The sequence below is a fragment of the Taudactylus pleione genome, unplaced genomic scaffold (assembly GCF_031769625.1).
Source record: "Taudactylus pleione unplaced genomic scaffold, aTauple2 ptg000107l, whole genome shotgun sequence".
NCBI lineage: Eukaryota > Metazoa > Chordata > Amphibia > Anura > Myobatrachidae > Taudactylus > Taudactylus pleione.
Window position 1 is genome coordinate 267,181 of NW_028284509.1, and position 72,089 is coordinate 339,269.

The window sequence follows — 72,089 nt, forward strand, 5'->3', positions numbered from 1 at the left end:
TCCGCCCCTAGCCTGTCACTCAGGCTGTGGCATCTGGGCACTGCATGCTGGCTCGCAGAAGGAGATCGGCACATGCGCATTCCAGATCCTGGGCATGCATAGATATTCTAACATTGGAGTTGTCCGCAAACCATCGGATTGCACCAGCCCTATGGAGGTGCAGAAACCTTGTCTGAACATGGCCTCCAGCGTCACTGCAACAGAGTCTTAAGATTCAGTCACTGACTGTGACATGCCTGCGTCTGTCTAGATACCACCTTGTTACAACACAGACACCCCACTGACACTTCCTCTCTATGTCCAAATTTGTTTGTTCTGCGGCTCCCGGCAGTAATCATCGGGACGCATGCACAGAGTGAGAATATCAGCCGCATGCATGTCGCCTATAGACACTGCCTGCACCTCTTACTCAGGCCCTTAATATCTGTTTTTATGAACTTCTATATGTTCAAAAACCCACTGATTTCTCTGGCTGCCATCTTTACCATAAAGACTTGTGTTTTGTCAGCGTTTCACTGCTACCAGCTACCAAAGATTCATTCCTGAAGATAAATGAAGTAGGTATTTATTATTGATGTTGGGTCTCTAGGGCATATAGTCTGGAGTATCAACTGCAGAGATGTGGTAGTGAAGATCTTAGAGTTGGATTATATTTCCCATTAGCAGCATATATATTGAAAACAATAGTGGAGGAGAAATCCTTTAGTAGTCCATATATGTTAGTGACAAGGGACTAGAGGAAAATATATTTATCATAAACTGGTTTTTGATCTTCTGTGTAATTAGGGGTATAACCAGCTGAGCATGGTATAAGTCAGACTTTAAAATAGTTTTAATCTCTGAAATACATTTTAACAGACAACCAGATAAAATACAGCAGAAATGATCAGGAGTAGTAATAATATTTGAATATAAAATGTACCTTTTTCTCTGGTCTTGTCTTGTATTGTTCTGTAAGTCGCTTGTCTACAACTTGTTTATGTACTTTGTAAGGCGCTGCAGAACATTTGTGGCACCATATAAATAAATAATAATAATAATAATAATAATAATAATAATAATAATAATAATCATACTGTATTTATTTCTCCTATAACAAGATGGGTAGCAGCAGCCTATTGCATTATCTGAACACATTCCAGCACTAGACTAACCACTCAGGAACATTAAAACGCTTGCTGCATGCAATGTGGCTTTTTAATCCTATGCTTGGTAAGAACAGCGCATTCCAGAGACTACTATCAAAGAGCCAGGAAGGCATATTGCTGCCTAAATATATACATGTTTATGTACGGTTATCTAGATAAGTCAAGCATGTTACATAATTAGAAATGCATGCATTAACCAGGCTTAATTGGAGTTGCCTCTAACTAGGGGCAAGATGCATCAAAGGAGATTTTGCAGTCAAACCTCCGAAAATGAAAATTTTGGTGGTTTGGACGCTTACCGCATAAGTGCCAAGCTCCAGAATGTGGTAGATTCCAGAGCTTGGATGCGGTGGGAAACATAATCTTTAGATGGTCTTACCCAATAGAAGCCCGTGGGCTTTTCTTTGCAATTCCCCCTGAGAGGGAACCAATAATCTCTCCCTGGTCAGAACATTTAGTGGGAGGCACTTCCAAAACTGGGTAGTTGGACTGTACATAGATATGCTATCTATGGCTGGTTGCTACGTGTTACTATTACTGGACTCTTCCCTCCTTCCTGAGTGCTTAACTGATAAACATATAAAACTTTGCTTGTCTGTAAACATTTTAAAAAGCATTCAACCACTTATGTCTGTGTACTGAGTTTCATATATGCTAAGAGACGCCTAACTTTAAATCTAGGGTATAGATATTCCTGGCACATAATGCGGCTGTCATCATCAACTTGGAAACTTGCACCAGGCCTATGAATCAAAAAAGACATCTCTTAAAGTTACGAGCATTAGATGCATCTTGAAATACTATACCATACTGTATATAGGCAAAAGACAGAAATAATCACTCTGCCCCTGATCAACATGGAGATCGAATCCCTGACACTTGGGAGTGACTGTGGTATCCAGAAGATAAGAGAAGTGTCTTTAAACTATACAGTGAAAAGGTAATTCAGTTTTTGGCCTAGATTTTAAGCAATAGCTATTATGTCCCCAGCTTAATTGATCGTGGAATACTTACTATTCAAGGACACTTTTCAAATACATAACGTGCAGTTCTGAATGGGTTACATTAAAGTTCCATATCAAAAAGGTGGCTTTTATTTTGTTTTGTTTTGTCTTCTAAGATGTCCTTGACATGTTGATTAAAGAGGAAAAAAACCTTCTTGACAAGAATGTGAGAAGTGTCAGAGAAAGCTGATTAGAGTCCCGTAGGATAAGAATAGATAAACAAGAGTTTGTGCGCTATATTCTCTCCCTATGGCTGGGCACGAAAAGGACCTTTCTCAAGGTCTCGTTAATTGATAAATGCCTTTTAACAGAATTCCAAAGATTGAGAGCAGAGATATGCACATTTTTAACTGCTTTGGGGAATTATAATGCCTCTTTAATTAAACGCCTTTATTAGAATAGATTCTAACGGCTAACCTTGATCTTATTAGAACTTCGGGGCCTGAGTGTTCCGATAATAGTATAAATAACACTGCACTGATAACAATTTGTAAAATCACACACACACGCACACACGCACGCACGCACGCACGCAGACACACACACACACACTTCACCATGCATATGCGCTTTTAGAATATTATGATTTATTTTTCATCTATGCGCTTTATGCTCACATATATTGAAACATTGATTTCATATATATACAGATGTCTCCAAGTCCTAATACACCTAGCGTTTATATGCCATACAGTGCAAGACGCCCGGTGTGACTGAGATTCTCCGAAAGGTGCAGTGTACTGTACTTTTCTTTACATTTTATTTCTTATTTGCATCACAGAGGTAGCAAAGCACAACTCAAAGTATACTAGAGAAGCTGGATTGCGACTTTAGCTGCTCATGACTTGGTATAACACACTTATAAAGACGCAGATGAAGCAGGACGGAACTATGAGAAAAATCTGCTGCATCGAAGCACTTCTAAGATTGACTCAGTTTTACACAGATATACAAATGTCGCTCATCAGATTAATCAGTGTAATCTAGCAAAGTAGTTTTATCACTCCAAGTTGTTTTATATATGAAAATAAGATGCACATATTGCGCAGAAAGTCTGTGAGCGCGGTCGAGTTGCCCGGAACCTGGTGCGCTGAGAGGAGCTATTTGCAGTGTTTTGAGTCCATCCAGGGGCTGTGCTGAGTTAATTCAGGGGCTGTGCTGAGTCCACCCATGGGTTGTGCTGAGTTTATCTAGGGGCTGTTCTGAGTCCATCCAGGGGCTGTGCTGAGTGCATCCAGGGGCTGTGTGCTGAGTCTATGCAGGGGCTGTGTGCTGAGTCCATGCAGGGACTGTGTGCTGAGTCCATGCAGAGACTGTGTGCTGAGTCCATGCAGAGACTGTGTGCTGAGTCCATCCAGGGGCTGTGTGCTGAGTCCATCCAGGGGCTGTGTGCTGTCCATCCAGGGGCTGTGTGCTGAGTCCATCCAGGTGCTGTGCTGTCTTTCCAGGGGCTGTGCTGAGTCCATCCAGGGGCTGTGCTGTCCATCCAGGGGCTGTGCTGTCCTTTCAGGGGCTGTGCTGTCCGCTGCAGGCTGTACCCCCCAGTGTATCCATGTCATACTTGCCTACTATTGAAAAAGCATTTCAGGGAAATTGTGAAAGCAACACCTTTGAGCGCAAATTAAAGTGGACGTGTACTGCAACATCTGAGAGAAGTGCAGGGCCGAACTGGCCATCAGGCACTTCTGGCAAATGCCAGAAGGGCCGATGGTCAAGTGGGCAGGTCTGGCCATCCATTTGGATGCTACAGTATACAAAATGTGTTTCCCAAAATGGCCGCCGCCAGAGAGAAGACATTTATTTCACATTAAGAAAAGTAATGATACTGGAGGACCCGCTAGTCCTCTAGTAACAGCTACTGTCTGACACGCCCCCCTGTTTGCTGTGTGTGAAGGGAAGACCTGGAAGTGCCGAAGAGGAGCAGCAGCGCTACTGCAGGAGCAGGTGGAGTCCCAATGCCACAGCTGCATCTCCTGGAACCTGAAGAGGAGAAGAGAGGAGAGGGGGCACTACCAAACACTATCAGGTAAGTGTGTGCACCTTATTTATTTACTTATATGTATAATCACTGTATCTCCCCCTCAGTGTCCCAGCCCTTACCCTCTTTGTATCTGCACCTCAGTGTCCCTTCTCTCACCCTCCCTGAAACTTCCCCTCAGTCTCCCCGTCCTCACCCTCCCTGTAACTCCCCCTCAGTGTCCCAGCCCTCACCTTTCCTGAATCTCCCCCTCAGTGTCCCTGCCCTCACCCTCACTGTAACTCCCTTCCGGGTCCCCATCATCACCCTCCCTGTAACTCCCAATCAGTTTCCCAGCCCCCACCCTCCCTGTAACCCCCAATCAGTGTCCCAGCCCCACCCTCCCTTCAATCCCCCCTCAGCATCCCAGCCCTCACCCTCACTATAACCCCCCTCTGTGTCCCAGCCCTCACCTTTCCTGATTCTCCCCCTCAGTGTCCCTGCCCACTCCCCCTGTAACCTTCCTCAGTGTCATAGCCCCCACCCTCCCTGTGTCTCCCAATCAGTGTCCCAGCCCTCACCCACCCTATAACCCCCCCCAGTGTCCCAGCCCTCACACTGCCTGTAAACCCCCCTCAGTGTCTCAGTCGTCACCCTCCCTGTAACCCCCAATCAGTGTCCCAGCCCCCCCTGCAAATCCCCATCAGTGTCCCTTTGCTCCCCCTCCCTGTAACCCCAAATCAGTGTCCCTGCCCTCACCTTCCCTGTATCTCCCCTTCAGTGTCCCAGACCTTACCCTCCATTGAACTCCCTCCAGTGTCCCTGCCCTCACCCTCCCTTTAACCTCCAAATAGTGTCCCCATCCTCACCCCCCCTGTAACCCCCCTCAGTGTCACCGCCCCCACCCTCCCTGTATCTCTCCCTCAGTGTTCCTGCCCTCATTCTCACTGTGTCTCCCTTCAGTGTCCCCATCATCACCCTCCCTTTAACCCAAAGGGTAACAGGCCCCACCCTCCCTGTAACCCCCAATCAGTGTCCCAGCCCTCACCCTCCCTGTTTCTCTCCCTCAGTGTCCCCATCCTCCCTGTAACTCACCTCAGTGTCCCCATCCTCACCCTTCCTTTAACCCCCAATCAGTGTCCCAGCCCTCACCCTCCCTGTAACCCCAATCAGTGTCCCTTCCTTCACCCTCCCTGTAACCCCCCCAATCAGTGTCCCAGCCCCCCTTTCTGTAACTCCCCCTCAGTGTTCCTTCCCTCACCCTCCCTGTAACCCCAAATCAGTGTCCCAGCCCTCACCCCCTCTGTAACTCCCCATCAGTGTCACAGCCCCACCCTCCCTGTATCTCCCAGTCAGTGTCCCAGCCCTCACCATCCCTGTAACTCCCTTCAGTGTCCCCGTCCTCACCCTCCCTTTAACTTCCAATCAGGGCACCACTGTCGGTTGTAATGAGACAAAGGGGCACTACTGTGTGGCAAAATTTGGATTGGGGGTACTATTGTGTGGTCATGCCCCTTCCCAGCGAGCCAACACCTGTTTTTTTTTCAGTGCTCACCTTTGGTGCGCACCCTCCGTGCTTCTATTATGGGGAGCGGCACCAATGCTCTTTATGTACACAGGGCACCAAAATGAGTAGTAACAGCTCTGCAATGGTGTGCACAGATGTGTCCTTCTCTGTGCTGAGCACCCTCTGCCATAAAAAAACCTACAGTAATCACTATCTATTCCTTTACAACTGCTAAACTAGTGCTTGGTCAGTTGGGAGAATGCCTTCCCTTTTCTTTGGGTGTGATTTACACCAATGTGGTGCCAGCTTTACCTACCCGAACCAACCAAATACCAAGGGCTAAATGTAATGGGATGAGAGTTTTAAATCCCTTGCAGGATCCCTTACACTTTTATGTTGTTCTAATATTAATTATATGTGTAAGAGCATAGACTAAGCAGTGGGAAGAGTTAGGAATAGCAAGGGAAGGAGTCTGTGACAGGAACCAGATGCTGGCACCAAGCGGTCAATCCTATTAGATGCGATGTGCCGTTGCAAGAGTGTGTAAAAGCTGCCAACGACACCGCAGCTTGCACCCTTCGCTACCCAAGCCAGGATTCGCATAATTTTGCTCGAAGCCCTAAGGGGCTGCGAGCAATATTAGGCCAATCTGGGCTGCCGTAAAGTGCGGCCACTGCCGCGATGACTCGCACCGGTGAGATCATCGCGGCTAATAGGCTTGACCCCCAAAGATGGGCCTGTGTGCTTTAAAATGCCAGGGCCTATTTTTAGTCTCAGTCCGGCCCTGGAGACGTGTCATAAAACTGATTTACATCCAAATGTAAACGAGGCCCAAAGCAGTTAGCAAGATCTACTTGTTGATGAAAACACACTGATACTTATCAGAAAATACATGTAGCCATAGGGATCATTGTGCCTTATAACCAATGCAGGGAAATTATACTAATGATCCCATTTGAATGTATATATCTCTGTTTTTTAGTAATATAACAGCTTCATAATTGGGGTAAGGTGTAATCATAGAGATTGCTGAACTCTTCAGTTAGACAGGGAGATTGCTACTATTTCAGGGAGTCGCACTGACAATGAGGGAAAGTTGGCAAGTATAAGAACTATGACGCTGCAGGTCATGCCCCAGTGAATCCATTCATATAAGTATTGTAACGCTGCCGGCCGTACCCCCCAGTGTATCCATATAAGTACTGTGTCGCTGCAGGCTGTACCCCAGTGTATCCATATAAGCACTGTGACACTGCAGGCCGTGCCCTAGTGTATCAATATAAGCACTGTGACGCTGCAGGCCGTTCCCCAGTGTATCCATATAAGCGCTGTGACGCTGCAGGCTGTATCCCCCAGTATATTCATATAAGTACTGTGTCGCTGCCGGCCATACCCCAGTGTATCTATGTAAAGCACTGTGATGCTGCAGGCCATACCCCAGTGTATCCATATAAGCAATGTGATGCTGCAGGCCATAGCCCCCAGTGTATCCATGTACGCACTGTGACACTGCAGGCCATACTCCTGTGTATCCATATAAGTACTGGGAAGCTGCAGACCATACCCCAGCATATCCATATAAGTACTGTGATGCTACAGGCTGTACCCCACTGCGTTCACATAAGAGGTGTGACAGCGCAGTGTCATTTGCAAACAAATTTTAAAAACTGTGCATTAGCTGTGTGGTCTAAACAGACCACAAGCTGATCACTGCAGAAAAAAAAATTGTTAAAAAACCCAGAAACACTTACCTGCATCTAGGGAGCAGTGATCGGTGCTCCGGTGATGTCCTCTGGGGCTCCGGTCAACTGGTCTCTGGGCTCCTGCACTGTGACCCGGCGTGTGCTGGGCTACTTTGATGTAAGAGGGATGGGGGGGCGGTGCCGGACCCGGGCCCCTGCTAGACCCCTTCAGCAATCCCAGGCCCGGGTAATTAGTACCCGCTCCTCCCCGCTCTTGGCACCAAACAGGCGAAAATGACGTCATCGGCGAAAAGTTTCCGCCAAAAACATGCGGAAATGGACTTTTCACCTCAAATTGAATACGGCCCTAAATGTTGTGCATTATTAACATTTCACTCATTGTCTTATCTTACAGCAGCCACCCCGGGGTCTTAGCAGAGTGCCTGGCAGGCTCATGAGCACCTCAGCACCTGATCCATTCAGACTGTGGCAGACAGCATAATCAAGCCACAATCTTTGATCCTGGCAAAGCTTAGCATACAAAGATTACAAACAGCAGGGGAGATTGATCACAGCCACACTGTGCCACAGCGGATGGGCTCCCTTCTGTCTGGGAACAGGACTCAATGTTGATCCGTAGAGTGATTTCAGGGGGTGATTCAACTGTGACAGGGATCACACAGATTCATGATTATTGGGTATCTGCGCATGTGCCTGACCTGTGCTGTGCATGTGCAATACGGGTCTGCGATCCTGCATGCAGTCCAGCAGCAGACTGTCAGTGATTTACAGTCTGCTGCCGCTTGGTCGTGGGGAGGGCAGCGGCGATGCCATGGGGGTCGTGGAGAGGCCAGGATTTGCATCGGCTGACAGAGATTTCCTGGCCTCTTTTACACATCTGCGGTGGCCTGTTTGTGTGACCCCATGGTCACTCAGCCAGCTGAAGGAATCAGTAATGCATGCAGGAGGCATGATGCTTCCTGCTGCATTACCATATTACAGCTATCGCAGCTGAATCATCCTCTCTGTTCTGCAGTGATTTCTGAAACTCAAGTGATTTTGGAAGCTATACTGATTTCTGCTCTGTATGTCAGTCTGCTCCTGATATACCCCATTCTAAACGGTATGAGAATACGCCTGCCTGCACTGTCATTTACTAATTTGCATAGTTATCCAGGTTATAGATAAAGACGATGTAAAAAAAAATGAAAGCTGCCGGTGTACTTCATGGTCTAGTTTTCAACCCGGGTATCCCAGCAACTAGTTAATAATGCCTAATTGCACCAATACGTTTAGACATACGTATCTTGTGAGGAGAAAGGAGCAAACTAAATTTTAACATAACTTGAAGAGTTAAAAAACTGGAATTTCAGGCCTAGAATTAATGCAAGTTTTAAACATGGGGAAGAGATGAAAAGAAACCTCTTCCTGATTGAATTTTATCCTCAAATGAACACAAGCGTCAGCAAAGTGGATCTGTTTGCTTGAGCCTTTCTTGCTCTCAATAGACTGAATCGCCTGTTTAACAAAACAGCAGTAACGAGATGTGAAATGTGGAACAAAGAGTAATTTTCAAGCGACCCCATTTAAGTCTGATTAACCCTTTTGAAGGTAGCCCATAAATGAAAACAACAAAACTGTTTGAAGTAATAATCCACACTATTATGTTTATTTTTAAACAGCCAGCCTTCAAAGCCCTAATAATGCCTAATGGACAACCTACTTAGTTACATAATGTGGTACAAAAAAGACTAGTACTGGCAATTACTTTATGAAAAATGTAAGGAAAGATACATGCAGTTAGCTTTAGAAGCCACACTTCAATTGGCCACACTGTAAACCCATGACTAGAGGATTTCGCGAGGTGTCGCGATGCTAGTTGCGGGCACATGGCGTGTGCTAACAGCATTGCGCCCATGACTTAAGATAGAGAATGCCGTTTACCCCGACTGAACACCTGGCATTAGGCTCCATAAACTGCATCTCCCAATTTAAGTGCAGGGTGCAATGCAGACAAATGAATAGCCCCAGGCACTCATTCCCGGCGATATCACATTTATTTGAATTGTCCCCAAAGAAGTCACATTTGCTGTCTGAGAGAAGCAAAATTAAATATATAATTTATGGATGGTATGTGACTCCTGTCAGGCTAAGCAAGTTTGGTTTCCTTCATGCAGGGGTGCAGTGTGATGCCTGTAGGGGGTGTTGGCCAGAAAGAAGTAGTATTGTCCCCCTCCCCAGTTACCAACTGCTGGGGACTGTTTTTTCTTTAAACCAGTGATAGTAGTTGTGGTTGGAGGTTCTGTGGTGAGGGCCAATGAGGCTGGGAATACCCGAACTCTCCATGGATTAAACCCATCTTGAAAGGGACGGCCCCAGATGTGACATGTGTGTGTCTGGCAGTCTGCTGATTGTCTATCTGTTCAAGTCGAAGTCATAGCGAGTGAGGGAAGAGACTGGGGTGGGGGCATTTGGAGGTAAGAATCAGAGGCACACGGTGTGGTGCGGGGAGCTGGAAGGTGATGGATCACCAGGAGTATTGCAATTTAGTGCCTAAGCTGTACTGAGCGATGGGGATATAGTACAGCAAACATGTGGTCACAATGGCATGTAGACCCTGTGAGGCCATAGCAAGTAGTGTATGTAGTGCTTTATGCTGCATTGCCATTTGTGAAATCCTTGCCATTTACTTCTTTAAGCCAAGTGACCTATATCAGTTCTCTTTTGGGGTTATTAGTAAAAAAAAAAGACATAAAATACTTGCATACATTTTTATCTCTCTGGGCTCTATTTATTAACATTATTTTTTACTAAAATAAAGTGAAAAAGGGTGTTTTCACCCCCTTTTCACATTATTTTAGTTTCACCTGTAGTTATTACAGGGCAATTGGAGTAGAATTAGTAAAATTCTACTCCAACCCCTAGTATCACTTATTTTTAGTAAAGCAGATCGCATTTCCCATAATTGTAATGGGAAATGTTATCCGACCAGAGTTACTAAAAATAAATTGTAAAAAAGTATCGGGGGAAGCCCTGTGATAATAACGTCACCTGGAGGTGGCGTTATCCAGGGTCTCCCCCAGTTACCGGGCTCCCACTCTGCTCTAATGGGGAGAGCAGAGGCGGGAGCCGGTACCAGTAATCAGCTATGTGGTCTAAACAGACCGCAAGCTGATTGCTGTAAAAAAAAGAAAACGAAAATTGAAACATTTTTTTTTACTTACCTGAATCCAGGGACCGGTGATCGGGCCTCCGGTGATGCCTCCTCTCCGGTCAGCTGGTCTCCCACAGTGCACTGCGGCCCGGTCATCAGGTGATCGGGCCCCAGTGCAGTATGGGAGATCACCTGATCGGGAAGCCCGGAGAAGATCACCGGAGGCCAGGAGGATGCAGGTAAGTGTAATGAAGGGAGGGGGGGGTTGCGGGAGGGGAGGGGGGGTCGCAGGGGTCCACGATCGTGGGGGTTGGGGCTTAGCGTCGGTGGGGGGTAGCAGCGACGGTGGGTCGGCGCATGCGCGGGCTCTTAGTCGTGGTATTTTTTTTTAAAATACCGCGACTAGAGTGCAGATGGGATCTGCAGGGACAGAGCTTTATCGCAAGCTCTGTCCCTGCAAGGGATTTATAGCAAATCCCTGCGATATTGCCTGAATTCGTAATGCGAATTCACTCGGTAATATCACACTACAATCCGCATTCAATATGCGGTTTGTAGTAAATAGAGCCCTCTGTGTGTAATTGGTTGGGGAACCCTTGCCTCTCTGCCAAAGTGTAGTCTAAATTGAGAGTAGCAGCCAAAGGAAGAATTAACATTGATCCACTACAGAAGTAACAGCTTAAACCTGCACAACAACAACTGTATCTTCACCTCTTCAGTGTGTTACATCTCTGTACATGTGCAGAAATACATTTTTGCACACAAGATGTTTTTGAAGAAATCTGAGCCCGTTTTGCTACCAACTCTGGATCTTTATATTTGCAATGCTAATATAAGCACATTATCCATGATTTTTTAAAATATATTTTATAATCACTGTTCTTTTATACACATTTCATTTCATCAAAAGAAGACGTATTCTGTTAGCAGAGCTTCCATTTTTAGATGTATGCTGCATTTTAGTTTATACATTTATTTCCCAATTTCAGTTTAATAAATTAACTAGCATGTTTCAGTACCCCATAAAACTAAGATTCTTGCTTACAATGTTAGTATAAGAGACTGAGGTGCTGACACATTAAGCAATCCAGTTATTTGGCAATTTTTCACCAATTTTGAAAAACCCCTTTAAAACCTCATAATTAAGTTACGAATCAATTTCTATATAATAAGCGAGAAAGTGTGTGTGTCTGTTTGTCCATTATGTACATCCAGAGTTTTGTACCTAGCTCCACCAAATCTGGCATGGTGGTGTAGTTTGATCATGATTAGGTTTGACTATGTTTCAAGTTTGTCAGGACCATGGAGATCTACATGGTGCCCACGAAGTAGGCCGTGGAGTATCTGATTTAAAATTTTAGTTTAAGCAAGCAGGCTGTCTTCCAGTAACTAAAACTGCACATATCTGAAGGCACAGGCTGATATGTACCAGTGGGGGGCAGGCAGAGCTCCAACAGAAGATCAGTGAGTCGGAAGATCAACTGTCACACTGTACCTGCACTGACAGTTACTAATTTCCTCCATGCACATTTTCACATGCCATGGTCTCCAATGTTGGTCTGCAGTGTAAAAAATTAAGGCTGCAGATGTACTTCAAGGTCCTTTCTTCAAAATCATGCCAAAGTAACTGCTAAGCAAGAAACCAGAGTAATTTCTTTCTTTCTCTCTCTCTCTCTCTCTCTCTCTCTCTCTAGTTTTCCTTTTTTGTAGGCTAATTATATGGACTTTTTAACGTATGGGGGATGCATTTTTTTGTATAATCCGTAAAAATGTTGCCACACATGCAATTACAGATTGTATAGATATGACTGGTCAACCATCAGGCAAATTACTAAATTGCATTGGACAAATGGTGTTCATTGGCTTATATGATTTTTAATATGGTCCAATGAAATTCAATTTGACTTTGAGTATTTATAATTCATCTTCAGGAGGGCAGCAAGTGGTTCTCATACATGTCAACATTTCTGGTTGGAAAACCTACAATTTTTGCCTAGTCACCTAATCTGCTCAAACCATGCCCCAAAAATCCTATGCCATACCTCCTCTCTGGTTTCGGCAAGTGTGAGATAATCAGTTTACTTTTTCACTCCAGTCAAGGTTTTTAACAAGATTGAATTGGTTCCAAACACATAGTTTATACTAGATACATTAAAGTCTTACCTCAAACGGAATTGCACCCAATACCAACCATAGTAAAAATTAAGTCCAAATAGAGCACTAGGAAAGGTAGTAATTTGTGGCCACCTCTCCTAACTTGTAGGACCAATGTAACCTGTCTACTGACTATCTAAAAGTGAACATATGAATATATACCAGCAGTGTCCCTTGCAAGTTTCCACAAGGCTACCACACTTCCCCCACCAGGGTAATATAACTTCACTATATTCAGTGCAGTGCAGCATGCCAATACTGTATTCTGAAAAGGAATCTGAAACTTGGTAGAGCTAAAGACTCGGGCCTGATTCAGCAGCATACACAATTGCAATTACGAACACACATTGGTCGATTGTTCACAACAGCGCATGTGTATAAGCTGCACTGTGCTGCTATCGCACTACGATCTCGCACACACAGAGGAATCCATTGCAGAGTGAATGACAGGCTTTGAACAGTGGTTGTAGAAACGCAGAGTGACTGTCCATTGGAACGCCATTTCCTGGACGTGCATAAATTAGCCACTGTGATTGCATACACAGCTTGAGTTCTCACTGCGTGCGACGAGACTTGCAGTTTCCGCGGCTGGTCAGACCTGGTGTAAATTGTGCGTGACGGGCTGATGTCTGTCGATGGTACCGATGTATACGCAGGACTGCAAGGTATTATGGATGTGAGAGACAAAACCCTGAGTGATAGAGGCAGCGGACGTCTCTATGCCGGATGAGCTATGGCAGGCATTAACATACATTTGCAGCTGCGTTCCGTACGAATTTGCAGCGGCAAATGCAATAGAGTCATTACTGAATCAGGCCCTCTGATACTTTAAAGAAGGAACACAGTAGCACAATTGTTTGCTTATGATGAGATGAATCGGACTCTCATAACGACGTTGGCAGGCTTCTCTATGCAAATCACAGATGAGATACGTATGTTGCTTATGCACTGGTGGTGGCGGACAACTAACAAGCCACCATAAAAAGCCATTATTAAAGAAACCCAAAAAACATAACACAGTTCACAGCCAATAGATTTCTGTCATATGTTTGCACTGTATGTTATACCGCACATACTGTACATTACTTGTTTTCACTCACTATACAAGTAGCAGGCTGCACAACTCTAACGGGTTACAGACTTCATTAACAGCAGAAACAAAATGCTTTTTTTTTTGAAGCCCGGAGACTGAATAAAAACAAATCTAAACAAATTCCTTTTTAGATAAAACATTCCCTCTAATGAGCAGAGAACCTTCAAATACATCTGTTTGTCTTAGTGTTAAGCTTTCTTTATTTTTTGCTAGGCCTCGGGCCCTGGTAATGACACACCATATGCTCCTCACTTTAAGGCAGCTGAGATAGACAAACCCCTGAATGATAGAGGCAGTGAGTATGTGTGGAGTTTAATACAATTATACTAATGCAAGCCTCTGTATTGTTCACAGCAGAAATCTGTGCGCTCTGCAGAGCAGGCCAGGTCAGTATTACTCTGGATTAACTATATTGTGTATGATATAGTAAAGTCAGCAACTAGAGGGATTTTTCATACAGTGTGTTTTCAGAGCTAGAAAGTTCTCCTTTCCGCAAATGTTTTCTAAGCTTAATGAAGCATCCCATTCTGAAAAAAACTGCATATGAACAAATTAAATCCCCTAAATCAGGTAATTAAACATCTTTAGAAAAATCTGTAACTTTTTAAACATTTTAAATTTTTATGGGGGCTGAAATATATACTGTAAGTAACTCAAAACTTGTGGTGCGTATGGGACCTGCTCACAATCCAAACAGTCTGGATGCCTGCGCTTAGAATGCCGGTGCCGGAATCCCGACACCTGTCAGCAGTGACAGATAAAGGTCCACTTGGGCCTGGAGCTGAAATTTATGAAGGGCCTATTGTGTACCGCCGCAGGGAGCGTCAACAGCGCCACCTGGAGGTGAGTAATGATGTGGGAGGTGTGACTAGTGTTGTGGGGGTGGGGTCTGCACAAGGGATATATTAGTAGTGTAATGTGAGAGTCTATGAACGCAGTTAACTCATTGTTAACCTGACCATAACCTGACAAAATAAATGGCACTTAGTGATGATGTAAATGTGAAACCCTTTTAATAAAGGGAATCGGTATGAAATCCCGCTGGCCGCATCGATTTCCGGCAGCCCCACACTGGAACAGATCCCGGCAGCGGCAGCCCGACAGCGCTGGAAATCCTGATCGTCCCTAGGTAAATATTAACTAACCTAACCTACCCCCTTAACCCTAACCTTTTCTTAGGGGTGCCTAACCCTAACCTCCCCCCCCCAAGTGCCTAACCCTAACCCCCCCTTCCCCGCTGCCTAAACCTCCCCGCTGCCTAACCCTAACCTCCTGGGGGGGTGCCTAACCCTAAGTCCCCCCCGGGAGCCCTAAACCTAACCCTCCCCCCCCCCTGCGGCTGTCCGCTTGCTCGGTCTCCCGGCGTTGGTGAAATGAGCGGCGTGTACATCTAGTCGCCGGGCATTTCACCCTTGCCGGGATATGACAGTCGGGAAGCCGGCTGTTGGTATAATGTCAGCCGGCTTCCTGATTGCATCCCTAATAAAGAGCATAGAGGTCACTTAGTGATGTCAATAATGTGAAATCTCTGTATATAAAAAAAGAGAGACCTTACCTTAATAGCTACACTGAGAAGAAATTAGATCTAGACACCAGATGTATACAAGTAATGTATAAATATATGTATGTGTGTATCTATCTATCTATCTATCTATCTATCTATCTATCTATCTATCTATCTATCTATCTATCTTCAGGGCCACATAGGGCCTAAGGGGTCTCCGAGAGATGCAGAGGCCTCTCACTTCCCATGGTCCAAATGGTCGATGACGTGATTTGTGCTAAATTGCTGCTGCCATGTCTGTGTGACAGTATGTCCGGTGTTTGAACCACGGGTGGTCGGGGAGGGGAAAGATGGGATGGCAACTGGCAGGCTGTACCAGGAAGAAAATTCTTTCCTGTCTACAGCAGATCAGGCCTATTTTGATGGGAGGCCCTAGAGCTGCAGCTCCACCCGCTCCATTGTTAATCCAGCCCTGCCTGTCAGAATCCCAGCCCTGGCATCCCAAAGGTATTTACTGAGGTTAAGGGAGAGTTAGGTTTAGGGTTAGTCACTAGGGGGAGGGTTAGGGTTAGTCACTAGGGGGAGGGTTAGGTTTAGGGTGCGGGGAGGGGGAGGTTGGGTTTAGGCACTGGGGGGAAGTTAGGTTCAATCACAGGGGTGGGAGGGTTGGAATATTGACCGACAAATGTCGGCATCCTAACCTTGTCGAGATGCCGACGTCGGGATTCTGACCGTCAGGATCTCGAGAGCCGTCACCTCGTACACAACACGATGCGTATATTTCAGTAACTGAAAACTTCATAATTAATTAGCAGTATTGTACAAAGAGTAAATATAAGCCTGAGGACAGTTTAACACACCTATGGAGGAAAGAATTATTTGGCCTTATCAGCCAGGCACAATGTTACATAACTGTACAAGGGCTATTTCAGATATATGTGTGTTTTTCTGCTGTCATTGTAACACACCAATAACATAAATGCTGAAAAACCTACAGTGCATCTCTCACTTTCCATTGCTCCAGTTTTTTTAGATTCTTTATTGTTTAGTAAATAAATGTGCACAATTTATCTGCCAACAGAAGGAAAATATACAGCAACCAATTCTGTAAAAATTTTTATTTTTATATACTGTAACATGGTGATTTAATAAAGTAATTGCATAAAAAAGGCAAGCATTGGGAAGAGGGGTAACAAAGGTGTGGGAAATGATGAGTCAGTGACGTGTGAGCAGAATTTACATATTGCAGGGCGGCTGACACATATACTTCATATATTAAAGTGTATTGTTCATCATTTAGACACAGTAGGCCTGATTCAGAGACAGACGCTATTGCGATCGCAACTGTGTTTACATACGCAACGCATCTGCAAAAATATGTAAATGTCAGCAAAGTTCACACAGTAGGTCTGATTCAGAGAAGGACACTATTGCGATCGCAACTGTGTTTACGTACGCAACGCATCTGCAAAAATATGCAAATGTCAGCAAAGTTAACCTGAGCATAAAGACACCCACTGCTGCCTTCTCACCTGCATGTGACAACGCATACCTATGTAAACATCGGTAACATCGAAGCACATCGCCGGCCATCTTACCCTTGTGACAGGTCTGACCTGCCGCAGCCTTGGGTGCTCTTCTGACACACAGAGCTGCGTAGGCAATCGCAGTGGCTAATTTATGCACGCCAATGTAACGGTGTTTAGATGGACAGGCACGCCTGCGCATTTGTTACCACCCCTAAACACTGGCAGTCTGTCGCTCTCTTAGCGATGGATTCTTCTGTGTGTGCGTATTCGCAATGCAACCTCAGCGCACACACAGTGCAGTGCACACGCATGTGCAATGGCAAACAATCCCTTGATCTGCAAGAAAATTGCATTAGTGTCCGTCCAGGGGCGTATTAAGAGAGTGTTCATTCGATGTCCAGGGTTCCCTCGGTCGGCAGCAGACTGACGCATCTGACCCCCGACCGCAGCATCAGTAGTCTACTGTTCTTGCGCAGGTCGCCAGGGAAATGGCGCGGTCGCCATTTTCCTGGTAATTTCCTCACTGCACATGCGCAAGAAAACGCTGGAAAAATGGACGGCCACTTTCCAGTGTTTTGTGCAGGACTGAGGCCCCCGAAGCGGGACCTCGGAGAGGTAAGCATTAGATAATATGGGTGCAGGGTGTGCGTTGTGGGCACACAGATACACCCCTGCGTCCGTCTCTGAATCAGGCCCAGTGTAAGCAGCCATTATGTGGGCTCAAAGAAGTCTCAGTATATCAATTCACTAGGAACTAGTAACATCACTTAGGATGACACAGTCATGCCTCAGCTCCTAGTCAGTTGTTATGCTGCATTTGAGTGTGGTTCAGCCTACAGCATGGCAGCATCCACTGCAGGTACATGTTAGATGGCCTAAACCACATTTCTAGACTTTTTCACTCATTCAGATGTATTCTGCCAAATTTCACAAATTATATGACAGAGTCACAAATTTTCGTGGACTACCGTAGTGTGCCAGTCTTCCAAATGCCAGTCTTAAGTCGTGAATCTTGGCTTTGCAAAAGCAGTGGGGGTGGAGACGACATGACACAATGACTGCACCATACCTCCCACACCTTTGACATGGTTGATTCTCCTGTTAAGAGCTTTTAAAAGTAGGCAAATATGGATATATTTTATTGGCTGTACAGCGGGAGCCATCACATTTATTAAAGCTGCAAACCCTGAACCAATCATGTTAGTTTTTTTTGTAAAACTATATTGCACTCTGATTAACTATACAAAGATACGTGGTGTGTGTTCTCTTTATTTTTTTAAGCTGCTACTAATGAGCTATTTTGTTTTTTACAGTTATGTGACAACTATGGCAACCACAATAACATGACATTTGAAGTTGTATACAGAGAGGCTTTGGAACAACCGTCTTCTCAGCATACTCATAGATAACACAATCCTCACTTTTTTATATTGCCACCAATATACATGAAAGCAAGACCGTAAGCTGGGTACAAACGTGTTGCGACGAGCCAATACGTTGTAAAGCAGTGACGTGCGTTAAGGTCAATGGCTGGGGAGGCACACATGGAGATCTCTTAGCCCCTACTCACCGTAACTCTCCCCTCACTACACTTAAGCTTCAGTGTCCATTGATTTTCCTACCTGCATCACTGTGTCTTCTCTTGCTGCTGGGGATTGAGCTCTGATCTCTAAACACTGCAGGGCTCTTCCTGGTCACATGACACATCAAAGGTGTCCATCAGTGATCAAGGCACGTCCCCATACTCAGAGGCATGCCTCTATTAGCTCTCTTTGTGTGCAGCTTACTGCCTGTGCTGTGACCCCACCCCCAGCTCTTCAAGTAGTGTCTGACTATACTGAAGTGAGTTGTTGCTGCCTCATCTCTCATCTCCCTGCAGTCCCAGTGTGCTCCACAAAGCTGGTGAGTATTAACTGTAAAAATTATTACAATAAACAGAAATGTTTATAAGTTATAAATATCTTCTTTGTATTATTCTAATCATTTTTATATCAAATCTCAGGACTATGATGGGGGAGGCTCTGCCTCCCGACTGCACATGCCTGTTGTAAAGATATATTGTACCTGCATAGACACTGCATGATCCACTGTATAACGGCACAATATATCGTTACAGTATTAGTATGTTAGCAAACTGCATTGTACGTCGCATATGATATGCAGCACATCAGATGGGAAGATGCGACCACACAATTCATCAAATGATGAATTAGGTATACAAACATTAAGATGATCATTGTGATCCATTGCAGATCGCAGGATTGGCCAATATATTGTATAGTGGGCAGCCCTGTGTGGAGTTTGTATATATTTTCAGTGCTTGCGAAGGTTTCCTCTGCATATTCCGGTTTCCTCCCATACACCCAAAAAAATACTGGAAGGTTAACTGGCTCACAACAAAAAAATAACCCTAGCGTGTATGTATGTGTGTGTACATGTTGTCTGGCATATAGAGCTCCACTGGGGCATGGACTGATGACATATTCTCTGTAAAGCGATGCAGAATATGTGTGCACTATATAAATAACTGGTAATAATAATAGTGTGTACCCAGCTTTAGAGATAAGGTTATCCTCTCCTCGACAATTAGTTTGAGTGCTGAAAATGAAATGTATTCAGGCTATTCCCTCATAGAGATATTCTGCAAAGGCAATATGGAGTTATTGGAAGACAACCTAGAATAATGCTAAACTGGTATAAAATATGCTAAGGAAAGAAAGCCGATATGAGTGACAGCGCCTTTACCAGAATGGCGAGAGAAGGGCCTGGATGCTCCGCCATCAAAAACAGATTTTTAACACTAATGATAAACCCTCTCACTTCATTCTGCATGTGCCATAATCGATGTTTAGAAAGAAAGAAACCATATTCTCGGGCTTTAAAACCAAATACTAAGAAACGTTTTAGTACCCGTGATTTACCAGAAGAGCTTGCTCCGGGCACAAAGTTTCATACTGTGACCCTATTTGTTTGTATGTTATTTAAAAACTTGAAGACTAAAATCATAAAAAAGGGAAACAACATTTAAAATCTCAGTAGATAAATTGCACTTTTAATAAACTATACAATAAATACAGAAATCTGGAATGAAATAAACAGGAGACATACCAGTTCAAATAAGATATCAATTTTACTCTGGGAAATCAACATCAGAAGGTACATATTCATTTTATTGAGCTTTTGACAGTTGTAGTGCAGACTGTAGGAATCACAGTGGCATAATAGAGACAAGAGCAAACCTTCAACCTATACAGCTCTACCCACTTTTATGTGTTGTTGATGTATTACTGGACTTTTGCTTCATTAAACATGTGGAAGGCAAATAAATGAAAGGGCAAATGAGATATATTTAGTTACTAATTTTCATAAGTGTTTTAAGTAAGCAATTGTCTGACAGAACTCGATAAAGAGATTCAGATGTATGGATTGGATACTGGGGTTAGTTATGAGAATGGGGTCGGAGCAAATAAAAGTAGATATATATGTTGAAAGCTAAAGATACAGAGAAAAGAATATGGCAGTCACAGTGTCATGAATCGCCTGCAGATGAAGTATAAAGGAAAAGTGTAAGGAGATAGAACTCTTCTGCATTTCACTCTTAACGCTGAATGTAAAATGTAGTTAGTGTATAAAATGGAGGGGTAGCTATGTTTATTCACCCCTTTCAATTATTAGAAAAACTCAAATTAATAATCCAGCCTGGACACGTCCAATACCGCCACATCCCCAAACCCAGCCAGCAGATAAAGCTTCACTAAGGAGGTACGGATGTCTCCCTTGCAAATGTGAAGCTAAATATTGGGGCACAGAAGTGTTGCGTAAACCTAGAATGGCATTAATGCCGTCTCAAAGGCATTGTTTAAGAAGAAGAATAAAAGTGGCATTGGATTCTATGATTTTTTTAAAGCTTTGATTTGGGTAAGTGCATAAAGCATGTGTATATGTCCTTATGGAGAGGACGTGTGTATATGTCCTTATGGAGAGGACGTGTGTATATGTCCTTATGGAGAGGACGTGTGTATATGTCCTTATGGAGAGGACGTGTGTATATGTCCTTATTGAGAGGACGTGTGTATATGTCCTTATGGAGAGGACGTGTGTATATGTCCTTATGGAGAGGACGTGTGTATATGACCTTATGGAGAGGACGTGTGTATATGTTCTTATGTATAGAGAGTTCATTGAAAGAAGAGATAATTAGGAGGTGGTTGCGGAAGGAATGTCAAGGTCTACATTGAATCAAGCATGTAAGATGTAGTCTCATGGAGTAAATATCAGGAATATCCGTCTCCACGCTTTATTTACACTCAGCTAATTGAAGCGGGCATTTAAGTCTTAGTTAAATGGATGTTGATTTAGCGAATTAAATATTGTAGTACCTTGCCCCCCACTACCCATTGTAGCTATACTCAGGCCCGCTGAGAGCTGTGGCGGGCCTGGGTAATAGGGGGCGTGGCCTAATCGTGGGAGGCGTGGTCACGCCCCCTTCCCGAAAAAAAAGATTTGCAGCGCCGCTTGCGCGCTGGGGAGGGGGGCACTCTGGGCCCCCTCAGCCCTGCTCAAATCCAGGGGGGGCGCGATCAGTGTGATCGCTCCCCCCCACAGGCATAGGAGACTGCTGTGGCTGCTGCTCAGCAGCCACAGCAGTCTCCACTGCAGCTCAGCACACGCTGTGTGCTGGGCTGCTCTGACGGAGGGGGAGCGGCGCCGGAGCCGGGCCCCCGCTGGGCCCCTCAGGAAGCCCGGGCCCCGGTAATCTGTACCCGCTCCCCCCCTCTCAGCACCCCTGGCTATACTTAAAATAGTCCCGAGTCAGTGTAATACAGATACTGAGGTGGAGTAAAAACACAAAGATGTATCTGCACACTTGTATTGTCACGCCTGTAAATTGAGATACACATAACTTAAACTTACAGTCCACTACCGTCTATGAAGTCAATTTTACATCCTACTAAGCCTATCCTTAGAATGGCTGGTTGTTCTCAGCTTCAGCCAAATAGTGAATAAAGCAAGAGATTACTGCTTGCATTGGTCCTTCCCTCCCTCTGCTACTATTTTAAAGTGGAAAAATAAGACAGATTTGAAAGAGGCCCTCTAAGAAGTAGAAGTCAGCAGTTTGTGCTGCACATTTATCTGCTAATTACAATAGGCTGATTCTGCTCGCACCTACATAGGCTGCGAGCAGGCTAAACCTTTTATCACATAACGCGCAACGCTCCGTGGGTAGCTGAGGGGTCTATGTACTAAGCAGTGATAAGAGACAGAGTGAAAAGTGATAAGAAAGTGATAAGGTGCCAGCCAATCAGTTCCCAACTGCCATCTCACAGGCTGTTTGAAAAATGACAGTTGGGAGCTGATTGGCTGGCACCTTATCACTTTTCACTCTGGGCCTGATTCAGACCCGCTCGCGAGCGGGTCGATGGTGCCCTAGTGCGCATGCGCACGACGGAGAGAGCTCCGTCGTGCGCATGCGCGAGACCCGAATAGCGACGACTTGGGTCTCGCACCAAAGGGGGCGTGCTGTCGATGGTGATTGACAGCACGCCCCTTTTGGTGGGCGTGCCGGGGGCGTTGCTGCCCAGACGGGGGCCTCCGTCTGGGGCCGGCCCCACTGACATCACTAGTGATGTCAGTGGGAGTGCTTTTGGCTCTGATAGAGCCAAAAGCACTCCTGGGCTTGTGGCAGCGAGACCCTACCACAGGGTCTCGTCGCAAGCCTGATGGTCGCGATGGTCTTGACCATCGCGACCATCTTTTTGGCCGCTCGCATAAGCTGTGGGTGGTCACCCACAGCTATGCGAGCGGCCAGGAGGCCTCTCCAAATTTAGGGAGGAGGGCCCTGATTCAGAGCTAGCGCTCTTGTCAGAGCGTCCGGCTCTGAATCAGGCCCTCTGTCTCTTATCACTGCTTAGTACATAGACCCCTAAATCTGCTACTTAATGTGCATCTGCACGCCCTGACAGTACTGCACTTGCACATTAATGCTTCTGATCTCCCTCACTAAGCCCAAGGGCCAAATGTGCAAGATATGTGCAACTCCAAATAAAAGCGCGAGTTATGCAAGTGTGCAGTGTGAACATTTTGATGCATCTTTACACTGAGCAAAAGCACTAACAATTAGGCCTTATTTATGCATCATTGGCAAAACATTTATTAGGTTACCTTTTTAATAAGGTTTTGAAATGATCCTTCTTATTGAGCACTGTACATACAGACACAGACGCTGTATCAGTGCAATAGGTGGTTCTGATGTAAAAATGGTTGGAATGGTAAATCGCAAAGAGATCCAAATTCAGGGATTGAACAACCTAACAAAAGCTTCTCAATTCCAAACTTATTGTCAGTTTAAAACAAATAGTTCAGTCCAGGAATAAAACAACTGACATTGGAAAAAGTAGCATAAAAATGATTAAGGACTATTTTCAAGCAAAAAACAAAAAACAAAGAGCATGGGATATGAGGAAATGTTTTCAGTATTTTTCGTATAGCAGCCAACAAGTAAATTATACAATATTATCACACTACAAAAATTATTTTCAAGTCTTTTTTTTCAAGTTTTTTTTTAAATTATTGTTTTGTGTTTACTTTAAATATCCTTCTGCATCCTCTCTTCGGTTCTACTTTTTTCTTTTTTTTACTAGTGCAAGTAATGGACTAAAAAAAAAATTTAAAAAAAGGTAAAAAAAAATAAAAAAACATGTTACCACTTTTTGCTTAATTAACCCATTCTCTGCCAAGATCTTTGGCAGATAATCAAACCTTAAATTTAAACCAGTAAAGCGACATTTGTATGATTATATACAATTTTTGGATTATATATACATTTCTCTTCTGCTCTGATTAAAAAAAAGTGCATGTATTTATTATACACACACTTTTTTTCAGAGCAGAAAAGATTTATGTTTTAGAAAAGAAGAGAAATGTATTTTACTCAGTTGTTTACAAAATAGCAGCAACTATGTAGGATTAACCCTCATTCACATTCTTTGCACAGATTTTTTTCAGTACTGTAACGTTTGAATTAGACAGGCTAAAGCACCACAGATCCAGTGGAAAACATGTTGTAAAAGGTCATAATAAAGATATCGATAAATTAATCCTTTTACTGCCATGGAGGCCTGAAATGCATTGTGGGTAAAGTAGGCAGCTATAGAGGAAACAAAATAAATTAGGTCTATTATGATCTAGAGATACATTTTTTCAAATTTCTTTTTACCATTTTTGCCTTAATGAAATAAGTAATCTATGAAAACAGAACAAGGGTAGATTTACTGAAACTTCTTAAAAGGAAAATTGCAAGTGTTGCCTACAATAATCAATCAGATTGTAGCTACCATTTTCTAGAGTATACTAGATTAGTCGTAGCTGGAATCTGATTGGTTATTAGGGGGATCAGCTCCACTTTTTCTTGTTAGAAATTTTAGTAAATCTACCCGATAGTATTAACGCCTTTTTATCTCTAGGGATTTGTTGGCTCCATCATTTTCTGCAATCCATGTCCTCAGAAATGGAAGCTTTGATATGAAAAATATATTACAGAGTTGCATTTAGAATGCATGCATATCAAAACACATCAATGTTTAAAGTAGTTACCATAAAGGATTAATTTTTATTCCCAGAGACCACGGATTAGGTGTGAGCGTGAATCATACTTGCCTACTCTCCCAGAAGTTGGGGGAGGCTCCCAATTTTCCAGTTAGCCACCCACACCCCTGGAAGAGTAGTTGGATCTCACAATTCCCGCCCACTTCCTCATGAAGTGGACAGGATGGGTAAATTAATGGGGAATTTTCAGGTCCTTACAGAAGGGCAGGGCTAAAATGACATAAATCGTTTCATTTAGCCCGCCTTCTCTTCACAGACCCACAAATAGAGCCAATTTGCCATGATGGGGAGGGCCTAATAAATTCTAGAGCCCGCCCCCCCACACCCGAAGCTGTCAGCAGCACCTTTCATCCGAGCTTCTCCCGCAGAGGAGAAACTAAAGTCGACAAGTATGGCGTGAATAGACAGTGTTTATATTCCAGTGCTATTTCCTAGATTTCATGGGTTCAACATGTAAATATATTTATGTACCTGTATTCCTAACCATTAATTACCTTTTTTTTTACTATGCCTTAGAGCTCACTAAAAGAGAAGACAGTCATATTGTGCCGTAGACAAAAGAAAATGTAATGAAAGCAAATTAAAAAGTGATTTAAAAGCAAAGTATACTGGAAGTCATTGCAAGCTTTCAAGGCACTAAGATCCCTTTGCCTGGCAAATTTATAAGTACCATAAGTTGGTCACACACATAGCATGTAGCTGGGCCTGAGAGCAGATTGAGTAGGTGGCCAAGTTGGTTCGGACCTGGCCATTTGGTACCTAGGGCTGAATGGCAGGATCACTTCGGCTGGTTAAGGTGGCTACAGGCCAATAACGTTCATCTTCTAACCGTATTTACCTACATGTCAGACAGCGATCCAATCAATTTTAAAGTAATTATTATCAGGCAATGATTGTGTTTCAGAATTTCTTGTGGCACACATATTGCAATATCAGGCAAATTCCCTGAAATCGGCTGTGATAACGCAGTGAGTGGCCAGCATTACAATGATTTCCAGTATACTAACCTATTAAAGAGATCATATTTAAAGGGCCACTAACACTAAAATACAAGTTGATCCAATATAAAAATATTATGTTACACATAAAACAGAAATATGTGATTGTTCCTCTACCATGACAGAACTGATATTGTATTTACATGTTGTTGTTTTCTGTTATCAGCCACTTCAGACTCCACGATTCTGACTTTAGTGTATTTCATAAACACCATAAAACTACTGTACTAGTATTTGTAGTAGTCCCAACAGCACAATGCAGCAGCTTTATACCACATTATCAGAAAACCGCTTCACATATGGACACAAAACAACCACCACTGATTGGGCCAGTTATATAAGATAAAGAAGATCTGACAGTATGTGTGGTTGGTTATCATCCAACTGCATTAATTGGGCTCATCGGAATCCAGCCTCTGTTATATATGCGCATTTATCTAATGATTAATATTACTTTATAACAATGCCATACAATGTTATTGTTGTTATTTTATCCCATAATTCCCTTACCACCTCCCAAAGACCTCCTGTCAGCCTTAACCATGTGATAATTCTCTCACAACAAAGCTGTTGAGATATGGCCAGGTAGGAAGAAGCAAAAATGACTTAGGACAGGTAAACATGAAGCAGACACAACCCTCTAAGAGATAGCAACATGTATGTATAGCGTATTCATATCCCTTCATAATTAAGCAAAATTTTTCATTGCTAATTTGCCAACATCTTCCCTTCTGATCACATCACATAATATTCTGACATGCACCTAAACATTTTCCATATATATCTGTGAGTGATCCTAGTGGCTCTTATATAGAAGGCAACTTGTATTTTTGGCTTAGTAGTTCTTTAAGTCACATTAATTTGTCATCTATTTTACAGCTAACAATATACCATGCTTTATTTGGTTTGGAAGAAACTGCCAATCACAGGAGAGTCACTGATGGATGTGGCTACTAGGTGTGGAGGTGGATGAACCCTTACAGAACTATTTTAAATATATAACCTATTCCCACCAGCTAGCAGCATTGTGGGCAACCGGTGTCCGACATCCCAGCATTCCCGAGATACCTAACTGTTGGCGCTTTATCAAAAGTTTATTCTACTGTCAGCATTTATTAGAGTATTTGGAGCTTTAACCACTGATCAAGGACAAGCAGGAGTTGAGAGCAGGACAAGAACTGTGGGAGTGTTAGACACAGGACTCCTATACTTCTGCAATTTGATGGAGTGAGGTTTTACATACAAATATAATTTTCAATAAAGTTCTTCTTTAACATGTGACAGTGTTTATGACTGAATGGCCCTCATAGTATATGTAGATATATGATGGATAAACCTTCCTTAACTGGGTATCTCTAAAATATCAAAGCGTGACAGGTCTAGCTGGGTGTGAACAAAAGACAGTGTTGCTTTAGTAATTACACTATAATTGCAAACAAAATAAATAAACTCTAAAAAAAAAATCCCTAAAATTCCATGAAGAATTAGGATCAGAATTGGAAAATGTTAGTTTATGGTCACAGGTGATGTCAAATCTAGAAATAATATTTTTATAATTTTAAGTGATGATCTGGCCACTTAACACAGTTTTTTTCCCCCAATGAGGTCAGGATCATTGGCAGTGGAGGGGGTTAAACAAAGGAAATCAAAAACAGAACTCTTATAAGATAGATCACAAAAATAATAAATACCTAGTCTACTGCTAACCTTCATTTTCTGCAACAAATGTGAGAAATGTTGCTGTATTTAGACTATAATTTGTAGATTTGAAAACAAAAAAAAATCAAGAGTTCAAGGATTACAAAAATCAACAATAAAATAAATTGGAGAATCAAATCAAACATTCAGTATAGGTATAAGCAATGGCTCTTCCTTTGTAATGGCATAGGACTGGGGGAAAATTACTTTTGTTTAGATTTATTATCTGCCATTCACTTGCCAGATAATATAAACGCCAAATGAGCAGAGGCAGACCTACCTGAAATAAAAAACAGTAACCATTTTTCTACCAGAAAGACTCATAATGCTATGAACTGTGGCTTCAAAAGAGTGAAGATTTCCTACAACCTCTTTACTTATAAAACATGCCTTCTTAGGGCTAAGTAGCAGAATCTAGCGTACAGAACCAGTGTTGGCCACCTTTACATAGAAAAGAGCAGGAAACTTTATCTGTAAATGGGCAGGCGGATGTGGGCATGCTGATGATCAAGAAGCCTTGGCACAGACACTGTTTCATAGCCCTTGCCAAGCATTTGCTCCTTAATACAGGGTGGGTGAATGTCATTGATGAGATACTCCAAAGACTGAAGGCTACTGCTAAGGATAGAGGTATTGCAAAGGGTCTTGCTGGGGATACTGGTTAGTCCATCAGATGGATGTACCCCCAAATCTCTGTGACCATTGGCAAGTTCCTGGGGATTGTAACAGTCGCTGTTGGGAGTGACCAAGATACTGTTCCATGGAGGGGCAAAGTATTGCCCAACAGAAAAATTGCCATGCATGCCAACACAGTTCAATGGAGAGGAGCTGACTTTCTCAACGGCACTAGCAAGAGTATAAGGGCGAGACACTCCATGGCAAACTTCAGGTGATTTGCTAACAGCGCCTCCTCCACCGCTACCTCCACTGTATATCCGGAGTTGTTGTTGCTGTTTCTGTTGCCAAATAAGGTAGTCCATGCCATCCTGATAAGATCCAGCTTTAGCTACCATTGGGGCTGACCCCAATGCCAAGTCAGTGCCTCCTCTACAGTCTTGCAAGACAGTCCCTGTGTAAGCCACAGTGCCACCGGTCATAGCAGTAAAACCACTGGCTATTCCCTGCTTAGCTGGGCTAGAATTAGTAACTACCACTCCTTGGCAAGCCTGGTGAGAAGCCTGAGCCTGGCACTGTTGGTTGATCTGGTAAATTATGCTCTGAATAGAGGGCAGGTTGGACTGTGGGAGTATTAAATTTCTACCTGCTAAAGGAATGACTGATGTTGCCACTGTTACATTGGGTGGCACTGGTGCATCCAGCTGCTTCTGATTTGTGAGATAACTCAACTGTCCATTGCAAGGTTGACCTTGTGTTAAAGTGCTTGACATGGGGTAGGGAGCAATGCCAACCTGTGCAGAAGAAATCTTAGTCCGTTTTCCCTCTACATTTTTTACAACACTCTTACTAGAAGATTTAACAATAGCAAGCAGGCCTTGGTTGCCACTTGTGTGTATTGAGTAAGGGCTGTAGCGTTGACCTGTTGTGTCGTAACCATTTACAGTCCGATTTAGGTGCTTGTGCTGGGGAACCCTGATGTTCGTGGGGAAGATCTTTATAGTCAGTGGGCTATTAACTACTTTTTGTGCGTAGGCATCTAATTCAGCAGGGCTTGGGTATCTTGTGGTCTGCATTGATGTAACAGTTTCACCTGGAAAAGAAGAAGAAACAAAACAATGTTATGATGTTTGTTTTTGATACAAAATTAACACAATCGAAACAGCATAAAGCAGGGAAAGGTGAAGTGTACACATGAAAGCTATAATAAAACAATTGGGAAATGATTTCACGGATACAAAAAATTGGCTTCCGCTAAATAAATAAATGCACAGATATGAAAAGTCAAATAAATTAAAAACAACAGAGCAGTAGATGACAAACTATAAGATAAAAGTCTTAGGTACAGCTTTTCACTTAAGGACCCAATTACAGCTATTTGAAAACTTATATCCTTCAAAGATTAAAATGTTCCGCAACATTTAAAATTTGACAAAAACATGCAAAAATGTAGTCTGGTCGAAGCCCAATTGTTAATTATTATAACAGTAAATTTTGTCTAATGTCTTTCTGTCTTCAAAAAGAGAGCATTTTTGATTACTAAAAAAAGTCCATATTTTGCGAGATGGCAGTTAATAATTTAATGACAGGGGAGGAAAGAGCTGTCAGCTCAGAACACGTTTGTCTCTATTCTTCTGTTAAATAGACAAAAAGAGCCTTAGAGCTGTGGCATTTGGTACCACCCAAAGTACTTTGGGGAGACAAAAATGACTGAACCGCTGTCGTTAAAAATCCCCTATAATTAATGAAAAATCTACAGTTTATAATTTAACATCTTAGGTCCTGCCAGAAAATGCTATTAAACGCCCTTTCCCCTGTGAGATTACCACATCTAACTAACTGATATTTGAATATGAATTATGTCAATTGTTATGCACCTTCCTACATTAAAATTTCTCCCCCACAAAATTTTGAATAATTCAGATTGTTTTTCACTTCAGACAGCTTGGTTGTTAATGCTGTATTACATATCTTACTAATGCATGTTCACTTTCTGTATTTCTATACCATCATAGAGATGTGCACTAAAGTGCAATGTAGCAGCTCTTGTAGTGTATTGGGCATGCTTAATGGTTTCCATTGGGCAGATGTTACTTAAAAATGAATAATTAATTAGCACACATTTATACACAGTAATATATACATAATAATAAATTAAAACCATGAGGACTTGATCAATTAAAAAAAAACTAATATCCCCCACAAACCAACCATACAAAATTTAGCAATTGTTTTATATCATTGTTGTGTAGGCAAGGACTTCATGTGACTTTTTTTTTTTTAAACTGAGGATAAAAAGGTGTCAAATTAACAAATCAATCATATGAAAAAAGTGTTTGCTGGATACATCATGACCTATTATCAACATTGTTTTTTTAAAAATATCTTCATATACATTTCATTATAGTTAATAATTTGTCAACACTACAGCATTTATTTATTTCATTTGGCATTTAGAATAGATGCTTTCACTATTGTTGCAGTATAATTTAATTTTAAAGATGTTATCCTCTTATTTTTTTTTTTTTTTTAAATCATACTCCCTGACTTGCAAATATTGTTATTAATGTCACAGACATCTTCTAACTGAAAAAAATATAAACTTATAGGCTCCTCCTGCAGCACTAAGGTTAGCCATTTTGCAGACAGAAATGAACAGTTGGCCAGTTACAACTCTGGACTGTCCCAAACTCCACACTGGTTTTCCACTGAACACAGCCGGACGAATTTAATTCAATGCGAAGATGAATAAACGCAGGAGGGAGCTCCCACAGCTATTCAATACAACGAGCTGTGTGACTTGTCGGGAATTTGTTACGTCAGAGAATGCTGGTTCTCGCGACTTAACCTAGGTTTTTAGGCGCAAGAACCGGCATTCTCTGACTAAAGTGCTGGGCACACGGCTGTTAGCGCTGCGCTAAGCCGGCAAACAGCTGCGCACCCGGCACTTTTGTCGGATTTCTCCTCGCATCCCCAGGGTGGCGCGAGAAGATATCCTTCAGCCCGCCCAAACAGCGCGGTGTATTGATTAGCTGCCGGAGCTCCCTTCCGTGGCTATTCATCTTCGTATTAAAGTGAATTTGGCCCCAAGTGACCTACATGCTGTAGTTGTGGTTCTGGGAATGTAACTTGGTTTTATATAGAATACTGTGAGTATTTTTATTTATTTATTGTGTCGTGTTCTACGAAATTATTGAACAAACTTGATAAAAGGAGCAAAAGGACTTCATGAATTAGTCGGGGGTTACCTAAGTGTTACAAATCGAGAATGTGGATCATAAATTCTGATGGGGAGGGAAGAGAGGAGGTGGAGAAAACTAAATGGGATGGGTACAGGATACGGCACTTGGGATCTCGACGGTTAGAATCCCGACGCCGCCATCCTGACAGTTAGAAAATAGACACTTGTCGGTCAATATTCTAACACTCCCCCTCTCCCTACCCTAACCCTCCCTCGTGTCTGAACCTAACCTTCCCCCTAGTGCCTAAACCTAACCACCCCTCCACACACCATAAACCAAACTCTCCCACCTTAGTGCCTAACCCTCCCCCTAGTGCCTACCCTAATCCCGCTACTTACCTTCGGGATTCCGGCGGTCGGGATGCCGGTGCCGGGATTCGGACAGGTGTCGGGATTCCGGTGCCAGCATTCTGAGTGCTGGAAAGCCCGTGGTCGGGATATTGACTGCATCCCAACTAAACTGCTATCAAAGTTGGTTGACTTGCAGAAGGAGGAAAATTTGGTGAAGGCACTGATTGCACAGATGATACTGGAAAAATGGGGAGGGTTATCCAAGCAAAAAATGGATACAACTTGAGAAAAAAGTTAACATTCCTTATATCCTACCATGACCATAAAGCATTAAACATGTTGGATGGCACCATGGAATAGGTACATCTTATACCTTTCTTGCCTTAGCATTACTAGAGCCATGAACAAAACAGCATAGGGGCATATCCCATCAGCTTCAGGGTTTTCCAAATGGCTAAGTCGGCGCTGACCAATTCAATTAGCGGCCGATACCAAGAGCGTTAATTACCAGAGGGTGCATTTTTCCTTGCAGTCTCAGGAGATGCAAGGAAAAGTGAATGTAAAAATATACCTGTTGATTAACGCGTGGGGAAACCCATTAGTTTGGGCATTTTGCGCTCAATCAGTGGGTTACCGCGCATTACCAGAGGTTTTATCACGCAGGGAAAAGGCTAAATAATTGAATAGTTCCATGTGTTAAAACCAGAGCTTTCTCCGCATGGTGAAACTCGCACCTAATTGGATATGCCCCATAGCGTAGCCTTTTATTATTACATAAAACTTCCTGAAAATAAATACACATCAGGTGCTCAGGTATTTAGGACCTTATTCAGAGTCGGTCGCGAGCGCTGAGCGCTCGCAACTGACTCGATGTTGGTCCACAGGGCATGCGCACGACGGAGACGGCTCCGTCGTGCGCATGCGCGAGCCCCCGCTAACGACGGATCACCAGTCGTTAGTGGGCTCGAAGCAGACGGAGCGAGCTGTCGATGTTGATTGACAGCTCGCTCCGTTTGCTGGGTGGGTAGGGGGCGTGCCCGGCCAAATGGAGGTGTTCCTTTCGGAACGCTTGCCGTTTTGTGGGCGTCCCCACTGAAATCATCAGTGATGTCAGTGGGGAGCTTCCTGCTCAAACAGAGCAGGTAGCTCCCTGGGGCTTAAGGTTGACGAGACCCTACCCTAGGGTCTCGTCGTAAGCCCCGATGGTCGTGATGGTCTTGACCATCGCGACCATCTCCCTTAGCGGTCGTTGGAGCTGTGGGTGTTAACGACCGACATGGAGGCGGCCGTTCAGGATGCAAGCAGCCGCCCTGTTTCTGAGCGACCGCTTGCATCCTACGACCGCCTCTGAATGAGGCCCGTATTTTCTTATGCGAATCATTCAACAAACCTGTCTAACATTAATAGAAACATGAATATTCTGCAGAACACACAAAAAATAAAATAAATATATACAAAATAAAATAACAAGCTATCCGTACTGTGTCTGAAAAACCCTGTTATTGGACAACTAGACACATAAAATCTCCATAACATATATATCTGACATGTACAAATAGCACTGTAACATTCAATGTAGCCGGTTACACAGACTGCACCTAAATTTCAAATTAAGTGACATTAGCGCAGTAATTTGTGGTTCCAAGGAAATGCAGACCAACATAACACAAACCTCATCTTAACCCTGGCAAAATAAATTGAATATAAAATACATTAAAGAACTAATTTCATGGGTGTTTAACCCCCTTCCAAAATACACAAACACCATTTATGGAGTATGAAAATCAGCATTTTTATAATGGCCCCAAAAAGGGCTGTTCATGCAATTTTACAGATGATCAACAAAATTAACACTTTTTTTTCCCCAAGAGCTATTTCATAGGTTTTTTGCCTTTGATGTTTGCTTTTATTTACAAAATGCATTTTAGATATGTATATTCTCTTTTCTCTTTAATATCTGCTTGCCATAATAAAATAGGTATTACCAACAGAACCATATTATAATATTTGTGGTTTTATATATTATATATACGGTCAGTATCCCGATGCCGGCATCTCGACAGGGTCAGGATACCGACACCTGTCGGTCAGTATCCTAACCCTTCCCCTCTCCCTACCCTTCCCTGATGCCTAAACCTAACATCCCCCCCGCACCCTACATCTAACCCTCCCCCCTTAGCGCCTAACCCTAAGCTTTCCCCTAGTGCCTAACCCTAACCCCAGTACTTACCGTTGAATGTCGGCTGTCGGGATTCCGGCGTCTGCATTCTAAGCACCAGCATCCAGACTATTATGATCACAAAAATGTTGCAACACTAGAAACAAAGATCCCTTGTCCATTCTAAAAAGGTATCTCTTATTTCGGCAGATTGCTGATAAATGCCAGTGCATTCATATGGCTTGCAGAAATATTCTATGCAGCCATTTTATTTAGGTTACATTTAGAACATGCGTTGGAACAACAAGCTCAGCTCCTTAAACAGCTCCCGAAACAGATCATATCTACATATGTTCATTCACACTTATTTATACATGTTTAGATGACAGTTGCCGTGTTGCCAACAAGAGACAGTTGCCTTTAAGGCACACATCATTATCGTTCAGTCGTCCATGAATCGGGCACTAAAATGTCGGAAACGACCAGTGATGTGCGCTCCCGCTGGTCATTTCCGACATCAATCATCGCCTGAAAAAGGCGGTCAATCTGCCGATAACAACAGATTGGCCATGTTCGGGGATGATGGAGGGTGCCTACACTGAACTACATATCGTTCAGTGTAGGCACTGCACAGTACAATGAACGACTGAACGATGACGATGTGCCCCTTTAGTCATAAGAGCAAAATAAAAATGTAAGGGGCCTATTTACTAAGTAGTGTTAGGAGTTAGTGAAAAGTGATAAGAAAGTGATAAGGTGCCAGCCAATCAGCTCCCAACTGTCATCTCACAGGATGTGTTTGAAAACTGACAGTCGGGAGATTGGCTGGCACCTTATCACTTTCTTATAACTTTTCACTCTGTCTCCTAACACTGCTTAGTAAATAGACCCCTAAGTACAGTATAGAGCTTTCTCCAAAAAGCTAAAGCAATATTTCCACATGCTCTAGCAAAGTATGAAAATATTGAGGATTATTTACAAGGCACAAGAATAACATGGACCAATACACGTTTTATGCAGTTCTAGACCTAGTATTTTATGTTTCCCCCCTTCCGTTCTAAAATGGACTGGATTTATTTATCCACTTCAGCAGAGTATAGAAAGGAGCTTTGATAGATAGTACAGTAGTTAGTGTTAAAATTTGGGTCATTGTGCGACATTCTGTAAAAAGTTAGGAACACCACACCAACGTCAGGACACAGATTTACAGATAACACAGATTAAGAAGGGAAGTTCTAGACACCACAAATCATGAAAGTTCCCAGTAATACATATGCTGAATATAAAACCCATAAAGAGGCTTTCTAGTAGTTAAGAATCACTACCGAGTTATACCCCTTTCATACTGAAAATGAAGTTCCCTCGTAATTCACTTACCTGGTAATTTGCTAAACAACCTGGGATTTTTCCCTGTGTGAAAGGGTCATCCCGTGATTCAGACCTGCTCGCTAGATGCGTACGCTCGCCCTATGCGTATGCAAATCTGGCTAACTAACAGCAAAGCAGGCGATCGCACGGCAAGGCATTAGCATGCCCACTATGTCTTGGCGTGCAATTGCTCTGTGTATGCAGACGCCCACCAGCCTGTCTTAAGTCGCCAACATGCGCACGTCATCTCCAGGATGTGTATGCAACCATCGGTGCCATCAGAAGCGAAATCAGCGCTTGTGGTTGCCCATACTCTACCACAAGCACTGCGAGCACTTCAGTGTACAATCCAGCCAGGTGACGTGTACTATGACGCTGCGTCTCAATTATGCACACCTCTGTAACGGTGTTGAGACGCTTAGGCACGCCTGCGTTCGCACCTTCACTCCCCCATTTTCAAAGACCAACCCCTGTCACCACCCACAAACGGCTTCTCCTGTCACTCACTCGGCTGAGCAGTCTATAAGCATTGAGCGTACGCTTCCTGATCGCATGGACTGGTTTGCGCACGTACACTGCAATGCGTACGCATGCGCACAATGCAAACATCGGCAGTCTGCATGCGAACGCTTCCTAGCGAGCGGGTCTGAATTGGGCCCACAATTCCCAGGTCTCTGACCTTGGTTTTTTGCAGGGTTGTAGACCCGGGAATTAAGTCCCAGGTTGACCCTTTCACACAGGGAAAAAACCCAGGTTGTTTAGCAAATTACCAGGTAAAAGTGAATTACCCGGGATTTTCATTTTCCTGTGTGAAATGGGTATCAGAGGCATATTGGACTTAAAAAGGGTCAATAGAGAGGGAAAGACGACCTAAAAAGGGACCTTTGCCTTCAAAATATGGGATAAAAAGTTTTTTAAAAACAATTATTTCAGTTAATTACAAGCTATGATAAGTATGCAATCCTGTGTGGAGGTTGTACTTTTAAAACACCATGTTCTTGTAACAATGTATTTAAAAAATTGCAAACATTTTGTACATATAATGGTGCGACCCAGCGATGGTACCATGCAATGTAACAGTACACGCTGCACGATCCGGAATACGACAGTGCGATGTATCACTACATGCTGCAAAACAGCACTGTGTCCTTCATTGCATCGTCCCATCTGCCGTGCAGAACAGCCGATGGGACAATGCGATGAACGACCTTTGTGAATGACGGATCAGGCGTACACGCAATATGTGAACTATATATTATTTTGATCCTCATCAGAACGATATATCGTCCGATATATCGTATAGTGCAGTGGTTCCCAAACTGGGTGCTGTGGCACCCTGGGGTGCCTCAGAGCATTTGCAGGGGTGCAACGGGTTGGTGTCCAGTACCAAATAAAATTATTTTTAGGCAGTGTGATAGGCAAAATCCATGCTAGTGGCTTCCAATCAAATAATATGAGCACAAAAAGAAGTGCAGCCCTGTCAACCACCACATAACTGAACCTGAGGGCATATAAGCACAATTTCAGAATTTTGCATAAATTCTCATTAAGAAACTTTTGGCCCAGGGGTGCCGTGAAAAAAATGCAGGTACTCTAGGGCGCCGTGATTCGAAAAAGTTTGGGAACCACTGATATAGTGTGGACCCAGTTTAAGACTTCTGCAGTAGGGAGTGAATGAATGCCCCTACAGTACATCTACACAAAATATATTACATGCGTAAAGAAGCGAGGTGACTTATGTCCTGAAAGTGGAGTTTAAGATGAAAATATATTTTGAAAAGATATGATGTACAGAGTAATGTAAACTGCATTATTTAGACTTTCTTCACGCGTCAGAACAGATTTGTTTCATCAGAAAATGGATCAAAAGTTTCTTACTGCAGGCACTATGATGATGTTTCTGTAAAGGTCTGTTTTTCATCTTTAGTTACTGTAGCAGACTTTTATTTTTTAGCTTATGTTTGCCTCATTACAAAAACATACATTCAAAGCAATGTACAACTATTATACACATTTCCATATATGCTGTCTATATTAAAACGAATATCATCACTTGCCCTAGTCATGTGAGGTCAGAACTGAAACATCTCTAAGTCAGTAACAATAACAATATATTACTTATGCATGTATGATTAGATACATGAAAGTTTGAATGATTAGATACATGAAAGTTTGAAACAAGTCGTTTCATCTCATTTTATTTTAGTTAAACTTTAAATATTTAGTACATAAAGCAGGGTTTAATATAATTATATGATAAGTGACTTGTAACAGCTGACATCATTTATTTTCATTGCACATTCAGAGTAATATTTACTAAAGAGAAAATCCACGCTCAGTTGTGTGACCAGCATTTACATGTTTTGTCTATGATGATGGGTATGCAAATATCAGGGTCTGTCTCGATTAAATTTGCAATTGAAATGATGGAAAATGCCAAATTGTAGGGCGGTATTGGCTAAGTGGGGATAAAGAGGGAGGGAGAAAGGTATGAGGGGGTCAAACCAGTTGTAAATGTGCTAGAATCAAATTAATTTATGACCAAACATACACATACATTTTTAATTAATATAACCTTAACATATAGCACTAAGGAGTATGTATGCGCTTTATAAATAAATGATCACCCTGTAGAAGCATTGCTAATTAAACAGAAAAGATGCCATCAAGAGGGGCTGCAGAACACTCCATTAAATCAATGTTTTACGCTAGTTACAGGTGTCTGAAACAGGAACCTCTATTAACCAGTATATTAAACTCATTTAGCTACGGCCTTTGGAGTAAAATTTTATGCTGATGGAAATTTTAATAAGATCTTCACATGGAAAATGAAATTCAGTAATTTCATACAGGAAAGGCAGATATAGGAAAGGCTCTTTACAGACATTGGGCAAAATTTACTAAGCGGCAGTTTGACGGCGGTTTCTATTCTATTCTAAACCCTGGGGGTTTCGTGGCGGTTTTGCAGTGGTTTCTTATACCCTTTTACACGGAGCTAAAACTCGGGTTATTGCAGGGTTAACCCGGGCAGCTCCCTGGTGTAAAAGGGGAGAGAGTTGGATCGCCGGGTCAAGTGACCCGGCAAACCAACCCAGGTAATTAGCAGGGTTTAACATGGGCATAGCCCGTGAAACCCTGCTTTGAGAACAGCGCACTCTGGGTCCGGCTTCAGTGGCGCTTGGAGATGACGTCATCTCCAAGCGTCCATTTTCACGCCAGTGTGCGCGTGACCGACTCGGGAATATCCCGAGACAGCGCCGGCTAAATTCCGGGTCTGATCCGGATAGGAACTCTGTTCCAACTCCAGGTCAGACCCGGAATTTTGGTGCAAAAGGGGTATAAATGACAGCCCTGTTCTATTCTATTCCAAAATATGTTTTGATGGCAGTTTTGCAGCGGTTTTGGCCTTAGTAAATCTGCAGATAGCAAAACCGCCGCCAAACCACAGTCAAAACACATTTTAGAATAGAACAGGGCTGTCATTTAGAAACCGCTGCAAAACCGCCACCAAACCCCCGGGGTTTAGAATAGAATAGAAATCGCCACCTAACCGCCGGGGTTTAGAATAGAATAGAAACCGCCGTCAAACCGCTGCTTAGTAAATTTTGCCCATAGCCTCTTTATTTTTATTTAAACAGTGAAATTCATTTACGGCACATGGATTTGGAAAGGGTGTATTTCCAGTCCCAGATGTTAAGAATATCGGGAAGTTCCTAAGGAAGGTATCTGATTTAATCTATGTGTTGGTCTGAGCATTCAAACTGCAGCAATGAAATATTATTACATGCACAAGAAATGAGCTAGAATGAATGTGGGTGCTTTGTGAGGCACCATTTTTTTCACTACCAAAATAAGAAAATATATTAATACCACCTTCAAATTGGAGTAATCAGTTACATATAATGGGGCACCATGTTATCGGACAGCATAAGATAAAGCACATACATGATTTGGCACACATAAAATGTGAAAAATACAGTCCTAATATTCCTTTCTCTAATGAGTTACATATTATATAAATAGGGTTCTAATGTGTTTTATATTTACAGAAAGTGTGGTCAGTTTAGTAACAGTAATAGTATTGGGAAATAATGTGCTTTGACCTGGTCTTTCACTATCTAAGCCTGTAAAAGTGCGTAATGTTGTACCTTCGGTGTGTACTGAATTATTATCATAATTTATTAATAAGGCGCCACACGAATTCTGCAGAGCTATACATACGTAGTGGAGGAAAGTTGCAGCATTATTAAGTTCAGGGGTCTTCAGACATATAGTTACATACAAAAACACACATGTACAGATAAACAATTAAAATCTGCAGGTTACATAATTACATAGCGACAGCGAACACCCTTATCACAAGAGCTTACATTCTAGAGAATTGTTAGCTGCCCCACCACAAATGCACCCTCTGTATACAATATAATATTACATGAATGAATAAATGTCAAATAGAATAAATGCTGAAAGCATGTTAGCATGATGCACAGTATATTTAGAATGAATTCCATCATCCCAATGCTGTGAGACAGCAATACTAAACAGTGTGTCATAATGCTGCCTCTTTAAATTCACACAATTTGCGTGTATGTGTGCTGCAAATTTCATTTGCAGCACGCACCAGATGCGAATAGTCCTTTTACCCCTACCTACCTGCCAACTGTGACCGTTAAAAAAATCTAAAAGGATTAATGGTTTCCCATAGCCTTTTTTTTTTTTTTACAGGTTTACACGATTGTATTTTAAAATAATACATTTGCATTTAAAATTCTAGAACACAACAGAAACTATTTCTCACATGATAGTGTGGGCTACCAATGCAGTAGACAGTATTGTTAATTCCACAGCAAATATGTTATTAGATGCATTATAAATCACATATTGATTGTGGTTCATGATGTATAATACATAGTTTTATATAGAACTGGGCTGGCATAAAACTGTACAATACATACATGACATCACCACAGCCAATGGGCATTTACTAAAAGAGGAATCCCAGACCTATGAGGGGCTCCAGACATACAGCTATACCTGACCATTCTGTTTGGATAAAACTCTCTCTCAATAGAGTGACATTACAGCATTCACAATTTCACTTCCTTTGCATGTGAACAATCACCACTATAATCAGACCAACCAGAATTGTCAATGCTAATCGGATAAACAAAATCTGAATATCCTGTATCTGTACAAATTTTTGAGGTAATAGTTCTTTTCGATGAACCAGAAAACCAGATGTAATCAAAATGATATACAGATATGTCCACATACATCTTACTTCCTTTCGCGTTAAACAGCCCTTCTAGTCCCGCTATGCCGTGGCATGACTCAGTAGCGCTGAGCGTCTTTTCATGTGGCGTTCTTCCTTCGCAAATCGATGCAAATAGGATGCACGAGCAGTTGTTGCTGAATACACTGATATGGGGCATGCCTATATTCTGCGCGTGACTGCGGGTGTATCTGCATGCAAAATGCTACAGCCGCTGACACTATGATGTAGTATTTTGCATGCACATACATCCGCCGTTGCTGGGCACTCACGTGCTCTGTTTAACGCGACTTGTAGCACACGGAGGTAAGATGTATGTGGACACATATGTAGACAACTGTTCCCTGAAAATTGGTAAGGAATTATGGGCAAGAACCAGCTCTGAATCACTTCCTTTGCATGTGAACAATCACCACTATAATCAGGAAAGGTGATGTTTCCTGGTGACTTTACATCACTGCCTGCATTGTCCTTCATTCAGTAATGGATGGTGACTGATTCAGAGCTGCTCGCAAAAAGCGTGCGCTCGCTCTGAATCAGGGCGTGTGCTTTTTTTTTTTTGCGGCCTCTTGACCGCTCGCATAGCTGTGGGTTACCACCCACAGCTTATGCGAGCGGCCATGATGACGATCGCGATGGTCAAGACCATCGCGACCATCGGGCTTGCGACGAGACCCTTGCGGTAGGGTCTCGTTGCCGCAAGCCCCAGTGGACTTCCTGCACTATTAGAGCAAGAAGTCCACCTACTGACATCACTAGTGATGTCAGTAGGGCCGTCCACAAACGGCAGGCGTTCCTGCAGGAACGCCTCTGTTTGCTCAGCCACCCTCCCGCCATGCCTACAAAATGGGGCGAGCTGTCGATCAACATCGACAGCCGCCCCTTGTGTAGTGAGTCCCGGAGCGAGCGCTCACTCAGGGGCATTGGGCCACCATCGACCTGCTTGCGAGCGGGTCTGAATCAGGCCCCAAGTTCCTTAAGTTTCAAATGTTAATGGATAATAGATAACACAAAAACGCACCTTGGGGCCTCTCCTTGTTTTTAGGCTATATTTGTTTTACAAGGTATATCCATATAAATCTCTCAAGAGGTAGATGGATGGACTAGGCAGGGAGGGTGTGCCTATAACTAGGCTGCTTATTTGGAGTGCAGCAAAATGAAGGGTATTCATTTAAATCAATGTTATTTTATGCCAGATTATAAATCAGTGGTAATTATCTTAGTGATAAATCTAGTAATGCTTCAAAAGAAGTGTGGTTAGGCACACCCCTGGAAACAGGGCATCATTGTACTAATAATAAAAGGAGGCACTTTATAAAGTAGTTTACAGATGAATAAAATAATTACACCTGTTTAAGCGTGACTTTACTCATCGTTTCTATTTTGAAAAACTTTTACAACATTTGGGAATAACTTAGTCATATTGTATAATTGGCACCTTAGTACTGATACATAGAAGAAAGGAGCTGTATTTAATATCCCTTTCACACCAAAATCTCAGGCCCGATCCGGTTATTGAACACGGCTTCATCTCGTGTCACAGCTGCTCAGACCCCTTTCACACTGCTCCTAGGACCAAGATTATTCCCGCGTCATCCCCGTTCACACTGCACCTGTTTGCCTTGCGAAACCTGTATGTGTCATTAGAAATGTACGTTTTTCAGGTCATAAAATTGAGTGGTGTCTGCTCTCTGCGCACCTCATCCTCCAGACTGCTCCTTTTAGCGTGGCCCGGGTTGGATAACACAGGGTGCTCCTTTCAGCCCCATTGTATGCGGGTCGGTCCAGGGTTCAACACACAACCCGGGTTGACCCTTTAACACCAAGCCAGGATCGGGATTGCCCCGGCACAGTGGCGTCCTTACCTGACATTGCACCTGGTGCGAGTCGGGGGATGGGCATCCATCACTGGAAAATCAGGGGGCGTGGTCTCGCAGGACGGCGTGGCCCAGCGGGTGGGGACGTGGCCCCGTGGGCTGAACCCCCTTTTTTTTTACACCAGGGGTGCTGGAGGTGCAGGCTGCCCCCAGGGACCAGCCTGTTTGAGTGCCTGCTCCCTCACTGTGCTAGGAGCCGAGTGCTGCACGTAATGCAGCACCCAGCTCCTGTCACTGAGGGGGAGCCAGCACTTTGGTGTCACTCCTCAGCTGGTGACACCCGATGCGGCCCGCACCCCCAATTGTGACATCAGTGCCCCGGCAATATCTCTTGTCAGAACCTTGGTGTGAAAGGGGTACAGTGGCATTTCAGGTATGTCCTTATCTCAAACTTATTTGTGGCCAGTAAGAGTGATAGATGATAATGTCCCACCACAGGCTCTGCAGATGATCTACTGCCTTCAACCTACCCACAGTCCAGACTGACTAGCAGAAAACATGCGTTCTTCAGTCTCTTACTTGCACATGTGTATACTGATATTATACATCAGTCCTTGTCACTTTAGAGCTTACAGTCTAAATTCTCTAACACACAAACTAGGATCTTTGTGGCCAGTAGGCAGCTAACCTACCAGTGTATTTTTTGACTGTTAAAAATCAGAGCACCAGGAGGAAACTTAGAGAAACACATGGAGAACAAACTACAAACATATATCACCTTGATCAGACTTCATTCCATCGTCCCAATGCTGTGAGACAGCAATACTAAACAGTGTCATAATGCTGATCCTTTAAATTCATGCAATTTTAAAATATAAAAAAAAAAAACAATTTAGATTAATTTACCTAAACTAGTGCATATGCAAAAGGTGTGACTCCTTGTAGCATCATGATAGAGCACAATTGGCAAGTATGACAATACATTCTTGTGCACATATTTTCTTCAGTCTGATGTTCATGCTATTGTTGTGAAACGCGCTAGCGTTCTTCGATATTTACAGTACAGCATGCTGCATTTGTGATCAGTGACAAGCTTCGTAACACCAATGAAAAATCTTAAATACAGGGTTCCACAGCTGAAAAAGTTCTGGAAATCAGAAAGTGCTAAAAAGTTGCTGCTAGTCAGTGAGACATCTATCACGAAGCACAAGTCTTTTATAGTAACTAAAGACTACGCTGATGGTTACATGTATTCTATGCAGAAACTCATTCAGAGTAAAAGATCCGTATCTGTACAGACATTTTGGAATTGTAAAATCTTCAGCATTGATGTGAGCATAGTCTTATTGTGCCAGAGGTGCAGTCCCCACTAGTGTAATGCAGATGGCCTATTAAAGTTTTGGTAGGAATCCAAAAGGGTGCATTTATTCTTTTTTTATGTACTTTTTTTTATCACACTACAAGGCTCAATTGAGAGATTCTTTTTTAATTAAAATTTTGCAAATGTCACAAAGCTAATTAGTGTCACATTAATAGATAGTTGTATATGCTGCCAAGGACATCCATTACTGAATGAAGGACAATGAAGGCAGTGATGTAAAGTCACCAGGAAACATCACCTTTCCTGATTATAGTGGTGATTGTTCACATGCAAAGGAAGTGATTCAGAGCTGGTTCTTGCCCATAATTCCTTACCAATTTTCAGGGAACAGTTGTCTACATATGTGTCCACATACATCTTACCTCCGTGTGCTACAAGTCGCGTTAAACAGAACACGTGAGTGCCCAGCAACGGCGGATGTATGTGCATGCAAAATACTACATCATAGTGTCAGCGGCTGTAGCACTGTAATGTAGCATTTTGCATGCAGATACACCCGCAGTCACGCGCAGAATATAGGCATGCCCCATATCAGTGTATTCAGCAACAGCTGCTCGTGCATCCTATTTGCATCGATTTGCGAAGGAAGAACGCCACATGAAAAGACGCTCAGCGCTACTGAGTCATGCCACGGCATAGCGGGACTAGAAGGGCTGTTTAACGCGAAAGGAAGTAAGATGTATGTGGACATAGCTGTATATCATTTTGATTACATCTGGTTTTCCGGTTCATCGAAAAGAACTATTACCTCAAAAATTTGTACAGATACAGGATATTCAGATTTTGTTTCTCCGATTAGCATTGACAATTCTGGTTGGTCTGACCAACAGCAATAATGAAGGTAAAGTAGTTACTTTTAAGATATTTAAAAATAAAAGCTCCAGCTGAGTGCGAGAAATTGTCTTTTGTACCCAGAACCTTTTGTCAGCTCGGGAATCACTTCCTGCCGTTTGCTTCTGTTGCTTTGCACTAGAACTTCCCAGTTCAGCAGGACAGGCAATGTACATTGAAATTAATGGCTTTATAGAGCTCTATCTTTTTGCGTATATCAATGTACATGTGCACTCACCGGTGCTGGCAGCCCTACCCTCCCCTGCACGATGTTATGACGTCATGCGCTCTGGAGCGGCATACGGGCGCAGTTGAACCACGTTACAGCACTGCGAATATCCGGCCATCTTCACGCACAAGTATCAGCGCTTGCAACCACCCCATACTGGGTGCAAAAGAACAAGCACGGAAGTCAGACTACATGTCCACGACGTATCTATTTGGTGCATCTTCACGTAACCTCCCAAAAACGACCATTTCACAGATAGAGCGAGCTAGCAACGTACAGAGCAAAGCGGCTGATGATGAATTAATAAAGTTACTAGCTAAGGTTCTAACCTAAACACCTTCCTATGTAACTATCACCATGCAACTTTAACTTTGCTGATACTGTAATTTGATTGCTTGTTGCTGTTTAAAAAAGTACCATCAGATTTTCTATGTACTGATTAGTCCTACACAAGTAAAATCTCAATAAAAGGGGTTGATGGCACAGTACAGGCTGACATAGGAAAGGAACACCAAAAACATGGCGCAGCCAGGACACCAAAGTCACAGTGACCCAGCGTACTCAGATTACAGTGGAAATTAAATAAAGCAGTGAAAAGAGCAGCTAATATTCAAACATGTGAAATTCCGGATCTTCTGCTCTGTATAATAACATCTGACAGGCGCTGGCTGAGAGGACATGGAGGGGAAAGGTCGTTTCATTACTGAAGAAAACAAATCATTAAATAATGCAATAATGTACAGATCTTTATGTATGCAAAACAAAATATGCAAATTGGCAAATATACACTGCAATATCAGGAAACGGTCATTTGAAATCAGTAGGCCTCCGTGTTCCTTTATCATAATCCCGTACAAGTAAGTTAAGATTTTTTAGAATTTTGATGTTTTTAACATAGACGTGTAGTCTTATGAGATAAACACACACAGCGATGGGGGCTGCCATCTACTACAGATATATTCTTTTGTGGATAGAATGAAAAAACACATTTATTTTCTTGTCTACTGGTGCGATAAAGCACAGCATGGTAGGTGTTTAGTAAATACTGTAATCTGATGTGTACCAGTATTTAAATACATTTTGTAATAGTACATATGAGTGTGTGTTATATTCTTTTCCAGCATAGGAACTGCACCTTTAAACTGTTCCAGGCAGCCGGCTGTGTACACATCATTTTGCATACGTCCGCTCAGCACAAACGAGGCAGGACACGTTATTAGCCCTGACTGGTGCAACAGCACAGCTTGTCATATCGTGTTATAGTCCTAGAGGCCAACACAAATCCTAAGCGAGCAGCTCAACTGACTGGTTGTAAGTGTTTATTAACCCTTACACAATCAGATTATCTTAGCCGCTGGAAAAACAGAGTTTTATCATTTCATTTTTTGGATTGTAGGGCTAAACAACTTGGACAAAAACAAAGTGGTGTTTATTTAATTATATTTTATGTACTATAAAGAGTTTCCTGTCATTTTCTCACACTTTTCATTTTGCTTCTGTTGCTGTAAACTCAGGTTTGCAGATATTATCTATATACTATAGCTAAATAAAACCATTATTCTCAGCATATCACTATGCATAATACTTCCTCTTAGAAAAACAGGCAACATTTTGCACACCAGTACTTTGCAGTCTTTCCTATGTTGATTTGCACTGGTTGTTGCTCAGTACTAACCCTTGACCTTTAGTGGCCTTATGTACCGAGAACCAAAATCAGCATTTCAGGTGCACAAATATACATTTCAAGAAAAAACAACACACATGCCAAATCTCGCTCCCTGTTGATAGCCAATAGGAGCCTGAACAAATAGCAGGTGTGTCACATCTGGGAAAAACCCAATAGAATTGTAGACGCAACATCAATTTGCAATTATTTATATTGCTTATATTATGGTTGATAAAATTAAAAGTATTCAATGAAGATGTATTTTAGTCAAAGCCATATGCCCTATCTTCCTCAGTCATTATGGAATCTGGTAATTGATGGCATGATGTATTGCAAGTACTTTCTTTTAAATGAGATTCTATAACGTATGCCTGTGTCTTTAAGAGACAAATGAAATATTAATAGAGAGAATATTTGCAGATCTGTCTCTTAAATGACAGTACAGAGGGGGGTTTAAACTTGCCTCTGGCGAGCCGCAGGGCCCTTCCAATCCATTTAATGCAAGAATTCTTTTTCTCTCTCTGACACAAGAGATGCTCTTTTCTCTGGTCCTGTAATGCTGACTTTGCAGCAGAGCATCCTGGTAAAGAAAGGGTTAAAGGGACAAAACTTGTTTGTTACACAAACACTGTTTCACCTTTCACATTTGATACAGATTCTCCTTGTCACTGAGCAATCAAATGGCAAAGCGCTACATTCTGTCATTCATACTGAAACCACATTTTTAGATGTCCAAAACTTGACTTGTGTTTCTTTGCTATGCAACTTCAATCCAAAATATGTGGACATGTAATCAGAACTAATCCATATAAAATCTAAGAGGAGAAACACAACATGCTCCAATAGCTGTATGTGTAACTTGCATCTTAGATGTATAGGATTACAGATGCTTCCTGATTCATCAATATGGAAAACCTGGCCAGCTCAGCGGAGAAATAAAGGCATACAGTACATAAGTGACATTTAATTAAACAGGAGCTGCTTCTCTCTGCTGAACAGAGCAATACAGGAATGTATTTGGCCGCATGGATTTGCAGATGATGATTTATATATAATTTAAATACAGCTCCTCCCGTGCACTCAGCCGAGTGAATCAAGAAGGATCTGCCGCTGGGAAGTTTATTGCTCTGCATTGCGTGGTTTGCTCATCTGGCGGCTGAGGGGTTAAACCTGCACCGCCACAAGCATGGAAATTCAAATTGGTTTATCAGCAGATAAGCGTCAGATCAAAAACCTAAAGAGTTAACAGGAAAAAAAAGGTAAATTAAATTAGCATTTGCTGAGAAACCTGATACAGGAAAGCAGTTCTGCTCTAGAAAAGAATGATGGCAAAGCCACAGCCACAAGGGACTGCTGGGTATTATGCTGATATTATAATAGGGACTGTAGACAAGTGGACTAATTGCTCAGTGGCGAAGGCTCTCATACTCTTCAACCTAGTGAAGAGTACAAGATACAATTATCTAATCATAATCATGGTTGTCCAATTGGCCGCCAGTCGATCAAAGAGAACCCCCCACAATATTGTTCTGTCTACCTACCCAATTTGAAATTGTCATTATGTGGAACAGGGAGGTAACAAGTATGGTTACAGGTTACCCTGCACCTCTGTTAAAAAAGAAAATAATTGTGATATAAGTCAATGTTCTCCTGGAAACTGGGGAAATTCTCTTTAAAGAGAATTTCCCCAGTTTCCAGTAGAGCATTGACTTATATCACAATGTTATATATATTCTGAACATTTTAGCAAAGAAAGTTTTTAGAAAGCCTTAAGAAATAAATAAGAGAAAAAAATATCAAAGAATCTAAAGCTGGGCACACACACACACACACACACATAGGGCCATAGAGAGCCCGGCCGGGCCCCGGTAACGGCGGGGGTGTGGCCTAATTGCGGGCGGCGTGTCCACGCCCCCTTGCCAGAAAATAAATAAACAACAAATTTTTGCAGCAGCGGCGCTGCACACTGGGGAGGGGGGCGCTGTTAGCCCCCCCAGCCCGGCGCTAAGCAGGGGAGGCGCAATCAGTGTGATCCCTCCCCCCATAGCCATAGGAGACTGCTCTGGCTGCTGCAGCAGCTGCGAGCAGTCTCGCACTGCAGCACAGCACAAGCTGTGTGCTGAGCTGTTGTGAGGTGGGGGGGGGGGCGCTGCCAGACCCGGGCCCTGCCGGCCCCTCTAGCAAGCCCGGGTAAACTGTACCAGCTCCCCCCCTCTCGGCACCCATGCGTGACACACACACAGACACACTATGAGATCCCTCACACGATATATCGTTCCAACATTGATAGGAACAATGTATCATGCAGTTCGTTTAGGGTGTACACCCAAGCACAGCTGTCATTCAATGCATCGTCCTATCTGCTGTGCTGCACAGCAGATGGGACAATGCAATGAATGATGCTATGCTGCCAAATATATCGGTCATACACTGGATCGTGTAGTGTGTACGGCCGGCACGCTATTTCATTCCATAGTGTCGTGCCGGCGGCTGGGTACACATCGCATAGCGTGTACCCAGCTTTAGACAAAACAACTTTATAACACAGCCATGGTAAAAAAAACAACCAAAAAACAAAAATACAATAGTGTATATGTAAAACTTCTGTAGCGACATTTTGTGTGACAATCTTATAAGGTTGTAGGTTCATCATCTCAATATTAATTACATTAAAACAAAGCCTAAAGCAACAACAATAATCTGATTATACAGAAATTTAGCAAAGTATAAATCTGTAAGATTTCCCCTTTGTTTTACTTTATAATCATTATTATTATTTTTCTATTTTGATTTACGGTGCATGTTCTCTATTACGTTAGTTACACATACCATTACATGGAAGGAAATAATATCATAGGTATTTAAAATTCAAACAGTTTAACCTTCATTAAGATATGTCTGTCACTGGCTGGTCATGGATGTAATTCTCAGACACATGGTGAATAGACATTCTAATCAAGCCTCTTTAGCCTTTGGTTAATCTGTGTTATAAACCCAGCTTGACCCAAACTAATATTCATACCACATAATTCATTCCTAAATTAGGGCAATGACTTACCTCATAAATGTGAGGAAAACACACAGAGGACAAAGAGAACAATATTAGATTTACAATCTAGAAAGCTGCGCTATGTTACAGAATGTAATAGTAACATATGTGCGAACACTGTGTCGATGGCTTGCCACTCTTCTTGGCAGTGAATGAGTTAAAAGCAACACAATAGAGGGAATAGGATAAGTAGTAAAATCACCCAGAATTTAGACAAAAGAATCCGTATTAAAATAGAGTCCTATTGAAATGACTGAAAGGGCCTTATCAGGCCCTGTCATAGCTCTAACTCTGGTGCCACTGGAAATGGAAGATTGTTTCATCTGAAAGTCTCTGCTCTAACTTAACCATTGCAGTGCTGGCAGCGTTGCTTATATTTGCATAATTTGAATATTTAATTACAGAATCCTGTTTCATCACTGTGTCTGTTACAATATTTACACTTCTGGTGTATAACTTTTCTGTCTTGTCTTCATGTTATACATATATCCTACAAAATGCTATATAAACTTGCCTCCCAACCTCAATGGATTCATAAACTTTACTCCTTCAGTACCTATTAGGTTGTCAGACATGATAAAGAATAATGCAATATTTTCTGCAAGTGTATGTGTAAAAAGAGGTATAACATATGTTACAAGTCATATAGCTACATTACAGTAACAGAGAAACAGTGTATTAGAAATAAAGGTACAAAGGACTACTAAAGAATGAAAAAAACAATATCTGTATTCCACTTACACTTTCGAGGTTCCAGCCCCTTATTTGCACATACAAGGTGCTTTACTGGAGGATTCTGTGTTCTTTGAAGACAGGCCAACATGGTTACATAGACTTATGGTCACCTAGGCAGATGGTCACACTGTAAGAAGACATCAATAACATTAGCAAGCAGGCACGGCTTATAGGGTTAGCTACAATATTACCACAAATATACATAGGAAAAAAAACTAAACAATATAGTACAATAAGGGAAGTCTATAAAGAAATGTATTTCCTTATCACTTTTTATGCAAGATGAAAACTAAATCTTAAAAAGAGCCAAAAAATCCCAAACTGACATTTTCAGATATAAATCATGAAAGTAAAATGTATGCAATTCATTGTTAACCTAACACAACTATGGTAAAAAGTAAAGTTTTACCTCCCCACTTCTCTACAGCCAGCTGTAGCTCCCCCATATCTTAAGGACAGAGTACCAATGGGATACCATACAATTAAAATGCAGAGACATCACTGACCCTCCCCCATGTATGAAACAACCAATACACATTGTGCATTTCTACAAAGCATGTCTGCCTAGCTGTCAGTCACTGTCTGCATGCTTCCTTCTAATGTGGAAACCTATATAACTAGCTTAGGCCTATCAAGTGCAGTATATGAGTCAGCTCAGTAATACGCAACCTTTTGCTTTGCTTGCTTTTTGATCTAGAAGATACTTGGAAATGTCAGTTTCAGCTGGTGACATGGATGGAAATATTCTTTGTACTCAATATGGTCTCAAAACAAATCTCTCATGCATTTGAAGCACTCCTAATCAATACATTCCACTCACATAATGCACAGAGTAGCAGGCACAGAGGTGTGGCCATCAAGCCAATGGTAATGTAACATTTTTAGATATAAAAAGAAAATAAAAAAAACTGGAAAATGATTACGGGCAAAAATATCCATCTTTAAAATTTCGGACTGCCCCAAGAAATGATGAACTGATAGCGATTAAAAAACCATTGCAATGGAAACTACAAATAATAATCCAACAATATGAAGTGCTAGACTATAGCAACATGATCTGCTGACAGGAAAAGTCTCTGCATGTTCCTCACAGCAAGTGTCAGTCAAGAGGAGATTGCAGTCATCTACATATGTGACTGTGAAAATCCCTCTGTTCACTTGCCACACCAATTATGTTGCTTGCATAAAGCCATCTAGTTTCATAGCATATTTTTGCTGCCTATGTTCATCTGTGCATGGTTATATGTTCCTGGTTTATAAGTGAGCCAATGCACAACAAAATATAGCCAATCAGATCATTGGAATGTTCACAGAAGCACGCTGTATAAGAGGGTATGCTTGTGCTGATCTTGTGAGCGGCAATGCTCTGTTCAATAGTGTGATTGTACTAGTAAGCACAGGACTGCATGTGACAGGATTATGGGAATGATGGGAGGTGGAGATGGAGCCATACAGGAAGCCAGTGACTGGTCCTCCAACATGTCAGGCTCCTGTCAAGTTGATGTGAAAGAGTGTGTGGTCAAACTCAGCACTAGTGCATGAAACAAAGGGCCTGATTCAGACCTCGCAGGTCTGATGGGCGTTTTTTTTTTTTCTTCAGGCCGTTCGCTAAGCTGTGGGTGACCACCCACAGCTTTTGCGAGCGGCCTGGAGCCTGTGGCGATTATCGCGACCATCGGGCTTGCGAGGAGACCCTGTGGTAGGGTCTCAGCTCTCGCAAGCCCGAATGGACTCCCTGCTATAATAGAGCAGGAAGTCCACTACTGACATCACTAGTGATGTCAGTAGGGCCGCCCACAAACGCCAGGCGCTCCTAAGGGAACGCCTGTGTTTGAGCAGCCCCCCCCCCCCTCCCCGCCTACAAAACGGGGTGAGCTGTTAATCAACATCGCATCTTGTAGCGAGACCCGTAGCGACGAAGCAGCCGTCGCTGGACGGGTCTCGCACATGCGCACACCAGAGGCGGCGCATGCGCAGTTGGGGACCATTGACCCGCTAGCGAGCACTGTACGCTTGCGAGTGGGTCTGAACCAGGCCCAAAGTTCATAAAGTCAGCATGTTCTCTATTCCTCTCTATATTGTATTTTAGCAAGTAAAACTATATTGCAGCACTTAATGTACTAGTTAATATAATTCTATTATTTATTTTTAACCTATGTGGAACTATTAGAAGAAAGACAGGACATTGTAAGATACCACCATTATTAAATGAAAGAGAGAAGTGTTCTGACGAAACTGAGCCAGTGTTTGGTATAACTGTAGAATGGCAAAATCCCTGGTCGGAGTGGTTTCACGTTAAAGGTTCATTTCTTACAGGCCCAGTGATTTGGCAGCATCACTGGATTGCAAGGGAAACCATTTTTCTCGTCAGTCTATTACAGCAAAGCAGGACTATGTAGTTATTGCCTGACAGTATACTGTCCAGCCTGATTGCTACAAACCCATATACAGTACAATGTCACATATGTGGCCAGCGTAAGTCCTCAGATATTCTTCAAAGGGTAAATAGTATAGAAAAACACGCAAGCTGCGTATATTGCACTGACGTGTTAGTTTTGTTCTTGTGGGATACGGCAAAGACCTCCTTAAATCGAGAGCCTAGTCACATTCCAGTGCAAACCAGCACTTGCATACAGGATTATAGAGACACATTATTGGTAATATTGTGTATATATGTCATTCTTTTAATATGTTCTATTTTTAAGAGATCTATTTTCTATAGATCTCTTTAACTTTTTTCTTGCTAGAATAAATGTCCCTATATGACTATATGTCCCGGAGAACCATTTCACCTGATATATCATGCTCTAAACATTCTCTTTCTACTTCCTTTCCAATTGCAGTAACCTGGTGTGATGGATTGATGTAAAATACACATCTAACATTAAATTATTCATCTTAGGTTTACTGTTAGTGGGAAATAAGTAGGACTATGAAAAGCAAGCCATATTGTATGTATCAAGATGTGTAATGTTGGAAGGTATGGGAATGCTGTAACATTTCCTAGTGACTTGTTACTTTTATTATACTGTAAACAAGATATCTATATTATCAGTAATTAGTGTCTGCTGCACACCCCTTCAGTGAACAGAATAAGTCAGCTGGTGACAATGTATGGAGTGCAGACTGTTAACCTTTATGTACATCATTTGCTAATAAATAAATACAACGTTTTAAATAATATTTAATTTTTTTGTACTTTTCATTAATTGTCTCCAGGAAAAAAAAATCAGGCAAAGTCATTTCACAACCAATAACTGTGCAATAGAACAGTTTACTCTTGAAACACTAAATGGACCAACATGCGGCCTGCAACATCCAGGGTATGCCCAGCGACTGAAATCTGTATCTAGTTATTACTAATTTCAGGACAATCTACCTCCCAATGAACACAGCACAAGGTTATTTACCACTGGTGACTCTATAACCACCTGTAAGATAAAGCCCTATCTAGACTATACACAGCTTTGTATTATTATTAACCACTGATGTAACTACTGCAGGTGCAGGGGGTGCGGCTGCTATGGGGCCCGGGCCTCCCCTGCACCTAGGATGTCAGGCCAGCCATGGTTGTGTCATCCAGTAGCAGTACTGCGCAGAATAGGCACATCTGCCCTCCTGTTCGGCTCTGCCTCCGTCCCTCCTCATTGACTGATACCTGGTGGGTAAATGTGCCTGCCCTGTGCGGCACATTGCTGAAGGAGGACACGACCATGGAGCAGAGGTAAGTCGCGGAGGGTGGAGTGCAGGGGATGGGAACCGTTAAAAATTTGCTATGGGGCCCCCTTTGCAAACCCCTGTTATTAACTATTAATTATATATCACCACAAGGGGTCCGCAGCACCTTTCAAGGCACAAAACAAGAAAAAAGTGACTTACAGTACAGAGCGTTGAAGGACATAGTGCTGCTTCAGCGGTCATAATATTCAAATAGGCAACATGGCAGCAGAACCATAGGCGTCTTTACAATGGGTGCAAGCTGTGCGGTGCACACGGGCCCCTGGGTCCAGGGGGGCCCACACCGCACACCCTGCACCCACAGGTAATCATACTTACCTCTCAAACCGATTCCCAAAGTGCTGCTCCGGCGGCCATTTTCCAAGTGTGTGTTTGCTGCTCTGCAGCGCCGGTCCGGCGCTGCGGAGCAGCACTTCGGGAATCGGCTTGAGAGGTACGGTAAGTATGATTACCTGTGGGTGCAGGGTGTGCACCGCACAGTTTGCACCAATTGTAAAGACGCCTATGGTTCTGCTGCCATGTTGCCTATTTGAATATTATGACCGCTGAAGCAGCACCATGTCCTTCAACGCTCTGTACTGTAAGTCACTTTTTTCTTGTTTTGTGCCTTGAAAGGTGCTGCGGATCCCTTGTGATGATATATAATTAATAGTTAATAACAGGGGTGTAACTAGAACCAGGGGGGGCCCAAAGCAAACACACACTGGGAAAATGGTGGTGACCATTTTCCCATTGATCTGCGCATGCGCATAAAAGATGTCCCCGGGAAAGTATGCGCGGGCGCCATTTTCCCGGAGACCCGCGCATGCACTATAGATTCTGGCATGAAGCCGGAATCTACAGCGCTCAGTGCCTCGCTGAGCTGCCGACAGAGAGGAGGGGGCCCAAATGGAGGCTGCAGACGGGCCCCCTCCTCTCTTAAAACACCCCTGAGCAGAACCCAAGGGTTGGGTACTATTTGCAGTAGGGAGTAGATGATGGTGTTAGTAGGGGAAGGAAGAGCTCACTTGGGAAGGGGGCCCTGCTCGTGGGAGCTATATTCTAAAATGAGGGGCAAACAGACACAGAAGTGCGAGGCAGTGAGCAAGGAGCGGTGGGTTAGGGTGAGGGCTGGATGGCTCTGATAAAGAAGTGCATCTTGAGAGCCCCTTTAAAGTTTTGTAGAGAGGTGGAGAATGTGGTAGGGAGAGGGAGAGAGTTCCATAGGTAGGGAGCAGCACAGACAAAATGTGCGAGATTTCAACTTTGCATTGTTAATAGAGCGATGAAAAGTATAAGCACAGGCCTATGAGGAAAGGTACTGTATAATGATAACAATTGCAGCTCCACAAGTTACAATATTTATTTTTTTATTTGATTCTATTATTTGTCTTTTGCAGGAGTGGGAAGTATTTGTTACAGACTTGTGAACACAGAAAGTCACCTGCACTTCCACTGATGCTAAGAAGTGTTTATCAACAATTACTTTTCTTTAAATGTTGACTTTACAGTAAATTGCTCAGGTTCATCCAAGATGGCTGAGAATGGTTATGATAGCAAGTGACATTCATCCTAATGGTAGAACTACAAAATGGTGTGTATATATCATTTCAATGCAGGGTCCAAAATGCTCCCTGTAGTGCCATTTAAATACAATTACTGGTGGTAGTGTTGATTGACAAATGTTTCCGCCACACTCACAGCTCCACCTTACTAATACTGCTTATAAGTTGCTGAATTATTTGCATTTATATCTGTGAATAGTAATTGTGGGTCTTTTACAGAGTTGAAAACATGGGTCTAATAATGTTTTAAGTATAGAGCACAAACATGACGAGACATGCAATCACTGTTTAACATATTGGAATTACCCTATGGTTATTTGCACATGATAGATATATATATATTAGGGGTGAGCGGGTTCGGATTTCTGAAATCCGAACCCCCCCGAACCCCCCCGATCCGAGTCTGATCCGAGTCAGGTTCGACTTTTCCCGCCTGACTCGGATCTGAAATCGAGGCAAAACGTCATCATCCCGCCTTCCGAGTCTCGCGGGTTTTGGATCCTATATAAGGTACCCGCGTCGGCGCCATTTTCTCACTCGGCTGTGGACAGTGAAGAGGGAGGGTGGGAGTTAGGGCTGTGTAGTGTAGTGTAGTGTAGTGCTGCTGTTGTCCACTACTTCAAAGTCCATAGGGGCTGGCTGTGTTGTGCTGTGCTGCTGTTGTTAATAGGGGCTGTGTCCACTACTTCAAAGTCCATAGGGGCTGGCTGGACTGCGTTGTGCAGTCAGTTCTCCATAGGGGCTGTGTCCACTCCAAAGTCCTGTGCAGTGTCCCAGTCCTAAAGGAGTGCTGTAGTGTTGTCCAGGGGGTGCTCTGTCCATCAGGGGTGCTCCCCCCAAGTGCTAAAAAAATAATATATTTTCTGTGTTTGTGAATTGTGTGCGCAGTAGCCGCACGTGCATCAACAAAGTAGTGCCAAGTGTGCGCCTGTGTCATAAGTAAAGGGCCGGCTGGCTTGACCGTTAAAGGGTGCTGTAACCCCCGAAAGTACACTCCAGTCCAAACCAAAAAAAAATTATTTTCTGTGTTTGTGAATTGTGTGCGCAGTAGCCGCACGTGCATCAACAAAGTAGTGCCAAGCGTGCGCCTGTGTCATAAGTAAAGGGCCGGCTGGCTTGACCGTTAAGGGTGCTGTAACCCCCGAAAGTACACTCCAGTCCAAACCAAAAAAAAAATTATTTTCTGTGTTTGTGAATTGTGTGCGCAGTAGCCGCACGTGCATCAACAAAGTAGTGCCAAGCGTGCGCCTGTGTCATAAGTAAAGGGCCGGCTGGCTTGACCATTAAGGGTGCTGTAACCCCCGAAAGTACACTCCAGTCCAAACCAAAAAAAAAATTATTTTCTGTGTTTGTGAATTGTGTGCGCAGTAGCCGCACGTGCATCAACAAAGTAGTGCCAAGCGTGCGCCTGTGTCATAAGTAAAGGGCCGGCTGGCTTGACCGTTAAGGGTGCTGTAACCCCCGAAAGTACACTCCAGTCCAAACCAAAAAAAAAATTATTTTCTGTGTTTGTGAATTGTGTGCGCAGTAGCCGCACGTGCATCAACAAAGTAGTGCCAAGCGTGCGCCTGTGTCATAAGTAAAGGGCCGGCTGGCTTGACCGTTAAAGGGTGCTGTAACCCCTGAAAGTACACTCCAGTCCAAACCAAAAAAAAAATTATTTTCTGTGTTTAGCCGCACGTATATATCAAATCGATATAACATAAATGGAGGACCAAACTTTCTCCGATAAAAATAAAATAGAGAAAGATCAAGAACCACTTCCTCCTAGTGCTGAAGCTGCTGCCACTAGTCATGACATAGACGATAACATGCCATCAACGTCGTCTGCCAAGGCCGATGCCCAATGTCATAGTAGAGGGCACATACAATCCCAAATGGCAAAGTTCAGGAAAATGACCTTGAAAAAGACATTTAAATCAGCTGAAGAGAAACGTAAACTTGCCAATATGCCATTTACGACACGGAGTGGCAAGGAACGGTTAAGGTCGATCCCTAGTATGTTCATGACTAGTGGTTCAGCTTCACATGACGACGGAAGCCCTCCTCCCACTAAAAAAATCAAAAGAGTTAAGCTGGCAAAAGCACAGCGAAGAACTGTGCTTTCTAAGAAGATATCACAAATCCCCAAGGAGAGTCCAAGTGTGGTGGTGGTTGCGATGCCTGACCTTCCCAAGACTGGACGGGAAGAGGTGGCTCTTTCCACCATTTGCACGCCCCCTGCAAGTGCTGAAAGGAGCACCCACAGTCCACTTGCTGATATGCAAATTGAAGATGTCACTGTTGAAGTACAACAGGATGAGGATACTGGTGTAGCTGGCGCTGAGGAGGAAGTTGGCGAGGAGGATTCTGATGGTGATGTGGTTTGTTTAAATCAGGCTCCGGGGGAGACAGTTGTTGTCCGTGGGATGAAAAAGCCCATCACGGTCATGCCTGGGCAGAAGACCAAACATTCCACCTCTTTGGTCTGGCAATATTTCTATCCAAATCCGGACAACAACTGTCTTGCCATATGTACCATATGTAAAGGTGAAATAAGTAGGGGTAGGGACGTCAACCACCTAGGAACATCCTCCCTTATACGGCACCTGCAGCGCGTTCATAAAAAGTTACTGTCAAGTTCAGAAACTTTGGCTAAGACCGTAAGCAGTCCAGGGACACCTAAATCCCGTTGTCCTGTTGTATCCAAGCGCCTGCAAACCACACCGTCAACTCCCTCCTCGTCAATTTCCTCCTTAGTCAGGATCGGAAGTAGTCCTGCAGGCCATGTCACTGGCATGACTGACTCTCCTATCCGGGATTCCTCTGGAGGATCCTGCATTGCTACGCCTACTGCTGCCGCTGCTGCTGTTGCTGCTGCTGTTGCTGCTGCTGGGAGTCGTTCATCATCCCAGAGAGGAAGTAGGAACACCACTACTTTTACTAAACAATTGACCCTCCAACAGTCCTTAGCGAGGAGGATGAAGTACGACAGCAGTCATCCTGAAGCAAAACGTATAACTGAGGCCTTGACTGCTATGTTGGTGTTAGACGTGCGTCCGGTATCCGCCATTAGTGCAGTGGGATTTAGACAATTGATGGAGGTAGTGTGTCCCCGGTTCCAAATCCCGTCTAGATTCCACTTCACTAGGCAGGCGATACCGAGACTGTACAGAAACGTCAGAAAAAGTGTCCTCAGTGTCCTGAAAAATGCCGTTGTACACAATGTCCACTTAACCACGGACATGTGGACAAGTGGAACAGGGCAGACTAAGGACTATATGACTGTGACAGCCCACTGGGTAGATGTATCACCTTACGCAGCAACAGCAGCAGCGTCACCAGTAGCAGCATCTCAGAAACGCCAGCTCGTTACAAGGCAGGCTACGCTGTGTATCACCGGTTTCAGTAAGAGGCACACCGCCGACAACCTCTTAGAGAAACTGAGGGAAATCATCGCCCAGTGGCTTACCCCACTTAGACTCTCCTGGGGATTTGTGATATCTGACAACGCCACCAATATTGTGCGGGCATTACATCTGGGCAAATTCCAGCACGTCCCATGTTTTGCTCACACAATAAACTTGGTGGTGCAGAATTTTCTGAAAAGCGACAGGGGCGTGCAGGAGACGCTTTGGGTGGCCCGAAAAATTTCTGGCCACTTTCGCCATTCAGCGACTGCGTGCCGAAGACTGGAGCGCCAGCAAACACTCTTGAACCTACCCCGCCATCACCTGAAGCAAGAGGTTGTGACGCGGTGGAACTCAACCCTCTATATGCTTCAGAGGATGGAGGAGCAGCAAAAGGCCATACAAGCCTATACATCCACCTATGACATAGGCAAAGGAGGGGGTATGCACCTGACTCAAGCGCAGTGGAGAATGATTTCCGTGTTGTGCAAGGTTCTCCAGCCCTTCGAACTTGCCACACGTGAAGTCAGTTCAGACACAGCCAGCTTGAGTCAGGTCATTCCCCTCATCAGGCTTTTGCAGAAGCAGCTGGAGAAAGTGAAGGAGGAGCTAAGACGGAGCGATTCCGCTCGGCATGTGGGACTTGTGGATGAAGCCCTTCATTCGCTTTGCCAGGATTCCAGGGTGGTCAATCTGTTGAAATCAGACCACTACATTTTGGCCACCGTGCTTGATCCTAGGTTTAAAGCCTATGTGGTGTCTCTCTTTCCGGCCGACACAAGCCTGCAGAGGTGCAAAGACCTGCTGGTGAACACACTGTCAGCTGAAGCGGAACGTGACACGTCAACGGCTCCTTCTTCATTTTCTCCCGCAACTGGGGCTGCCAGGAAAAAACTTAGGTATCCTAAGCAACCCGCTGGCGGTGATGCAGGGCAGGCAGGACCAAGTTTGGACATCTGGTCCGGACTGAAGGACCTGGCAACAATTTCTGACATGTCTACTGTCACTGCATATGATACTGTCACCATTGACAGAATGGTGGAGGATTACATCGGTGACAGCATCCAAGTAGGCATGTCAGACAGTCCATACCTGTACTGGCAGGAAAAAGAGGCAATTTGGAGGCCCCTGTACAAGCTGGCTCTATTTTACCTGAGTTGCCCCCCCTCCAGTGTGTATTCCGAAAGAGTGTTTAGTGCAGCCGGGAACCTTGTCAGCGAAAGGCGTAGGAGGTTGCTTCCACAGAATGTGGAGAAGATGATGTTCATCAAAATGAATTATCAGCTCTTCCAGGGAGACCAGCCTCCAGAAGGTACAGAGGGACCTGTGGTGGTGGATTCAAGTGGGGACGAGTTAATACTTTGTGAGGATGAGGATGTACACACTGAAGAGGGTGAGGAATCGGTGGATGAGGAGGATGAGGATGACATCTTGCCTCCGTAGAGCCAGTTTGTGCAGGGACACATTAATTGCCAGCTTGTTTTGTGGGGGCCCAAACGAACCAATCATTTCAGCCACAGTTGTGTGGCAGACCCTGGCGCTGAAATGATTGATTTGTTAAAGTGTGCATGTCCTGTTTATACAACATAAGGGTGGGTGGGAGGGCCCAAGGACAATTCCATCTTGCACTTCTTTTTTTTCTTTGCATTATGTACAGTTTGGGGCCTAGTTTTTCTAACTGCCATCCTGTCTGCCACTGCAGTGTCACTCCTAGATGGGTCACGTGTTTGTGCCGCCCACTCGTGTCGCTTAGCATAGTCATCCAGCTACCTCGGTGCAACCTTTTGGACATGAAAACACTATTGTGAGGTGTGAGGTGTTCAGAATAGACTGGAAATGAGTTGAAATTAAGGTTATTGAGGTTAATAATAGCATAGGAGCAGAGAAACCAACAAATTCTGTGATTTTAGCTGTTTTTATGCTTTTTTTAAAAAAAATACAGATCCAAAACACAAAACCCAGAACCCAAAACACGGAAGGGTGGTTTTGGCAAAACCAATCCAGATCCAAAACACGAAGAAAGATCCAGATCCAAAACCAAAACACAAAACACGAAAAGTGGCCGGTGCACACCCCTAATATATATATATATATATATATACATATATAGATTCTATAAATGTTTATGAATAGACGCCACCTAGGTGTGTATTAGTTACCAAATGCATAACACTACTAGTATGTCAGACAACAAAGTTTATTAATTACAGATGAATATGTTCTGCCAAGATATGCTATATAATAAAAACATGCTTTTGTTTATACTTTATTTACTTTTTTTTTTTAAAGGAATAGCAAAACAGCGCCATAGTAATACATTGTTTCTCAGTATAGCACAGCACCACACACTTTGAGAGACATCATGGTAGCTACCACTTAGCAAAAATGGAGATGACAGTAGTCAAGTATTACTAATTTAGCCCTAATAAAGGCATGAGCAGATACCATTATAATAACATGGAGTTATAATAAAATGAATCTTTAGGGTTTTGTTTTAGAGAACATCCTTGCCATAGCTATATGACAGGTTGTGACAAGAAACACTGATTGTAAGGGCCAGGCAGATCTAAACTGTCATCTAATGAAAGTAGTTTAAGGGTCTGACCAGCAGGAACACTGTGACTTATGTAAGTAATGTAGGCTTCCATGCAGAAGCATTCATTCCACTGAGACACACATTTTTAGAATTACAGGTTTTCCACGGTATGCAAAACACACGCGATTTGTATCACTTAAACAAAGCAGTTCAGCAAAACTGATACAAGTTTTAAAAGGACAAAGCTGTTATTTAAAACCAGGCAGGTGTCTGCTGAGCTCCAATTGTAAACAGTCACTTCCTTTTTTCCTGTATTCAGATTCTTAACGAGGTATTCATCCTTTGAAAGATATCTGCGCCACCTCCTTAAGATACTAATTTCACAACAAAATCCTCGTTACAGAGTAATTACTCTAAACGCCTGTCTAAATTCCATCTGTCCTCCCGCTCCCTCTCAAAGGCAAATAGAGGAGCCTGCAGAAGATTTTCTAAAGCACTGCTCATTTCTTTCCTTTCATTCATTGTTTCATTAACTTTCTTATGTGAAGGAAGGAGCGCTCAGCAAAAGATATGTGCATTGGATCTGATCCACGGTCCACAAAACAAAGATATTTCAGTTAGTATAACAATGTCCATGTAAATAAGGCTGGAAACATTGGGCCTGATTCAGCTTGGATTGCAGTTGCTAATACACACGCAATCGGCCGATTGTTCTGCTCATGCATCGCAGTGTGTGTCGGCCACTGCGATCAGGACTGCGATCGCAGTGACTACACAGACCCATCACAGAGTGATTGACAGGAAGAGCCGTTTGTGGGTGGTGACGGGGGGATGGTCGGCAAAACGCAGGCGTGCCAGTGCGTTTGAACGCCTTTACATGGCATGCATTATTTATCCACTGTGATGCCCTACGCAGCCTGAGGCCTGATAGCATGCGATGAAGTTAGCAATTTCTGAGTAAGGTCAGAGATTGTGCAAGTGTGCATGAGGCTGTGATGGTACTCGATTGTACCGATAGTTTCGCAGTCTTGCTAACCATTACGGATGTGTGTAAAGTGGGCGTTCTCATGTTGTGCTGCGGAAGCATAGTGATCGCAATGAATTAGCATACTATCGCAGTTGAACTGCATGCGTAATCGCTATTGCAGTTGGGAAGGAACACAGGAAATGTCTGTCTGTCGGCCGCGGCTGGGCATACACTGCCTGATGCGGCTGACATTTTAACTCACAAATATCACATCGGACGGGCATGCTGGTCTATCCGGCATGCCTGATTGAGCGATATTTAACCCTCGGTCGCCCGCACACATGCTACAATTATCGGGGCGATCCATGGATATCGGGCAGATCTCCCCGATAATTGTAGCATGTATGTCCAGCTTAATTGATGTACAGTAAGCAAGCAGTATAGAATGACCAGATCCATCAAAGTTCCACTTAAACTTCAGTCATTTATCAGTCAAGGGAGAAATGTATTGTTATAGGAGCTGGTAAGGGGAACTAACTCAAACTGTGGAGGTCCCACAAAGAGTAAAGAAAAACCAGTTAGGTAGCGTGCTCATTTAGTTACATGCCATATACTTATATGGCTATTGAGAAGGATCAATCTAACCATACATTGATCTTAAAGTATGAATAAAAGCAATGAAATATGAATAGTGAAGCACAATTTACAATAGTTACTCATCCCATGTTTATTATTAATATGTAGCATGTTTTTCTTTTGCATAAAGAATTTTGTAAATCTTCGCCTTGACCTTATTAATTAGCTAACAATCCCAGCATGATAGTTAATGCAGGACTTCTGGTCACTTATATAATCATGGGTAGTGCATCCAATATGTAGTAATACGTGGCACAAGCAGACTGTAGTGGATAAGTCAGAGAGTGGTACTACATTTTCTAAAATTCTTTTACCTATAAAGTAGACAGGTAAATAGTAAATGGTCACCTGCTGCACACTTGCACTGTACCAAGTAATTACAGTGGATCTTGTATTATTCCTGATTTCATTATGTACTAAAATATCCTTTGCTAACTAACATAAGGTGCATTGCCAATAAAGTATTCTAATCCTGGTTCTTAGGTATGTGAATAACAATATCTTTGTTTTTTCAATAACTGATCTTAGAGCCTGATTCAGCTTCGGACGGAATTGCAAAGCTGCAAGCAAGCAGCTTTGCAATTCCGTCTGTGCAGATATGATAATGCATCAGGAGGCATCACACCTTCTGCTGCATTACATATCAGAGCTGCGTTGTCCAACACAGCATCGTATACTCTGCGGAACATCGATCGGCCTAGGTGACCCATGGGGTCACGCAGCCAGCCACTGCAGATGAGAGGAAAAAAGCCAGGAAATCTCCATCAGCCGACGGAGATCCTGGCTTCTTCCCTCCCTCCAACAGCGGTGACATGCTTCTGTTTCGGGAAATGGAGGGCATCGCCACCCCCTGACTGCCCACAGATGGCAGCAGACTGTCAATCACTGCCCGTCTACATGTGGGATTACATACCCGTTCTGCACATGGGCAGACAGGGGCGTGAGAGGGGGGGGAAGGGTACAAATTACCCGGGCCCGGGCTTGCTAGAGGGGCCCGGTGGGGGCCCGGGTCCAGCACCGCTCCCCCCCCTCTTACATCACAGCAACTCAGCACACGCTGCTTTGTGCTGGGCTGCACTGGGAGACTGCTCACGGCTGCTAAGAAGCAGCCACAGCAATCTCCTATGCCTGTGGGGGGAGCGATCAAGCTGATCGCTCCCCACACTGGTTATGCGCCAGGCTGAGGGGGCTCACTGCGCCCCCCTCACCAGCGGGCAGCGGCGACAAACTTTTTTTTTCAACCTGAGCCGGTGTGGCCACGCCCCCAGTGATTAGGCCACACCCCCTTTTTAATCGGGACCCGTCGTGGCTCTTGACAGGCCTGTGCGCAGAGCAGGTCATGCGCCTGCGCAGATTTCCAATCATCGGGAATCTACATTCAGCAGTGCACTCTGAATAAGGCCCTTAGTACACAGCGGCAACATGGTGACACAGTGCTTAGTATTGCTGCCTCACAGCAGTGAAGTGACACATTTCCTTCCATACTTAAAAATAAAAAATACTGTTTAGTTAATTGGATTCTGACAAAAATGAACCCTAGTGTGCCAGCTTTTGTGGTAGGGAATTTAGACTATAGTCTCCAATGGTGCATGGACTGATGTGTTGGAGCCAGCTCTGTGGGTGCTTATGTGCTGCCTGCAGTCACAAGTCATATGGTGGAGACAATGTGATCACACCTGATTTAGAAAGTTGGCTCCCATAGACTGATGTGAACAAATATATATCTCTGTACAATGCTGCGTAAACGATAACGGTTTTGAGGGTATTATGGGGCCATAAACAAATATTCCATAAGAACTCAGGATTTTTTTGTACCCATTTATATTCTCGTGATAATATTAATGTGAAGTTCAATTGACCAAACTTTGCAGCTCCGTTCTCATGGAACTGCTGAAAGGTGATCGCTTTCTAATTGCAATGAGTAATATATCTCAGAGCTATCACCAATGAAACACCACCCCAGGGACCATAATATAATGAAACACAAAGAGATATGTGCTAAGGTTTACAAAGTAATATACTTTGATTAAAGGGCTCATTGAATATTTCCTACTCCATACAGTAAGAAGAGTTTAAGCTGTGTTATTTAGTATAATACTAAAAGATGTTAGTTGAAATACACAAACATGGCTCAGTATAACAAAAATGAACACAACAGAGTCCATGAAGATTTATATGAATAAGTTGGGCCTGTGACAAAACAACAGCATATAATTTACAGGGTGACATTTTCCTAAGCATAGGTATTTGGACAGGTCAGGTTAAAATATTACTGTACAGTACATGGAGTTCCGGATACAGCTATATGGGTAATAGGTAAAGTAAAAAAAAAAAAAAACTATACAAAAGTTGTCAACTTTCTGCTGTGGTCTTGGGATATAAATTACCAAGTAGCATTAATAAAATACATTATTATAAATGCATATATAGAAGACATATAAGGATAATGGGATATAGTTTATATCCCTTCATGCAGGATACCGGTGCTCAGATTGCTGGTGCCGTAATCCCAGCACCAGTCAGAATCCCGACCACCGGCATTCCGATGGTAAGCAGAGTTAGGGGAGGGTTAGGAGTTAGGGATTAGAGGGAGAGTTAGGCACTTCAGGGTGTTAGGGTTAGGCACTTGAGGGTGTTATGGTTAGGCACTTGGGGGTGTTACGGTTAGGCACTATGGGGGAAGGGTTAGGTTTAGACACTAGGGGGGAGCTTAGGTTTAGGGATCGGGGAGGGAGGGTTAGGTGAAGGGTTAAGATATTTACCAACAGCTGTCTGTATTTTAACCCTGTCAGGTTGCTGGCGTTGGAATTGTGACCGCTGGGATCCCGAGCACCAGTATCCCGTACCCAACCCAAGGATAACATGTACATTATGCAGTCTGTCTAATTTTTTTTTTTGTAAAAAACATATTTGCCAACAATGGAATTCTGCCTCCAGGCTGCTGCTCTTCTACCATTCAGTACTAAATGAATTTGCTTCCAAGCCTCCAGAACAAGCATGCATGAACATACATATATATTGCCATTAACTCTGCTGTTTCCACTACCTAATCACAATAAGGTTACAGTCACTCACATGGAAATGGGAAATTATAGAGCAAGTGACCAATGAGTACTTCTGACCTCTAAAAGTAGAAAGGTTAAAGTTTACAGTAGCTTAATGATTACCAGAAAAACACAAAACACAAACCCCAATGATTTAAAATAATTGCCAAGTGTGGATTTAACCAACAAGGAGTAATTTCATATAAAAGCTAAAAAAAATTTTTAACATAAAAACATAAATGCAGTGGACAATAACAACATCTGCTGCAAATTCTAATATACGAGGGTGGCTCAGTAAGTAAGGTAACAATACCTTTCAGGTGTGTAATATTTAACATTTTAATCTAATTTCCTGCCAAGCCAGAGCAGGTAGACTACTGCTTCCCCTCATGGCTATTAAGGCCCCTACACACTACAAGATATCTTTAACGATTTGGCAGATTCCGACACATCGGAACGACATATCGTTTTAAAAAATGTGCAGTGTGTATGCACTACATCGTGTAGTGCGCACTCCCTTGGTGTCGTCAGTCTAGTCGTCTGATCTTATGCACTGCATGCAAGATGCGGGGGGGAGGGGGGTTGCATATCTGGCGGTCGGGCACCAGATTGCCCAGTGTGTTCTAACCGCCCGATATGTCGGCTCATCGGCGCTGGGATTGTCGGCAACATCTCTGGTACACACATCGTTTAGTGTGTACCCGGCTTCAGACTGCACCCTATATCAGTCACACTATCCCAACATCAGGTGTAAGATGGCGTGGATGGCAGGATCATGGTCAAACATGGTGATAACGTTATGTCACAGAAACAGGTTGGTGCACTGTCTTTTTGGCATCTGTTGCTGGCCAGATCGCTACTCATCCTGAACATCTGTCCTGCCGTTATCAAAGGCAGCGCACCAAATATATTTCTGACAAATGATGTTATCACCATACACCTCGACAAGTTGGTGATGAATTTCAGCTGCTGATGTGCCCTTTAGATGTAGAGATCTGATCACGCTATGTACCTCAATGTTTGACCATGTTTCTGACTGATGTGAGGTGCAGTCTAATGGCCATGAGGGGAAGCAGTGAGCTACCTGCTCTGGCCTGGGGGGACATTAGAATGAAATACAGAACATTACACATGTGAGAGGACTTGTTACCTTACTTACCCTCATATTAGATAAGAGATCACTGTAGTACAAACAATATTTGCACTGTGTTCTCAGAATGCTTCCAAAACCAGATATAAATTTATAACTGAAAATGACTTGAAGTTGAAAAGTAAAACCTGCATTAGTTATCAGACACTTGTTGACGCCATACATAAGCAGCCATTTTGTGGACTCATCCAATACAATGATAACTACACCCTACCCCTTTTTCTAAGGACTTTGACACCACTAAAACCTGATGCACATTTTTCCTTATATCTCAGTGATGTTACAAATGTAAATGAATTGATAGGATGTATTTTCACAAACTTTAGTTCAGCCTAAAAAATGGCTAATTAGGTGCTGTTTAAGAGGCATCTGACCGCTGACCAGCATTATTCAGCCAAATCAGTAGCATCTTTTGTTTCAGAAAAAAATATGGAAAAGACAACACTACTTTTTGTGAATGGCTCAGAGGCATTTGCTTTTAGAAATAAGGTCAGTTTATTACATGAAATGTGAAGTGGTTCTTCAAAATGGGTTATGTTACTGCCCACAAGTGCAGAGGTTACTTTGGACATGCTCTTATTTTGCCTGCTTTAGCAGTGCTCAATAGCCGAGACACTGTGAAGATACATTGATGGCTACAATCAGCCCTTAGGGGCAAGTTCATTGCAGCTGTTTTGTGAGAGGGATTAATCAGTGAGAAAGCAGAGAGATAGCATCTCTTGACATGAAGTGATCCTGGCAGTTCTGCTAATCATCAAATTAGATTTTCTGCTACAGTTGTCTATGCATAACTAAATCTGCAGTTGATGGGGTAGAGTGGGGGAGGAACTGGGAAGAATACAGAGGATGAGCTGCAGGGGGGAGGCAGAGAAGATTATATGAAAACAAGAGCATACAGGGATGTGATAAAAAAAAAAACGACACGACTGGATTTTATAGCTTCTCTGATCTCAGGTGAACACAGAATAAAACAGCAACAAAAAGCAATATGTATCTATATATTTTTTTCAATATATTTTTGTGTCAGGTGGCTGGGGAGCGCATATGATTGACGGCCACTTTACTGGCAACTACATTTGATTCCTTTTATCTGATCATTTCAAATATTCTCTATTATTAGCCAGTGTTCTGGTGATTCTATGCTGTACACGATCAGTCATAATACAGAAAGTAGAGGAATGGTGCATATCTTAAGCTGTGTATACACTATCAATATATTGGCCGATCTTGCGATCAGCGGTGGATCGCAACAACCATCTTATAGTGTGTACACATCAGATGGGACGATGGTACGGACAACACGGTGTTGTTACATTAAGCATGTAACAATATATTGCATCGCCGAATGGTGGATCGTACAGAGTGTACAGCGATGCGATATATTGTTACATAACATTGCCACGTCGACATATCACTTAGGTGTGTACCCAGCTTCAGGCTCCTACAGTTTTGACATGATAAACAGGAAAACATATATTACCTGATGATTGCTTAGGTCAGAGGTTCCCAAAGGCGGTCCTCGAGGCACCTCAACAGTTCAGGTTTTAGAGACATCCATGGTACTTAATTAGTACTTCAGTCAATTTGATTTAACCACCTGTGTTCAACCATGGGTTTCTCTAAAACCTGAACTGTTGGGGAGCCTTGGGAGCCTCTGCCTTAGGTTATAATACTTGGTAAAGGAGTTATTGGAATATTTTCCCATTTGACTGATTAATTTGGCTTACTCAGGAGATTAACTTTTGGAAAATTAAGTATTAGAATTTAAAGGCTTTGGGTGGTAAAAAATTAATGCTAAAACTAAGACACAACGGAGTTCTATGATGAGCATACATTCCAACATTTATTCAAGCAAAATCGGCACAAAATAAGGCCAGACCTTAATCCACCAACCATACCAACTTGCTGATGAAGCCACAAATGTTTCCCTGTAAGCCTCGCTTATCCCTGAATAATTACAACACGGGTGAGGTCATAGCAATGTACACTACTGATATGCAACTGTTTGTTCTCACCTGTATTCTAGGGTGGCTAGATGCAAGAGTACAAACTGTGACCTGTGCAAATGAATAAACATCTAAAATTAGGTATTTGTATATAATTTGCTCACAATATGTAAGCTCACAGCAACATCAACGTTCCTTATTGCCTTGTATTTGTGATGTTACTCTAGGATCATACTGTATGTGGTCCCAAAACGATTTTAATGCCCATGAGTTACAACATCAGATCATTTCGAGCCCTTTTCTAAATCCGGACAAATTTTGCCATTTACATTTGATCTGTCCATGTGTGTCCAACATAATACAGTTTAGGGTCAATTGTTAAGATTTTCTGTGTTATAAGACAACAATATACTACGATTACATATGCAGCATTATGGTGATAGGACATGGGTTATGTTTAAACACAAGTGGGTAGGCATAGGTATAATCATCTATAAGCCATTGCAACCATTGATATTTATCAAGTTGTTTAGGCACCAAAGGGAGAGGGTTAGGTTTAGGCACTAACGGGGAGGGTTAGGGTGCAAAAAGTGAGGGTTAGAGTTAGGGGGAGAAAGGGGGAGGGTTAGTATACTTACCCGACCCCTGTCGGGACACCGACCATCGGGGTGCTGCTGACGGCATTTTGACAGTAGGCATCCCTAACTAACGGAGTGCTGGGCTCGCCTCCAGCCTGGCGTTAAGAAGGAGGCGTGCCATACGGGCACACTCCCAAATAATTAGGTCACGCCCTCATTTTAAGTCACGCGCGGCTTCACTGCATGCAGTTAACAGGTGCCTAAGTCCCATTCTGCTCAGGGCACCCCCTGGATCCGTCCTTGATTGCTGGTGTGCCACGGGTTAATGGTCGAGTACCAAATAAAATTATTTTTGATCAATTTGATGGGCAAAATCAGTGCTGATGGCTGCCAATAATACTTTGGGCTCTATTTACTATAATCCGCATTGGTAATGCAGATTGTAGTGTGATATTACCGGGTGAATTCGCATTGCGAATTCAGGCAATATCACAGGGATTTACTACAAATCCCTTGCAAGGACAGAGCTTGCGATAAAGCTCTGTCCCTGCTAATCCCCTTCGGAGCCTTATCACGGTATTTTCGCAAAAAATACCGTGATTAAGTGCCCGCGCATGCACCAACCTTTCGCCGCTGCTACCCCCCCTCTGGCGCTAAGCCCCGCCCCTGGCACTAAGCCCCGCCCCCGTGATCGCGGACCCCCCGCGACCCCCCCTCCCTTACTTACACTTACCTGCATGCTCCGGGCCTCCGGTGATGATCTCCATTCCTCTGGTCAGGTGATCTCCCATACTGCACTGGGGCCCGATCACCTGATGACCGGGCCGCAGTGCACTGTGGGAGACCAGCTGACCGGAGGGGAGTCATCACCGGAGGCCCGATCATCGGTCCCTGGAGTCAGGTAAGTAATTTTTTTTTTTACTTTTTTTTAAAGTAATCAGCTTGCGGTCTGTTCAGACCACACAGCTGAATACAGGGACCGACTCCCGGCTCTGCTCTCCCCGTTAGAGCAGGGCAGGAGGCCGGTAACCGGGGGAGACCCTGGATAACGCCACCTCCAGGTGGCGTTATTATCACAGGGCTTTCCCCGGTATTTTTTTACAATTTATTTTTAGTAACTTTGGTCGGATCACATTTCCCTTTACAATTATGGGAAATGTGATCTGCTTTACTAAAAATAAGTGATACTTAGGGGTTGGAGTAGAATTTTACGAATTCTACTCCAATTGCCCTGTAATAACTATAGGTGATACTAAAATAATGTGAAAAGGGTGTGAAAACACCCTTTTTCATATTATTTTAGTAAAAACAATGTTGATAAATAGAGCCCATTATGTGAACAAATGGAAGCAACCCTGGCCACACCACATTACTGAACATAAGGATGGCAGGTACGTACAATTTACTTAATTTATTAATGTTTGCTGAGTTTCTCAACAAGAAACTTTTGGCCTAGGGGTGCAGTGGAAAACATGCTGATACTCTAGGGTGCCATGACTCAAGAAAGTTTGGGAACCACTGCTTTAGGGTGACATGTTTCAAATCTTCTAAAATGGACAAGTTGAGAAATTGCCCATAGCAACCAGAATCTAGCTATCATTTTACAGAATGTACTAGATACTTGATTGCTAGTAGCTGATTGGCTGCTATGGGCCACTTCTCCACTTGTCCTCTTTAGAAATAATTGATACATCTCCCCCTTAGTGTATTGACAGATGCTTTGAGATGGGTGGAGGGATGTACATACATATATTTACAGCAGCTGTATGTATAGAAGCTTGAACTCCCAACAATTCTATTACACTAGTTTCATTATATAGGTCATAGATGTACATCTAAAATAAACTTACATAAAGACAATGTGTGTGATTGTTAAACAATGTAATTATACATAGTGCTTATCCTTAAAGCTGTGGCAGATTGTACTAAAGGGATCCTTACTGATCCCAAATTAATCCTAATGCTGATGACTAAATTTAATTCTAAGTACTGGGACATTGTACATCAGCTGACTCAAAACGCTGTCCTGAGAGAGTTCAACTTGAAATCTCTGTCTTCGTCAGTGCTTGTCATGGTTACATAGCTAATGTAAACCTGTAACAGCGACACCATTAGAAAATCCTCCTTGAATATACAGTTTTCATATGAGTCCTTGGATATCTTTGTTAACTGCCAGGTGTTATAGTTTGCAGGATAGAAAAAAACAAAAAAAAAGCTGGTACTGTTACTTTGCTGAATGAAAAAGTCCTTCCTTCCAATTTCGGCTAATGGGAGACATAAAATGAAGCTATCCCAAGCAAGTTCACCCCTGTCTACTAATGGCTTCTGGCTGTATAATCCCAGTTATACAGCACATGAACCAAAGCATCATCTTATGGCAGTCACTCATGAACTTAAGCACGGTGACATTGCCTAGGACATTCTGTGTGAAGCTAATTAACATGACAGAGAGCTCAGTTCTCGTTATAGCTGATTAATAAAGCATCCTGTACCATAGAGACAAATATATTACAAAGGAGTTCTATGCTTTATGAAATGTTACATAATTTTCTGTTTTTAAGGGTAAATTATCTTTTAAGTTTTTTTTTTTTTTTTTTGGGGGGGGTGTAAATTCAAATACTGGGCCTGATTCAGACCCGCTCGCGAGCGCTCGCAAGTGGGTCGATGTTGCCCAAGTGCGCATGCGCACAATGGAGGCGGCTCCGTCGTGCGCATGCGTGAGACCCGAATAACGACAGCCAAGCTCTCGTTATGGGTCTCGCACCAAAGGGGGCGTGCTGTCGATGGTGATTGACAGCACGCCCCCTTTGGTGGGCGTGCCGGGGGCATGGCTGCCCAGACGGAGGCGTTCCCATGGGAATGCCTACCGTCTAGG

General features: G+C 43.1%; 1 protein-coding gene across 1 annotated transcript; it reads right to left on the reverse strand.

Moving 5' to 3' along the window:
- Nucleotides 1-27,500: 27,500 nt before the first annotated feature.
- FAM222A (family with sequence similarity 222 member A) lies at nucleotides 27,501-49,774 on the reverse strand. The gene is made up of 2 exons (XM_088470919.1): nucleotides 49,693-49,774; nucleotides 27,501-28,741 (listed from the first exon to the last, which is right to left on the reverse strand). Exons 1-2 carry the CDS (start codon nucleotides 49,772-49,774, stop codon nucleotides 27,501-27,503), a joined length of 1,323 nt encoding a protein of 440 aa, XP_088327045.1.
- Between the last annotated feature and the right edge of the window lie 22,315 nt (nucleotides 49,775-72,089).

Coding starts and splice junctions, on each gene's coding strand:
- FAM222A (XM_088470919.1), bottom strand. CDS start 49,774: ATGTTGGCCTGTCTTCAAAGAACACAGAATCCTCCAGTAAAGCACCTT. Junction 28,742..49,692: donor GGGGCTGGAACCTCGAAAGT/GTAAGTGGAATA, acceptor CTTCTTTTCCAG/GTGAAACTGTTACATCAATG.